We start from the raw sequence: 72089 nt of genomic DNA on the forward strand, positions 1-72089 counted from the left end.
TAGTATAAAAATATTTGTATAAAATTTAAATAAAATAAATTATACTTTGATTTGTTTTATATTTTTTTATTTGCTTCGTTATCCTAAATGGATTTATTAAAAAAATTGTTAATTCAAGAAAAATATGTATATTGGTGACTTCCCAACAATATCAATTTTTTAAAACCATGACATTAGAAAGTCAATTTAAGGGAGTCCGACTTTCCAATTTTCATAAAAACATTAATAAAAATTAAATAAAAAGCTAATTTATGAATTAACTTAAATTTGTTATTTATGACACAAATTTGTAACATTTTTCTATTTTATAGTTATATTATTTATTCATTTCCAACTCACGTTCTTTTACAAAATTATTTTTAATTAAAAGTGTTTTTATTCTAAAAGTGTACTGTAGTATTAAAAGTAAATAAATACATTGATAGTCGATAGATTTCATTTAAATTCATGAAGAAGTACTACGACGTAAATGTCAATGATATAAGTTACATTGCACTCAATGGTGAACACATATTTCCTTTTCATCATTATTAATGTACACGTAAAAATAAATCACGGATGCATTAATAATGTTGCTAGAAATAGAAGAACATATTACACATTTGGAACAAATATAGTATGAAAATTAATAATTTTTAATTTTAAAAATATAAAAACAATAACATTTCTTTAGAAAAATGTAAGGTAATAAAAAAATTAAAATAAGCAAAATCTAAAAAAAAAAAGGAGATTACATATTAGAGAAGGAAACAGCATGTAATAGGTGGAAGGATTTAATAATAAACCCTGCTTATACTTAAAGTAAGAGGATTAAGATCAAATCGAGATCAGATTGGAAATCGTTATTCTACAATTCTCTTACTTTGAGTAGAAGAAAAAGTTAAATAAAGAAACAGGTGGGGATGAAATTAAGACCACACACACCATTCACAACTTCACATTAAACACATAAACAAATTATTGTTTATATATATATATATATAAAACTCTTGTCATAGCATAACATTTGGTAATAATTTCCAGCATTCCCCACTTTCACGTGAGCCCGACTTAAAAAGTCCAGCTGCTCCGCACTACTGTTATAGCCTATTACCACCGCACAAACAACACTCCTAACACTCACTCACACTTCACTCTGCACAACAACATGTCTCAGTTTTCCACCTCCAAACGCTGAATAAAAAAAAAGGAATCACAGAAACAGAGTATCCACAGCGTATAGTCCCAAAATGCATCTGGATCAACATGACCCCAAAACGACAACAAGAGCAACAAAAGTCCTCCCTCTGTTCCTCTACTTGTTCTTCTTCTTCAGCCTCGCCTCTTCGGCTCCTCCCATGCTCCCCTCCGACGCAGTATCGTTAGTGTCGTTTAAGCGTGAAGCGGACCAAGACAACAAGCTCCTCTACTCCCTCAACGAAAGCTACGACTACTGCCAGTGGCAGGGCGTGAAGTGCGCGCAGGGCAGAGTGGTCCGCTTTGTGGCCCAGTCCATGGGCCTGCGCGGCCCATTCCCACCGCACAGCCTCACGAGCCTGGACCAGCTCCGAGTCCTCAGCCTCCGCAACAACTCCCTCTTCGGGCCCATCCCCGATCTAAGCCCACTCGTGAACCTCAAGTCACTCTTCCTCGACCACAACAACTTCTCTGGCTCCTTCCCTCCCTCCCTTATCTTCCTCCACCGCCTCCTCACTCTCTCCCTCTCCCACAACCGCCTCTCCGGTCCCCTCCCCGTAAACCTCACCCTCCTCGACCGCCTCATCGCGCTTCGTCTCAACTCCAACCACTTCTCCGGCACGCTTCCTTTCTTCAACCAGACCACCTTAAAAGTCCTCGACCTATCCTACAACAATCTCTCCGGCCCTGTGCCGGTCACCCCGACTCTAGCCAAGTTCAACGCAACAACATCCTTTTCAGGTATGACTAGCTCCTGACTTCCAATCCTCTCCTTCCAAATATAAACTGACATTTTGTTTTGGGTGAGCTCGTGAGTCTCAATCACCGTTTTTTTCTTCATCCACGGTTTTAACTTTTACTGGAATTAACTTAACTGATTATTTTTAGTAAAAACTCTTAGGGAGATTTTTCTCCCTCAATCACATTAAAAATCTAATTTAACAACTTCAATGGTATACTTCTTTCTCAATCACCATTTTTTTTCATGAACAGCACTCGAACGAACTTGCTAAATGAGTCTATGTGAAGAAATACTTGTATTGCTGTCTCTTTTTCTCCTCTTTGCTAGTGTAAAGAAGTATTTGGGTATCTAAATATCTTCTCTTTTTTTTTTTTGTTTCCTTCAGGTAACCCCGGTCTCTGCGGGGAGATTGTTCACAAAGAGTGCGACCCTCGTTCACACTTCTTCGGCCCCGCCACGTCATCCTCTACCACACCCTTGAGCCAGAGTGAACAATCTCAGGGTATTGTAGTTGTTCCTTCTTCTACGACCACAACAAAGCATGATAAAAAAACAGGACTTGTTGTCGGGTTTGTCGTCGCGGTTGTTCTTGTCGCTGCTTTCACTCTCACGATGGTTTCTTTGGTGAGAAAGAAGCAAAATGGTAAAGCTTTTAGAGCAAAAGGCGTGGTTTTGGAGAGTCCTGAGGTGGAGGGTGGTGGTGGTGTCGTTGTGGTGGAAGGTGAGAGGGAGGTGAAGATGAGAAAGATGGAAGAGGCGCACAGGAGCGGGAAGCTGGTGTTCTGCTGCGGGGAGGTGCAGAGTTACACGCTGGAGATGCTGATGAGGGCTTCGGCGGAGTTGTTAGGGAGGGGGAGTGTGGGGACCACCTACAAGGCGGTGATGGATTCGCGGCTGATTGTGACGGTGAAGAGGTTGGATGGGAAAAGTGCGGCGGCGGGGAGTGATGGGGAAGGGTTTGAGAGGCACATGGAGGTTGTGGGGAGGCTGAGACACCCCAATTTGGTGCCTTTGAGGGCTTATTTTCAGGCCAAGGGTGAGAGGCTTGTTATTTATGATTATCAGCCCAATGGCAGCCTCTTCAATCTCGTTCATGGTAATTCATCTTTTCACTCTTTGCATTTATTAACAATAATTAAGAATTTAATAGAGTTTAGTCCCTACTAGTATAAACTTTTCCCTAAGAAAAAACAAGTAAAATTTATCAAATTTTACGTTTAAATGCAGATGACTTTAATTAGTTTGTTGAAAAAAGTTTAATTGTTGTTTACTTATTGTTAGTTTTTGCTAGCCACATTGCACTTTTGTGCTTTCTGTACTGTAATTAAGGTTTCAAATTGTGGTTATCATTTCGTTGTGATTTTTGATATTGTGGGAAATTGTTGATAAATATGACTGGTGCAATGCAACCAGTTACAATTTTGATACAGTCACAAAGAATCCAAACAAAAGCATCACACCAAAAAAAAAAAGAATCCAAAAGCATTGACGTTCTGTCAAAATCGCCAAAATCGCAATCATGTGTCATTTGATATAACCTTGATTCTAATGTCAAATTGGATGTTGGGTTTGGAGTAGTTGAAGGTTGGAACATGACTGAGGATAAATGTTATGGGGCATGGTGCTTCCATTAGAGTTTTATTTGATGGATGGTGTTTTGTAATTGTGTGATATGCGGAATGGTATCATGTGTCAGATTGGTCAGTGCATTGTGTGTTGCCTATTTTTGATTGTTTGTTATCTTGTTTGTGTTTTTCCCTTACCTGCACTGGCTTTCGGGGTTGGGTGGTATCTAATGTCAACAATCACGGGGTTGGCTTGTTTTTGGTCCTCTGTTTGGACTATTTTGGATGGGTTGTGTGATATGTTTGGACCATTTTTCATGGCAGGTTGACTACTGTGCTTCATTTGGTTGACCCTTAGTTGAGGCAAATGCTGTTTTTATTTCAAAATTTTCAATTTTTATAGTTATTCTATGTCAGAAGACCTGAACTTCTTGCTGGGGGGGACCAATCAGTTTCAGTTTTTGCCTAATTGATGTTTGATGATTATTTCTTAACTTTTTTGTTTGATCAACTAGACCCCCTTGATAATTGATGTTTGATGATTATTTATTAACAAAGTTTGGTGCTGCATGTGCAGGTTCAAGATCAGCGAGGGCAAAACCATTGCATTGGACATCATGTTTGAAAATAGCAGAAGATGTAGCACATGGACTTGCTTACATCCATCAAGTTTCATCCTTAATCCATGGCAACCTAAAATCCTCTAACGTCCTTCTTGGGATGGACTTTGAGGCTTGCATCACGGACTATTGCTTGGCCTTGTTTGCAGATTCTTCATTCTCCGAAGACCCTGATTCCGCCGCCTACAAAGCACCGGAGGCTCGCAACTCTAGCCGCAGGGCCACTGCTAAGTCTGATGTGTATGCTTTTGGGGTGCTTCTAATAGAGCTTTTGACGGGTAAACACCCTTCCCAGCACCCTTTTCTTGCACCAGCGGACTTGCAAGATTGGGTTAGAGCGATGAGGGATGACGATGGCAGCGAAGACAACCGGCTGGAGATGCTCACGGAGGTTGCCAGTATTTGCAGCGCAACATCGCCAGAGCAGAGGCCGGCGATGTGGCAAGTCCTTAAGATGATACAGGGAATTAAGGACAGTGTTACCATGGAGGATACTGCACTTACTGGACTCTCATAGTTTGTGAACTACGTATGCTGAGAACTAATCACAGCAAGTACTGTTAAAGTCCTCAATTCTCTTGTTGAAAAGGAGAGAAAATTGCTTGTGCAGGAACTTGGAGGGTGAATACTAAAATAGGTTAAGCAGTCATTTTTGCGGGAATGTCATGAATATTATACAGTAGAACATTACTATCTGCTGTGGCTGGTTAGTGCGGTTTATTATTAGTTCAATAGACACGGTAAGAATGTATTTGAGCTTATTCATTTTTTCTCTATTTGTCTCTGACAAGAAAGGGATGTATTTGCGGTATAAAAAAAAAGAGTAAAAAAGGATGAATGGGGTCATTGGGGTCAAGACTTTGGCAGGTAAAGATGTACACGAGCTTAGTGCATGTTTGAATTTCTGAAAAAGCTTAAAATTACTTTTACTCTTATAACGAATTCTTTCTCCATTTTTGTATTAAAATTTGAAAAGATAAATTGAAATTAGGCCTTCAAGTCAAGCATAGTAAGTAGTAACTTCCTTTTTGGTATAATCTCAGTTCTGGAAAACTAGGCCTTCAAGTAGAGCTGGATCTTATAGCCATAGGAGTTTAGCCCATTGAACAAAGTCCAGTCATCTAAGCCAGTAAGTTAATTTGTCCTTCTTTTCCAACTTATGGATTTCAAAATAAGAAACTCAAATATGTAGAACAACTTTCTTCTGTCAAACGCAACCATGTCAGGTTCAAGTCCAATCTGTGTCAGACAGCCGCACCTAGCTGTGGGGGCATTTAAAGGACTTTGAATCTATTTCAAATTCAAAACCAACCTGACATTCTGTTCTATCTCCTAAGGTAGTAAGGTGGCTGTTTTAAGTGAATTAAAATGTATCAAAGATGAAGATATCATAAAAAAAAGGTTTAAATATGATTTGATTTTTGTCTTTAGATATTGACTCAGTTTTAATTTTTTTTAAATGATTTCATTTCATTTGGTTTTGAAAGTTTTATAATTCTCTTTTTAAGTTCATTATTTATTTATTTTTTTAAATGTAAGCTATTTGAATTTTTTTGTAAATAATGTGACCCAAACTTAAACTGTTACAGTGAATGTACATGTGGAAGTTTGTTCCTAGAATTAGGTTCTACCACACAAAGATAAATGGGTTTTAGTTGTATGTATTTTATTTGGGAATAATAAAGTTGTATTATTTTTTATCTATTATTGTAGGGCACACTAAATGCCTAGTGTTAGAATAGCTATTGCTATAAACTTTTAACACGAAAATTAACCGAGTTAAATAAATGACTCGAAAGGAAAATTTTGAAAATTTTAATAACCAAATTATTTTTGGAGGATTAAAATTAATATGCATTAATATTTAAAAGATCAAAATTATATTTGACTTTTTAAAAAATGTAACGAAGATTTGTGATCACTTAGGTGTTTTTTTTTCTTAAAAAAAAAAGGCTTGCCACCAAACAAGGTCTAAATTATATTAACAAAATCAGAAAACAAAAACATGGAGACCATACCAAACCTATGAGAACATAAAAAAAAAAACCTGTAAAAAGGTAAGTCTAGCTTATTTTTGTTAAAGTCCTCCCAGTAGAACAAGGGGACTATGTCAGACTTTGTTAGGCAAGAGGAATCATCTATAGTAACTAAGTAATTGCTACAGTACAATAGGAAGAATAAGAGGAGAAACAGTGACAGTTAAGTTGTTGGGAGTTAGTTAGACTCTGCCAGTTGTCAACAACTAGCAGGTTAGTTAGTAGTTTTTAATATATAACAGCTTTCTGGAGAAGGAGAAAGGAAGGAGGAATTGATTGTATTGAGAGAACCTGAGAAGTGTCTTAGTGTTGTAAGGGAAGAGAGTGCTCTTCCTTGAGTAAAGAGTGAAAGAACTAGCAATAATAGTGAATCCTTTATCTCTGTGTGTACGGTCTTGTATGGGTTCTTGTGTGTGTCTGTTCTACCTCTAGTTGCAGTTAGTAAAGTAAAGAAGATTCCTAACAACTGGTCCGATTTGTCAAAGAAAGAATCATGGATCGTGACGAGGCTCGATTCACTGCACTGGAATCTTTGGTTGCAGCATTGAAAACAACAACCAGCGAATTGAAGGTGATGACCATTGAGTTGTAGAAATCGTCCAAGAAACAAACTAAGGTGATTGTGAAGGTGTCAAAACAGTGTGATGAAATTAAAGATTTGCGCAAGATGATGGAGATGCTCATGGAAAAGAAAGGCAAACGTTTAATGACGCTAAGAATGCATTTACGGAGCACAATAGTGGGTTGGAGGATGAGGAGTCCGCAACGGAACCCGAGCCTTCATCAACATCGGAGGACGAAGAAAGCGAGTCTGAGGCAGATTCAATATTGAATTCGTCACGCCATTATTAGGCAAAAGGGGTGAAAATGCCAATGTTTGAAGGAGAGGATTTGTTAGGTTGGATCACATGTGCGGAGAAGTTTTTTTGCAGTGCAACATGTCCAACAGAGTGTGAAAGTGAGATTGGCCTTTATCAGCATGGAAGGAAATGCCTTGCACTGGTTCCAGTATTGGAAGCAAAAGACGAAGCGGAAAAGTTGGTCTGTTTTCAAGGCAATGCTGATTAAGCGCTATGGCGATACCAGAAGGGGAGATGTTTACGAATGTTTGGCAACATTGCGCCAAACGGGGACTATGACTGAATTCATTTAGGAATTCGATGTGCTAGTGGCTCAAGTCTCGGGTACAAAGGAAGTGCAATTGAAAGGATATTTTTTGGCGGGACTTCGCAAGGAGATCCGGGAAAAATTTCATCCCTACAAACCAAAGGATCTATCAAGTGCCATGGAGTTGGCGGCTAATTTCAAGGAAGCTGAGAAAGAAGGGAATCCAGAGGTTGAGTTGTGTAGTCGTGGTTTTCATTTTCAACCCAAGGGAGGAACGTGGATACACAATGTTGGAGGATCCGCAACGAACACTTTTCACAACAACAACCGTCAGAATCAGACTCTAACAGGGGAGGCGTGTAGCTCTGCGAACGTAATTGCTACAAATCAGAGTGAGTCTACGAGCTCGGGATCACGGAATAGGGGAGTCTGAAACCTGTCTTACCAGGAGTACCTTTGCCGCCGCGAAGCAAAACTTTGTTATCATTGTGGAGGTCCATTTATTGCTGGTCGCAAGTGCCCTAAACCTCAGGTTGCTTATTTTGGTAGAGGATGAATGGATTAACATTGAGGGAGAGATTACAAGAATGGAGGGGGAGCTTGAGAAGACATTTTACAATATAGGAGAAACAAAGGTGGAGTGTTAATGGATGGACTTATCCGTTTGCTCAACTGGTGGATTTACTCAACCATAAACAATGAAATTAGAAGGGCTAATTCAAGGAAAAAGAGTGTTGATTTTGATTGATAGTGGTGCTAGCCACAACTTTATTTCTCAAGAATTAGTGCAGCAACTGGGTTTGAAAGTGACTCCTACTCAAACCTATGGAGTGAGATTGGGTGATGGAAACAAGAAAAATGCTCAAGGCTGTTGTGAGCAGATGGAGGTTCAGTTGGGACAAATGACCATGACAGAGAAATTCTTTCTATTTGATTTAGGTGGTGTAGATGCCATGTTGGGGGTAGCATGGATGGAAAAGTTAGGAGATGTCAAGGTAAATTGGAAATCTCAGACCATGAAATTCAAACTGCAAGGACAGTTAGTCAAAATTCAAGGTGATCCTAAATTGCTATGAACTAAAGTGTCTCTGCAATCGATTTGCAAGCATATAGATGTTGAATTAGCCATGTTTCTATGGGTATTGGATAGTACAGATACACAAGAAACAGTGCAATATAGAGGCTCTATTGTAGAACAAAAACAAGTGCAAGAGGTACTGGATGGATTTCCTAGTGTATTTGCTTAAAGGAAAGGACTACCTCCACCTTGGGCAACCGATCATGCTATCCCTATCAAAATAGGAACTAATCCAATCAATGTCAGGCCTTATAGACACCCTTATCTACAGAAAAATGAAATTGAAAAGCAAGTCAGTGAGATTCTTAAGGCTAGAATTATAAGGCCCAACAACAATCCTTACTCAACCTGTGATTTTGGTTAAAAAGAAAGATGAAAGTTAGCGATTTTGCATTGACTACAGGGCTTTAAATAAGGTGACTATCCCTGATAAGTTTCCCATTCCTGTCATTAAGGAGTTACTAGATGAACTAAAGGGAGCTCAGTACTTTTCCAAGATTGATTTGAAGGAGGGTTACCATCAAATACGCATGAAACCAGAAGACATTCACAATACAACATTCAGAACTCACCAAGGACACTATGAATATGTAGTCATGCCTTTTGGCTTGTCAAATGCACTAGCTACCTTCCAGTGTGCAATGAACTCTACACTACAACCATTTATTAGAAAATTTGTTTTGGTTTTCTTTGATGACATATTTGTTGGATCGAGTGGCCTCAGAATAATTAAGAAGGGGGTTGAATTAATTATTCCTAAAACTCTACCAATTAAAAATTACACTTTTAAGGCTTTTACTTATGTTGTTAAGAGAATATGAAGTAGAAGAGAAACTTAACAGAAAGTAAAAGCGAAAATTAAATGCACAACGGAAAGTAAAAGAGTAGGGAAGAAAGAAACAAACACACAAGGATTTTTATACTGGTTCAGCACAAACCCGTGCCTACCTCCAGTCCCCAAGCGACCTGCGGTCCTTGGGATTTCTTTCAACCTTGTAAAAAACCTTTTACAAGCAAAGATCCACAAGGGATGTACTCTCCCTTGTTCTCTTTGAACCTAGTGGATGTACCCTCCACTAGAACTGATCCACAAGAGATGTACCATCTCTTGTTCTCAGTCAAACCCAAGTAGATGTACCCTCTACTTGTGCTACAAAGGATGTACCCTCCAATGTGTTAAGACAAAGATCTCAGGCTGTTACACCTTTGATACTTTGTGAATGAGGATACAAAAGAATTCTCAGGCGGTTAAACCTTTGAACGCTTTTGTATTAGGGAATGGGAAGAATCAAAATAATTCTCAGACTGTGTTGTTTTGAATTCTTTGACAATGGAGAAGGGAGACACAAAAGAATTCAGGCGGTTAATCCATCCTTCTTTTGGAAAAGAGAGAAGAGAGACACAAAAAGAATTCAGGCGGTTAGTCCTTGGCGAATTCTTTTTGGCAAAGGGAGAAGAGAATGAAAAGATGAATAGCACAAGTTTTCAAGGTTTAGAAAACCAGAAAACTTCAGAAAGCTTTTGGTACAAAGAAGAAGAAGAAGTTTCAAAGAGATTCAAGGCTTGTAAAGGATTGTATGAGATTGTTAGAAAGACTTGATTAAAAATGCAAAACAAAGCCTTGCTTTTATAGACTCTTCATGTCTGGTCAAGATGGTCATTCAGAAGAGTTATAACTTTTAGAAAAACTTAAAACCCATTTGAAAGAGTCAAAACCTTTTTGAAGAGTTACATCTTTACATTTTTCAGAAACAAACACTGGTAATCGATTACCAAATAAGTGTAATCGATTACACAAAGCTTTTGAGTGAAAGGATGTGACTCTTCACATTTAAATTTGAATTTCAACGTTCAAGGGCACTGGTAATCGATTACCAAAACATTGTAATCGATTACAGCCTTTTGAAAATATTTGGAACGTTGTAAATTCAGTTTGAAAACATTTTCAAACTCATTTTGCTACTGGTAATCGATTACAACAATATGGTAATCGATTACCAGAGAGTAAAAACTCTTTGGTAAAGGTTTTTTCAAAAACTCATGTGCTATTCAAAGTTTTGAAAAAACTTTTTTATACTTATCTTGATTGAGTCTTTTCTTCATTCTTGAATCTTGAGTCTTGAATCTTGATCTTGATTCTTGAGATCTTGAATCTTGATTCTTGTTTGTAGGCTTTCTTCTTGAATCTTGAATTCTTCTTGAATCTTGAATTCTTCTTGATTCTTGAACTCTTGACTTGTTCTTGATTCTCTTGAGATGTTCTTTGATTCACTTGAGCTTTTTGTTCATCATCTTTTGTTGTCATCATTGTTATCATCAAAACACCTTTGAATCATTGTTGATTCATCATGAAGCTTTGCTTCCACAATCTCCCCCTTTTTGATGATGACAACTTCTGAAATCAAGAAACACACACACACTTTTTCCTAGTCGATCACTCTTATAAATACTCCCCCTTTGTTTTTGAATTTATGCTTATCTTAAAAATAAGTTGATACTCATGTGAATTCTTGATTTAATCCCATTTCTCTCCCCCTTTGGCATCAACAAAAAGCCAAAATGCATATTAAATAAATTTAATTTAAAATTCCATACAATGTTCATAAAAAATATCAACCAAATCATGAAGCAAGAAACAAGAACCATGAAACCATGAAGCAAACAATCATGCATTGATAAATTATAAACTCCACATAGTCAAATAACATACTTAATAATTGTTCAAACATACCATGCAAATAGGGAAATAGTAAATTGTTCAAATAGTATAATAATATAGAGATTTATTTTGATAAGTCACTAACATCTATTAGTCCTAATTCTCTTCTTATGTTATAGAAAGTATCTTTACTTAGTGGTTTCGTAAAGATGTCTGCAAGTTGATTTTTAGTATCTACAAATTCTAAAACAACATCATCTTTTAAAACATGATCTCTAATAAAATGATGCCTAATTTCTATATGCTTGGTTCTAGAATGAAGAACTGGATTCTTAGATATGTTTATGGCACTTGTGTTGTCACATTTTATGGGAATATGATCTAATACTATTCCATAGTCAGATAGTTGTTGTTTCATCCACAAAATTTGTGCACAACAACTACCAGCAAAAATATATTCTGCTTCCGCTGTGGATAAAGCTACACTATTTTGTTTCTTGCTATTCCAAGAAACAAGTGCAGACCCTATGAATTGACATGTACCACTAGTACTCTTCCTATCTGTTTTTGATCCAGCAAAGTCTGAATCTGAGTATCCTACTAGGTTACATAAAGAATTCTTAGGATACCATAATCCTAAACTAACTGTTCCTAATAGATATCTTATGATTCTTTTTACTGCCAATAAATGTGAAAACTTTGGATTTGATTGAAATCTGGCACACATGCATACACTAAACATAATATCTGGCCTACTTGCAGATAAGTAAAGTAGAGATCCAATCATACCTCTGTATTGCTTCGGATCAACAGGTTGTCCAGATTCATCTTTATCAAGATAACAACTTGTATTCATAGGAGTAACCAAGTGTTTTGAGTTTTCCATTCCAAATCTCTTAATTAGTTCTTTGCAATACTTTGCTTGATTGACGAAGATCCCATCATTTGTTTGTTTGATTTGTAATCCAAGAAAGTAATTTAACTCACCCATCATAGACATCTCAAACTCACTTTGCATATCAATAGAAAACTCCTTGCACAAAGATTCATTAGTAGATCCAAAGATTGTATCATCAACATAAATTTTACTAACAAGATATCATTATCCTTCTTTTTTATGAATAAGGTAGTATCTACTTTCCCTCTATTAAAATTCTTTTCTAATAGGAATTTACTTAATCTTTCATACCAAGCCCTAGGTGCTTGTTTTAGGCCATAAAGTGCCTTCTTTAATCTATAGACATGGTCTAGTTTTTGTGAATCTTCAAACCCAGGAGGTTGTTCCACATATACCTCCTCCTGAATCAGACCATTTAAGAAAGCACTTTTGACATCCATTTGATATAGTTTAAAATTCATAATAGATGCATATGCTAATAACATCCTAATTGCTTCTAATCTAGCTATAGGTGCAAAAGTTTCTTCGTAGTCTATACCTTCTTCTTGGTTATATCCTTTTGCTACAAGTCTAGCTTTATTCCTAATTACTATACCATTTTCATCCAATTTATTTCTAAATACCCATTTAGTTCCTATGATTGGATAATCTGAAGGTTTTTCTACTAATTCCCATACATCATTTCTTTCAAATTGATTTAATTCTTCTTGCATAGCTACTATCCAATGATCATCTATAATAGCTTATTTAAAGTTTTTAGGTTCTATTACTGAAACAAATGCCATATTATTGCATAAATCTTTAAGAGAATGTCTAGTTGTTATCCCTTTTGAGATATCGCCGATGATGTTATCAAGAGGATGATTTCTCGAAGTTTTCCATTCTTTAGGAAGATTATCATTTTCTTGTGTTGTGTCATCTTGATCATCCTTGTCTTCATCATCTCTCTTTCTTTTCAAATTTCTTTCTTCATTTTGAGTATCTTCCAAAGTATCTGTAATATCATCAACAAACTCCTTTCTATTTTACCGACTCCAATAATTTTGCCCTTTTTGTTGTCACCGTATGTAACATGTCCACTTTTCTTGGGGGAAATAGTTGTGAATTTGGATACATCACCGGTCATGTGTTTGGAACATCCACTGTCTATGTACCATTTCTTCCTTATAGAATCTTCTTTATTATTCTCATCAGATTTTGTCATCAGACACATGTTGACTTGGTCTCCATCATCATCTTTGAGTAACCTGTTCCTGAAAAAGCTCTTGAAAGACAAAGAGTCTAAAGAGGCCATTGTACAAAAACCTGCTTTGATACCACTTGTTGGATCGAGTGGCCTCAGAATAATTAAGAAGGGGGGTGGTTGAATTAATTATTCCTAAAACTTTACCAATTAAAAATTACTCTTTTAAGACTTTTACTTATGTTGTTAAGAGAATATGGAGTAGAAGAGAAACTTAACAGAAATTAAAAGTGGAAATTAAATGCACAGCGGAAAGTAAAAGAGTAGGGAAGAAGGAAACAAACACACAAGGATTTTTATACTGGTTCAGCACAAACCCGTGCCTACCTCCAGTCCCCAAGCGACCTGCGATCCTTGGGATTTCTTCCAACCTTGTAAAAAACCTTTTACAAGCAAAGATCCACAAGGGATGTACCCTCCCTTGTTCTCTTTGAACCTAGTGGATGTACCCTCCACTAGAACTGATCCACAAGAGATGTACCCTCTCTTGTTCTCAGCCAAACCCAAGTAGATGTAACCTCTACTTGTTCCACAAAGGATGTACCCTCCAATGTGTTAAGACAAAGATCTCAGGCTGTTACACCTTTGATACTTTGTGAATGGGGATACAAAAGAATTCTCAGGCGGTTTAACCTTTGAACGCTTTTGTATTAGGGAATGGGAAGAATCAAAAGAATTCTCAGACTGTGTCATTTTGAATTCTTTGACAAGGGAGAAGGGAGACACAAAAGAATTCAGGCGGTTAATCCATCCTTCTTTTGGAAAAGAGAGAAGAGAGACACAAAATGAATTCAGGCGGTTAGTCCTTGGCGAATTCTTTTTGGCAAAGGGAGAAGAGAATGAAAAGATGAATAGCACAAGTTTTCAAGGTTTAGAAAACCAGAAAACTTCATAAAGCTTTTGGTACAAAGAAGAAGAAGAAGTTTCAAAGAGATTCAAAGAGATTCAAGGCTTGTAAAGGATTGTATGAGATTGTTAGAAAGACTTAATTAAAAATGCAAAACAAAGCCTTGCTTTTATAGACTCTTCATGTCTGGTCAAGATGACCATTCAGAAGAGTTATAACTTTTAGAAAAGCTTAAAACCCATTTGAAAGAGTTAAAACCTTTTTGAAGAGTTACATCTTTAGATTTTTCAGAAACAAACACTGGTAATCGATTACACAAAGCTTTTGAGTGAAAGGATGTGACTCTTCACATTTAAATTTGAATTTCAACGTTCAAGGGCACTGGTAATCGATTACCAAAACATTGTAATCGATTACAACCTTTTGAAAATATTTGGAACGTTGTAAATTCAGTTTGAAAACATTTTCAAACTCATTTTGCTACTGGTAATCGATTACAACAATATGGTAATCGATTACCAGAGAGTAAAAACTCTTTGGTAAAGGTTTTGTCAAAAACTCATGTGCTATTCAAAGTTTTGAAAAAACTTTTTAATACTTATCTTGATTGAGTCTTTTCTTCATTCTTGAATCTTGATTCTTGTTTATAGGCTTTCTTCTTGAATCTTGAATTCTTCTTGATTCTTGAACTATAGACTTGTTCTTGATTCTCTTGAGATGTTCTTTGATTCACTTGAGCTTTTTGTTCATCATCTTTTGTTGTTGTCATTGTTATCATCAAAACACCTTTGAATCATTGTTGATTCATCATGAAGCTTTGCTTCCACAATATTGATATATAGTGCATCATGGGAAGATCATTTGTAACATTTGAGGATTGTTTTGGCAACCCTGGTTCAACATGAGTTTACTGCCAACCTAAAGAAGTGCAGTTTTGGGGAGCAAGAAATTGAATATATAGGTCACATTATTTCGCAAAAGGAATGGCTTTGGATACAAGGAAAATTGAGGAGTGCTTCAATGGTCGTTACCCAAATTAGTCAAGAGTTTAAGAGGATTTTTAGGGTTGGTAGGGTATTACAAAAGATTCATTAAAGAGTAGGGAAAGATTGCTAGGCCTCTTACCAACATGTTGCAGAAGGGGAATTTTAATTGGACTCAGGAAAGCTCACAAGCCTTCTGCCAATTAAAGCAAGCGCTAACTACAACTCTGGTGCTAGCAATGTTCGAATTTTCTCAACCTTTTTCCATTGAGTGTGATGCTTTCGACAAGGAGATTTGAGTTGTTTTATCTCAACAGAAGAGGGTCATTGCTTATTTAAGCAAACCTCTATCAGAAGCATCCTTGAATAAATTGGTGTATGAGAAGGAATTGATGGCTTTGGTGTTAGCCATCCAACATTGGCGACCTTACCTGGTGGAGAGAAAAGTTCTGGTATACTAATAAAAAAAGTCTCAAATACTTATTGGATCAGAGGATTATGACTCAAAGTCAACAAAATTGGCTAGCGAAATTGTTGGGATATGAATTTGAAATCATCTACAAAGCTGGTGCAACGAATCAAGTAGTTGATGCTCTGTCTAGGAAGGAAAATGATAAAGGAATATAGGCCTTATCCAAACCTTATTGGCAAGATATCTCTGAGATTGACCAAGAAGTATTAGCAGATCTTATTTTGGGAAAGATAGTAGAAGATTTGAAGATGGATTCAAATTCACATGGCAAATACACCCTAGAGAATGGCAGATTATACTTTAAAGGCAAGTTGGTACTGCCTACCAATTCAAGTTGGATCCCTAAGCTATTCAAGGAATTTCACTCTTCCTTGGCAGGAGGCCACTCAGGGGTGTATAGGACTTATAGAAGGCTAGCACAATCCCTCCATTGTAAAGGAATGCTGAAAACTAATACAAATTTAGTGGCAACATGCCATATTTGCCATCACTTCTTCACTAGCTAGTTTATTACAACCATTGTCAATCCCCAATGTTGTCTAGGAAGATATTAGCCTAGACTTTATTGTGGGATTACCTAAATCTAAGGGGCATGATGCTATTCTTGTGGTGGTGGATAGGCTAAGTAAATATGGTCATTTCTTACTATTGAAGCATCCTTTTACTGCTAGGAGTGTGGCAGATATCTTTACTAAGGAAGTAATAAGGCTGCATGGGATTCCTTCTTCAATAGTAAGTGACAGGGATGCATTGTTTTTGAGTAATTTCCGGCAGGAGTTATTTTTTTTTTAAAAAAAACAAGGAACAACTTTGAAGATGAATATTGCTTATCACTCTCAGTCAGATGGCCAAATTGAGGTACTAAATATAACTGTGGAGACATATTTGAGATGCTTTTGTGCAGAGCAACCCAAATCTTGGCCTGAGTTTATCCCATGGGCAGAATACTAGTATAATACATGTTATTAGGGAGCTGCCAAGTGTACCTTATTTGAAATAGTTTATGGTCAAGCACCCTCATCTTTGGCAAGGTTTATTCCAGGGGAAGTCCTAGTTGAGGCAGTGGCTCAGGATCTTATGGAAAGAGATGAAGCACTTAATCAGTTGAAGTTTCATCTAAACAGAGTCCAGAATCACATGACAAAGTATGCCAATAATTGTGACGCCCTTTACCCCTCACATATATGTACTAATAATAAAAGGAATAAGAAATCAGAATTAATTAAAAGTTTTTAGAACTCATTTAAATACAAGTCTTTCAAAAGGGAAAAAGGTTCATATTCACTTTTCTATCATCATAACAAAATTTGTCCAAATAAATAATAAATCATCTCGGCTCAAAACAATGTCGTCCAAGGCTTAATGCAATTAATATAGAAACCTATACCCCAATGTCACATCCTATCAGAGCATCGTGTTCCCGTGTACTCTAGCAATAAGGTTCTTCATAGTCATCCATCTAATCATCTGCTCTCACGAACATAAGGTTCGAGATCATCACAGGATCCAAACACAAATAACACACGGGGAGTGAGTTATCATATTCCTAACTAATAGAGAGAAACAAGACAACATGTAGGTATAAATATCATATAAACAAAATACAACTTACTTAAGCATAACTCACGTCATTTCACCACTTTTTCGCGCAACATCACATCACAACACCACACGTCTCATTCGTTTTCACAATATTCACGTACTCAATGATCAAAACACAATATCACTAAATCAATCAATATCGATCAATACACACATGTTATGCAACAGATACACTAAGACTCAATCCTATATGCAATGTGGTATCATGTTAGTGAAAAACCTCGTCGGGCGCCTAGGAGTACATGACAAGACAAACCATACACTAGCAAGTCAGGCCACTCTCACTAGGTAAAATTATAGGGAGACCAGTCAGGATCACGCTGTTTTGCGAGAATGCTCCAACCATATGGGATCAACATAGGCTTAAAGGAGCACCCAAACCGGGTGTATTTACCCCCAGTGCCTACACTCCAAAGAGTTCGTTAGGGCCTCTCCCTCCTAATCCAGAAAACATTTTAGCACACAGACTCTATCTATGAATTGTACAAAACACACAACTCCTCAATTATTCTCAAAATATTTTTATCTCGTCACGCTTATGATTAAACTTGTCGGGTCCCCACAGTGGTTCCCATCACAATACTCGTTGCGCATTAATTGGTCGCCTTTAAAGGATATTAACATTAACTCGTCGCCCTTAAAAGGTCTTATAATTGTGTGATTGTACAATTCATAGCTCATAACTCAATGCACATAATGTCTCAATGCACACAATACCTTAATGCACATATATATTACAAGTCAATACATACTCAATTTATCACATACACTCGGTCTCAATCACAATGGTATAATCCCAATTTAACATGTTATCACATCTCATGAATCATATACACTTTACCTATGAACTATGCAATACACACGACTCTTCAATTGTTTTCAAAATAACTTTACCTCGTCGCACTTGTGATTAAACTCGTCGGGTCCACACAGTGGATCCCATCACAATACTCGTCACACAAACAAACTCACCACCTTTAAAGGGTCTACAATTGTGTGATTGCACAATTCATAGCTCACAACTCAATACACACATCTCAATACACATGTATTTCACTATTCATCACAGGTTCAATTTGTCACATAATCACAATTTGAATCACCATTTCATAATCTCAATACAACAATTTATATAAAAGGTTTATCACAACGTGGGAAGTAAAACCCCTCAAATAATTTCACACAATTATATCAAAATCAATTAATCACAATCATATGTATAAAAAAATGAAAACACCAAGAGTATTCTATTTTATCAACCAATTTGCATCAGGACATCAATATTATATTTATAATCATAAAGGAAAATTGCAACTTAATAAACATTCCAAAATAAACACAATTGAATCCTCTAAGGATCCCTACACGTGTTCATTCTAACCCCAATTGTGATAAACTCATTCCTTATCTCTAAGCGGGTTCACATGTGTATTGTGATAGTGATAGCGGCATCTTTAATGGTTTCCTGAGATTCTTCAAGCTTTTCCTTTGATTGCTTTGATAGGATTTTCAAGCGTTAGAGAGAAGGAGAAAGGACCAAAGCCTCCATTCCACTGTGCAATGAGTGTTTCTCCCTCCATAGACATTATTTTGCAAATCCAAACGGTAATTATGTGAGTAAATGAATGTTGAAACACATATCAAAATTTCATGGCAATCCAACGGTTAATGAATCCGGGATCGTAGTTTTACTAAGACAATTTTGGGTTTCTGCGGGAAAAGAAAAAGCTAGGATGCAAAAGGTATTTCTCCCAGATCCAACATGTTTTCGTAATTTACAACAGTGAGAATTCTATAAATTTAGATGTGAACCTGATGCTGAAATATCATGACGATCCAACGGTTAACGAGTCCAAGATCATCGTTTTTCTGAGACAGGTTTGGTGGTATGCGGGAAAAGATAGGGTTTTGGGAAGGGAAAAAAGAAAACGAAATTGAGAGGAAGAGGAGGCGTAAAAGCTATCGTCAGTCTCGAAACTGACCTAACACGTCTCTATTTATAGCTAGGGTACTCACAATCTATTATTTACTCTATTTATTTATTTTTATTATTTTATAAAAAGAAACTCTATTTTCTTCCATATTAAATGAATAAATAAAATATCCTTTTTATTTTCTCTCAAACCATTATTTTAATTAATAAAGTTATTTATCCTTATTTATTTGATTATAAAAATCTCATCATTTTTCTAAACTCTATTTATTTACAAATAACAATCCTTTTTAAATTAGTTTACGAAAAATGGGATGTTACAATAATCATCGCCTACCTTCAAAGATTAAGGAGGGGGATTGGGTGTATCTCAAGATAAGGCCGCATCGACAAGCTTCAATGCCTACAAGATTAAATCCTAAGCTATCAGCCAGATACTATGGCCCTTACCGGGTAGTTAAAAAAGTTGGAGCAGTGACATTTCAGTTGCAATTACCAGGCACTGCTCGAATCCACCCAGTTTTTCACGTTTCCCTATTGAAACTTGCAGTAGGAGAACATCAGATTGAGGCAGAATTGCCAAAGGAACTACAAGATGAAGAACAAGGGATATAATCGAAACAAGTTATGGGAACAAGAATGTTTGGTCCAACAGGAACAAAAATCCCATAAGTAATCAAGTAGAAAGGACAACATGCTGAAGGAGCAACTTGGGAGGGCAGATCAAATATGATGCAATAGTTCCCTGCTTTCAACCTTGAGGACAAGGTTCTTTTCTAGGGGGTATTGTCAGGCAAGAGGAATCATTTACTGTAGCTAAGCAGTTGCTACAGTACAATAGGAAGAATAAGAGAAGAATGAGTGACAGTTAGGTTGTTGGGAGTTAGTTAGACTTTGCCAGCTGTCAACAGCTGGTAGGTTAGTTAGTACTTTTGAATATATAACAACTTTTTGGAGAAGGAGAAAGGGGGAAGGAATTGATTGTATTGAGAGAACCTGAGAAGTTTCTCAATGTTGTAAGGGAAGAGAGTGCTCTTCCTTGTGTAAAGAGTGAAAGAATTAGCAATAATAGTGAATCCCTTATCTCTGTGTGTATTGTCTTGTGTGGGTTATTGTGTGCATCTGTTCTACCTCTAGTTTCAGTTAGTAAAGTAAAGAAGATTCCTAACAGACTTAGACCAAAAAAGGATCTAATTTAAATGCCATGATTGGCACAAGAATTTGCACAGGCATGGGAAACTCTACAATCAAAATTCAAAACTATGCAAAAGGGACAAGCAATTTTTCCACATGTTTAATAACTTTCAAGGAATATCAACAGAGTTAGAGAAGACATTAACCACGCAAGTGGAGTCACATTCAAGCCGCAATTTCTTCCGGCCACAACTTCTTGAGTCAAAATTCTTTTGTTAGCAAACCTGCATTGATTACGACGGAACCAAATGATAGCAATAGTATTGGTAGCGCCTGAAAGAACAATATCTCTTATTTGCTTGTTAGAAAGATGAAATCATTGAGCAAGCATATTGGGAACCTAGTCCAGCTTCAGGTTCAAATTAAAAATTAATTTAGAAATGAAGACAAAATGACAAATTGAAAGAGATAAATGAAGAAAAAATCAAATATATAACTAAAGATAAAAAAAAAAAAAGAGAAAGAATGATTTGAGACAGATGAGGAAGAAAAATTGTGGAAAGTTGAGTTGTTTGATCAAATTAAATTAAGAAGTATATTTAAAAGGAATAAAAATTTTAAAAATCAAATGTTTAAGATGATATTGTGGTAAAGACATGTGTTAATGAGAGTGATAACTTGTAAAAATTCTTCCATTAAAAAAAAAACAACTCTGCAAATTGCTCTCAGAAGATGTGGTCTTTTATGCAGGCTTTTCTTCTATCATCAACCTAGGGATAAGAGATCATAGAATGATAATAGTTCCTAAGAAATTTTCATTTAAAATTTAATAATCTAAAATAGTTTTATATTATCATTTAATCACAAATCACACTATTGATATGATTCTCTCAGGATAATTATCATAAAAGTTAATGAACTTTTATGAAACTTTTTATAAGTATACAAATCAAAGAAACAAACCGTGTTAGTTAATATAGACGCTCAGTAATAAATATGAAAATTATTTAATAATAATTTTTAAGTAATTCAGAATATATTTAATACTTTTACACTGTATCTATGGACATTGGGAAAAAAAGTCCAATTGTTTATATACCTTTGTTTTTATTAGTCACGTTACGAATTAAGTTTCAAGCTTTTCCTCCATTTTATTATCTTTCATGTCTCGTTTGTGTTTGTTAAAATACAGGAAGATAGTGAAATTTGTAGTGCGACTCTTTTTTGTACCTGCCTTCAAAATTTAGGGGAGCCATTTTGTCGTTTTCAGAGACAGTTGTGGATCTCAATCTCAATGAATTAAAAATGCATCAATCACAATCAAAAGACGATTAACTGAAATAAAAATAAAAAAAAAAACAAGAAATTTCAGAAAATATTACATCTGTACAAAAAGAAACAGACTTTCACGCTGTATTGATCACAATTCACAAAATTTCTTATAAAAAAAGCTACAGAATTAACATGAGGCAACTTCACGATCTACATATTCTAATCTATGCACTTGTGCAATGTTACCCTGATCAACCTATATATTATAAAACTAATTCCTTCCTCTGATACTGTCCATGTCGCGCTACGCCTACCATGTGTTGTTACAACTTACAAGCTACACAGAATTATGACAACTTTCTCCAACATCCAAACTTTCTCCAGCAAAACGACCCTGACAAATCCCAGGAAACTGTCCAATTTACATCGTACCTGCATGCATACTGCACATTATGAGAATAATTCCAGTGTGGGAGCACAGTCAGAGTTTCAATTAAAGGAAGCTAATAATTAACTAAAAAACATGGACTATTCTGCGTCTACATCGTGCACAATGTAACATACACCAGTTAGTATCAGCTTCTAGTTCATGAGAACTTTTCAATCAAAGTATTTGATTCCTAACTTACATAAAAGTTAAGGTTCATTAGTACATTTTAACTCGTGGAAATTTGATTCATTTTACACCATTAATTCATTTTAATTTCTTTTCCCCATAGCATAAATCATTTAGTTCATTAGCATAAAAAATTCATGTAATACTTTTTTTTAGGTAGTAAGGAAAAGATTACAACACATTAAGCAATGCTGGGCAGTCCTTGCCTTCTTTGGAGTCAAAAATAACTTTTGGAACAGGGTAAAGACTACCTGCAATCAACTGTCCTCTTGTCAACCTGTGTTGAAACACACTGCGGTCAATATTCAGAATTGGAAATGTCCATCCTTTAGTATGAGTTCAACATCACATCACATTAATCAAAGCTTGTGCTCGAGGCCTTGACCTCATAATTGTCTCATCACTGTGTTTGATCCATTCTGAGAGTTTCCAGGGCTTCTGCCACTTCCATTTAAACTGTAGCAGCCATTGATGATGACTTCTCTTCCACTTCCAAAGTTTTCCGGCTTGTCCTATAGCTGCTAGCCTCTTCGTTGACAACTCTCCAATGGGTATCATCTGGATATAAACCCATTAAAACTTATTGAGAAATAAACACTATCATCATCATCATCAGGGAAATAGAATCTAGCAAACATACCTTTCGTGCTTCATCTAAAAATGTAGCTGACTCCCTGCCTGACCAATTAACAACTCCAGGAGTGAATTTGAGTTGCTTTGGTGCAGGAAGCGACATTGGAGATAACGGACCACTCATTTCATCCGCAAGGTGTTTTAAGGACCGTGAGTTTTCCTGTTGATTTCAGTCAGAAACTTGATATAAATATAATGAATGAAAGATTAAATTTGTAAGACCTCTTATGTAATGAAGAAACTATAACTAATACTAGTTAAGAATCTAAAAATTGATATACATGATTTGGGCCCTGATTAAGTGATAAAATAAAGGTTATGAAGTTCTAGACAGTCATTTCAAAATCATCTGCTCCATTAGAAGTAACTGTACCGCACATAGATTTGTTTAATCTTGTGCTAAACTATTTCAAATACTTGTTACCGACAATCTGTTGCAGTCCTATGTATAGGAGTTGAAACATTTTACATCACAAGCTTATGCTAACTGCAAATAGAATAGAATGAGTAAAATCTCACCAATGCTGGTGTATCCAATGTGATGGCAACAGCTTGTTCTTTTATTTTTTGCTCCTTTACAAGTTCTTTTCTCTGTGCTTCACTTTGTTGTAGCAGTGCTACAAGCTCATTTAGTTGTTCTTTCAAATCCTGAAGTTCCATATTCTTTTCCCACAATTTGCACCTGTTAAAGATGATGCAAGCTACCATTACTTTGAATATTAGGAAACAAAAAGCGTAAAAAAATTTCCAAAAAAACTGGCATTTAATATAGCCAAGAACGAAAAAAAAAACAGAAGAAAAAATAGCTAATGCCCGGTTCCGAAAGTGAAGCATCTCAAAATAAAGGAAATCATCATATCTAGTATCAATAGTCTGACATACTGCTTAGATTTTCTGTCACTTGCCAAAGATGTTTTTACCCTTGGACTACTTAGAAAATTTTCATATTTGTAAATTGATACATGATAACTCTCTACTCTCTAGTCAACTGATATAAATAAAAGCTAGAAAAGCTTAACCAGATTCTCAGAAGATTCCAAAAGCACCTTGCTTCTGCAGTAGCATTGAACAAATATTGAAGCACATTCTTTGCATCTCCCATTGAGCGTAGCTGGTTCCAACGACCTCGGTTATTTAATGTTCGTTCCCTTTCTTCTGCCTCAGTGAGTTGTGAAGCCATGGCTTTCAAAGCAACTGAGGACATGCACAACATGTTCTCAAGAGAAGCTATTCTCTCAACTTTTGCATCTGGTGACATGGATAACAGCCTAACAAATGGGAAACGAGGAAAACATAAGTTAAAAAATAGTGAATTGCTCCAAAATAGAAAGACACCATGCATACACTGAAGCATGAAAATTCTACCTCAAATATTTGCTCTTTCCTTTGGGAATAGTCTGCCCATCTGAAAACCGATCCTGTTTTAGTAAAGCCAACTCCTCTTCCAGTGCAGCTTGGCTAAAAAAAATAAAAAATCAATCAATAGTAAGAGAATAGATAGTTTGGGAATGTGGTATATTGTACTGGAAGGTAAAACGGGAGGAAGAATCATTATAACTTACACTTGATTTTGTTTGTCATATTCAGCACGAACTTCATGCACATGTACCATGACCTCCAGCTCCTGATCAAGCCACCTTTGGAGGGATTTTTCATTGACCTGGGCATACAAGTCGTGTTAAAATTGTTCTAAAAATTTATTTGAAATGGTAAATAATGGAAAAGTCGATTTGAAGGGTATACAACGAGAGAAATTCAACAGAAGAATTTCATTACATTAATACAATTGAAATCAACCTGCTAGCCAGGTTTAATTTCTCTAAGGATGGCACTGTTTCATTTATGGTTGGTTGAAAGTTAACCAACAAAACATTTTTGGTTGACTCTTAAGCTGACAAATTGCATACTGTAATATATAAGCTAAGTATAAGTTATTACCAGCCCAGGCTGTAGATGTCCATTTGAATAAACTGAGAGAGACAGCAAAATAGTTAGCAAACTAGATTATATACTATAAAGAAAGTAATTCCAAGTCTAGTTCTACCAGAGTTATCACGGGGAGAAGATTTGCGGGCCTCCAACAATTCTTTTAGCCTTTTCGTAGCCATTGTTGCTTCCTCTGTCTTCCTTTGAAGAACCTGCAAATAATAGTTAACCACCTATTCACTTCATTCTCATTCCATAGCAATCACACGGCAATTTCCCATCTAACTTTAGATCTTTAACTTACCATTTTCTGACGTTGGTTTAGAGCCTCAAGCTTATGTCTTTCGTACTCATTTTTTCTTCCCTCCTTTTTCAACTGCTTAAAATAAAAAATCAAGATTTAAATTACATAATATGGCACCACCACACATATTAGTCCAAGTTTTAACCACAATCACAGCATGATTAATTTATAAAGGACAAAACCAATGCAAATCTATCAAGTAGATAGCACAAATAAAAGAACAAAACTGAGAAATAAAATAACAGAGTCAAGCAAGTAGAAAACACAAAAAACTTAAAAGAATTTCATATTAGTCCAAGTTTCTTTGATGAAGAATTTCAATAACTAACATATAAAACATCAGAAAATACTAAAATTCTAGAACAAAACAAACTTTAATCTCAATAAACATGCTTTATAAGAAATAAAAACGTAGAAAAACATTATTGTTTAAATTTTAATTTAGTTATTTTTTTGTCACTTTATGTCAAATAAAAATGTAGTTGCCGAAGACCAACTCTCCCATAAGCATAAGTCGTTCGGTGAAGGCTTACAAATGGTTTTATATTTACCATGTCCCCTCACATAACCACCCTTTGGGAGTGAAGCATGGGTAACATAGAGGCACCTTCTATTGTGCAGAAATTCAACTTATATTTAAAAGAATGGGGATGGGAAGAATCAAACTCTTGACCACTTGGTCATAGAGGCTCTAATATGTCATGAACAACTATCACAAAATTTAAAAACTGTTAGATGAAAACTCAAATGGTTTTGTACTTAAAGTAGTCATTTAATGCAATATTCAATCACGGATTCCATAATTTGATGGGGCAAGAAGCACATAAAGATTACAACGTTCAACTAAAATTGTTAGGTAAACCCTAGTATTATGACAGGTTAGTTACATTGGTGACTAGTGAGTTACTGAATTTGTGAGACAGACGAGTTTTGTCATTTGTGAGAGAAGTAGGTGGGGCCTTTGGGCATTGGGATGTGCAGGCCCTCAAAGTTCTGCAAGTTAGGCAGTTTTATTTCTGTAATTCTGATCCAGTTTTCGTAAAAATCTGGCATGCCACATGCTTTGAGACAAAACACGTATATTGATGGAAGGGCACAATCATGCATTCATTGTAGAAAATGGCCTCAAGTTAATCACAGTAAGGCACATTGAAATTCTTCTTCATTTTTCAAACTAATTATGATGACAATTGACATCTTTATAAAATTAAGCAAACCCACCTGGAGTAGCTCCTTCTCACGAGAAGCCTTCCATTGTCGAAATTGTTCTGCCTCTTGCTTCATTTTATGCTGCAACTGAACCTGCAATGTACATAAATACAACTGTCAGCTACGAAGAAAAAAAATCTTATAATTAATCAGCTCAACAAATGGAAACTGGCCTTCTGAGCCTTGATATATTGTATCTCAGTCTGCAGTCTTTTTGCAGCGTCTTCACTCTTCTCTTTTTGCTTTAATAGCTGCACATGGCTTTCTTGTTTCTTCCTGAGGTCTAAAATCTGATGTTTCATTTTTCATTATTCGAAGAAAAAAATTAATGAAAAAATTATTGGTCAAGAATGACAACCTTTTGACTCAAGAATGACATTAGTGCATGTCAAAAAATCACCTGTGCTTCCAATGCCTTCAATTTTTGGCCACGAACATCTTGAGTTTTGTGTGCTAGCCCATCTGAATTAGAAGCAAGATTCTCTACCTCGTGCAATAAACGGTCCCTCTCTTCCTGTCATTTTCAGTCCAAAATCCATCACTAAGATAAAAATAAAGATTTCTTGTGTGGCACTTGATAGCTATTTAAAATTAAATAAGTCCAGTTCAACCTGCACTTTTCTTTTCTCCTCCTCAAGTTCCAAAATTTTCTTCCCAAAGTGTTGTTTGAGTGTTTCAGTATCAACTGCAATGACCTTCATCTCAGACTGCAAGAAAAAAGGGCGATAGAATCAGATACTCAGTTGAAATTTCATCTCTCTGATGTGATCATAATAGAAAATGATATAGCAAAAAAAAGCCTAATTTCACCCACATGAGAAACAGCATAAAGTTCAACACTGCATGTACAGATATATTCTTTGTGGCTCTGCGGTCTTAGCAATGGCATATGGATCAATTAATTAAACAACTAGCACATTCCAGTACCCTTCCTGGATTGTAATTTGAAAGGTACTGACTTTGCGAATACTTTGAATATTTTTGTACTGACTTCTCATAGCTAGATAGAAGTCACTAAGATTGCTTCTGAGATATATTAATACAATACACAGATTCACAAGTTTACATATCAAATTTGATGTCTGTCGCATAAAATGAACTCCGAAATGTGTATAATTAGATTCAAAAATAACTTTCTTAGGAGTCATTTACAATCACTCATTATATATAGGATTTAAAAAAAAGTTAACAAATTATAAAATGAAACCTCTTTCTGCTCCAAGAACGTATTCAACTCATTGATATCCATGCTGTTTTTGCAAGGTAGTACTTTGAATTGTTTGTACTAACTTCTCAATAGCCAGATAGAAGCCACTTGCTTCTGAGATATATTAATACAATACATAGATTCACAAGTTCACATCTCATCAAATTTTATGTCCGTCGCATAAAATGAACTCCGAAATATGCATAATTAGATTCAAGAATAACTTTCTTAGGAGACATTTACAATCACTCATTTTATATACGATTTAAAACCAAATTTACAAATTATAAAATGAAACCTCTTTCTGCTCCAAGCGCTTATTCAATTCATTCATTTCTTTATCCATGGTATTTTGCAATAGTACATGCTCCAACTCTTTAGCTGCTTCATCAGTTTCCTTAGAATCCTCACCTGCAAAATGGGTAAAGAGAAGGAGATAGTGTCCAAATGTTGAAGACTGAACCAAAAGTATAAGAGCTTCACTTAACAAATCCAAATTCCAAACTAACATAGTGGGGAACAACTCAATATCTCAAACACATAATATGACAACCAAGTATCAAGCCATTGCTTAATCCCATATCATTCATCTCTAGACACGGCCATTGCAAGGCAGATGCACACCTTCCATAAATGTGTAAATCCCTATGTATTAAAAGTAGGAACTAGGAATCAAAGCTCATATAATTTTCCAGAAAAATGGAGGCAGAGGGCTGAGTTATCTATTTCCTCTCTCCCTCTGGAGGGTTTCAAATTCCTATATATTGAAATTCTAAAATTATAAAATCAACTAGGTTCTTATGACTCATAATACAACTTAATAAATGTCTACCTGATATACTTCCAACCATGGGATGGTCAGATGAATCTAAGCTCTGAAAGTGCCTCTCAAGCCCATCGGTTTTCATGAGAATAATGTGTCCATTCTGAGAAAAGAAAAGAAAAATTATGTCAATGATATTTAATCTACATAAGAAAAAGTAACAGACAAGCATTTAAGTTTTAAAGCTTTTCCTATTCACATACAGGTTCATCAATTTCACATCTCTCTACAAAAGCACATCTACTGCGATATTTATGAAGTTCTCTGTAGAGGTCCTCATTAGTAGACTCAAGCCAAGCAATCCTTTCCTTGAGAACCTGTACAAGAAAAGCAGCATGCTGTGCATGAAACTCTAATGTCTTGCTAATTTAAAATGCAAGTTTCAGTTATGATAAATACCCGCACTTCATCAGCAGGAGCTCCTACCCGAGAACAAAGTTCAGCCTGCAAATACTTCAACTGCTGGCGCAATTGCTGCATCTCATTGGAGATTAAATCTCGATTAACCTGTAAAATTAACCATATAGACTATAACATATGAAACTAGACCAGAATGAATTTCCTCTTCTTCCTAAGGCAAAGAACAGGACAAGAACTTAAATAACAAAGAATTGTGGAAACTTACTACAGGCTTATTTTGAATATTACGAGCACGGTTTGCATACTTGAGAGTATTGAGAGTTTCCTCAGCATTGATATCAGCAGGACTAATGCAAGCTGGGGAAAAGGTAACCATTTTTTGATTGAAAAGCATGTAAATTTTTTACTTTGATTAGGGAAAAAATATTATAAAATATAAATTTATCATTATATAACAATAATTCACTATCTATATTAGATATAAACAATACAGTATCCAATAAATATGTCCAAAGGAAGAAAAAGTATCTTTAAATTTCATCTTGTAGAGTACAAAGTCAGCAAATGCATTTATCTGAATAGCAATGAATTTGGCAGAAATGTCTGACATCAGAATCTTTTCTGTCAAACTGCATGATGAATTATGTATATGTGGTCCAATTTCATCTTTTCTTTAATGGGCCTCCCCAATGCTTTGATAAATTGTTGCTCAATCAACATTCTACAAGTCCGTAAATAAATCAGATGTGCTCCTAGAGTATCTTTTTCCACTTGACCAAATTAATTGTTCCCTTACTGTGTTCTTAATGTGATACAAAGAGATTAGCATAAATGGCATGTAAAAGAGGGCATAGTTAAGTTTTCTTATAATAAGAAAGATGAAAATACTACCCATCTAATTTTGTGGTATATAATAGGAAGATACCCAACAAAATATTGGAAAAATGAATAGTTTTCATGGACCAAGAAGTAAACAAATGTTGCTACAAGAAGTTGAAATTAGTTAACTGGCTCATACATTAACAAGATAAAATTTCCCCCTGCAATAAGCTGGCTTCAACTAAAACAAAATGAACTCAATGAAAGGCATATTTCAAATGAGGAAAACAGGAACTTGCTTAAACACAAATTCTTTGAGCCATGAATCAACATTCAGCAGTATTACCTATCATGACAGTTTTGCTGTTTCCACCAAGTGAATCCTGCAACAAGGACCAGTGATATTAAGAAACTAAGAATTCTGAGTTCCTTGAATGGAAAGGGTAAACTCAAGAAAATATCAAGCTAACAGACCCCCATATAGTAGATACAGATAAGCAGTAGCTATTATTTTGTAACACCAAAATTTAATTATTCAGTACGGAATACTTTGATTTGAATTTCTTATTCAGTAGTTAGTTCGTTGACAAATAAGTTGGAGTCCAGAAATATTTACACAGGAGATACAATCCTTAAAGCATTGATTAAACTTTGAAATATATAAAGAATATGTTAAGATACATAATCCATTACAAGGAATTTTCTAGACATTGCATAATACTGCCAAAAAGGAAAGCTATGGCAAATCTGATTTCAAAATGGTAAAAACATGAGACAATTAACAAGTATAGACAAATCTAAAAGCTATCCCAATAGCAACAAGATAATGAATCAATGATACATATAGGGGCCATATCACCTGAGAGGAGTGGTTTATTGTGAAAGGAGCAAATCTTGATGTTTGAACCATACATTGATGAATGAGATGATGTGTATTTATATATATAATATAACTAGTATGTCAAACAACAAAATGCTATTCTCACCTGTAAGAGTCGAGTGAGTTTGCTATCCCGATAAGGAACATGTACACCCTCCTTTCGCTTTTTCTCATCCCCTAGTGCACTTATGACATTACCAAGAGCAAGAAGACCTTTATTGATGTGTATACCTATTAAAAAAAAGTCATTAAATCCTTGCCATTATCATTTTCAATTATTGAAACAGCGTTTCTGACACAGTATTTTGAAACAAAAGTATACATATCATTGTATTCAAGTTAATCATGTATTACCGACCTTCTTTCAAACGAACACCATCAGAACCTGTTCTTTTAGCTCGTTCAGATCCAGCTAGATCTACCAAATGGAGCTTTGCTGAAAGGTATTCTTCACCCATATCCTCATCTGAAGAGTCATTGGTGGGAGAACTAGAATGGAGTTTGTGCATCTGTTCTAATGTAATTGTGAAAATGGCATGTGACCGACTAATACAAGTCAAAAAGGAACCACAAGTTATTCGATTAAAAAGATTAAATACAATGGAAACCATATAAAAAAAATAAAAAAAAAAACACTTTTCCATCACTCAAATCTGTTGTGAAGGTTGAGAATATTATAAAGTTAAAACTTACTCCTATTAGGGAAAAGACAAAGAAACAGTAGAAGCTATATTCAAGAAAAATCAGTACTTAGAAATCAGTCCAAACCAAATTATTGATAATCAATAAAATACAAAAGAAAATAATACTAACTTTTATGAGGTTGGTCTTTTGTTATTTTGCTCTACCATTGAGATAATTCCACATAGAGAACATCATCTGATTTTACAATATAAAAGGATGATTTTTCATTCAGAACTCACCTTCCTCATACTATTAACACAATTTGGAATTTGAAATTACTGGAATTGCATATTGCTTATCCACTGGCACCTCTGGCCATATATATTGAACCCCTTTAACCACTTCACAAGAATTAAGGAATTTAGTTGTTAGTATTAAATTTGTCAAAATTATCCTTAAATTAACGGAACCTCATTCTCTTTATCTTTCTCTTCCAAATTAATCAATTTATCTCCACTTATGTTCTAGTTAGTGATCTTCCATTATCCTCATGTGAGAGAGAGTTTAAGAAATAAATTTACCACATTTATTGTTATTATTGACAAGAAAAACTGTTGAGAAATTAAAGACATTTAAAAAAAAAAAAATTATGCAGTAGACTTTTGCAGGGGATCTTATAAAAAGCGCTAAGGTAAACTTGCCAAAAGGTTCCTATAAAAAGGACCAAAGGACAAGCCAGTGGTGTTGGTGTAAAAAGTTTACAATGAAAGAATGTTAAAATTCACATCAAACATTAAAATATCGCAAGGCACTATCCACAGTGTAAAGAAACTGCTTCAATTTTCCAAAGTATCCAAACACAAATTGACAGCATTAAGTATCATTTATTTAGGAGAACAAGGAAGAATGAAAACTCTCTTAAAAAAAAGGAAGACTGGGAACTACCTGGACTGGTTGTTCATATTTGTACTTCCCGTTGCCCTGCTTAAAGAACCCTGCTCCAAGTAAGAAGACATCTCATGTAATGTACTTACAGCAACTTCAGTTATTCCTGCCAGTGTTATTACTCCATTTGATGTTTCACGAATTTGTATTGGTGACTTCCCAGGAACAGTTATTTTTCCAGAATGGCCATTAGAGTTAGAGGTTTCTGGTTTGCCCATAGATACCCTATCGAACAAGTCCCTCACCTCTTCCTTCAAAATCTTCAAAATCAAATGCACAATTAAGTCCTTGACAAGAATAAGAATTCATGGAAACATTTTCTTTTTTTATGAAAGCCAGCTAATTGGAGGCTCGTAACATTGTTGCAAAATAAACTGCTGTGTGGAAAAACATTTTACATGGAACATCCATAATTTGACTAATTATTTGAACCTACCATATAAGGGTTCAAGTTTAAAAAATAAACCCAATCTTTGAACATATGAGGATTGAGCATACTCAAACCAGCATATCATAGGGGATATACCTCAATGAAGGAGACTCGCAACTGAAATTCTGTTTGATGCTTTAGTGTTTCAATCTTCTTGAACAACGCATTCATAACCTGAGGAATTAATCCACTCCGACAATTGTCATTATAGCCAGTTCCCATGGTATATGTTTTCCCAGATCCTGTCTGTGACAAATATGTATGTCAAATACAAAAGATGAACAGAATGATCATGATCTTTCTCAACTTTAATAAGAGTACATGCCATGCAAGATGGACCTAACCTGACCATAGGCAAGTACTGTAGCATTGTATCCTTGGAATAAGCCATCAACCAATGGAGCAACGCATTCCTCAAACATCTCAACTGAAGGAGATCCACCATTTCCATAAACGTAATCAAATGTAAAGGCATGCGACCCAATTTGAACCTGGTCATTGAAATACCACAATAAGATTCTCAGGAGCCAAGAGCACAAGAAAATGTGCAGATTATCCACAATGACACTCATACCCTTTCCACATGTAGCAGTGAAATAATACAGAAAATATGAATTCATAGTCAAAATCTTCAAAGCAAGTGAACTTTCCCCATAGAATGCATGTAATTAAAAAGTCTGTCGCAATTCACTTAATACAGTAGCTCCATGCAAAAGAGTATGTTCTATAGAATTAAAGTCCATGATCCAAAAAGGAGAACAAGTTTTATTTTTCTTAAGACTGTATAAGACTTATAGCAATAATCATTATATCTCCCTGATCTTAGCTTAATAAAATAGGAGATATTCCAAACACAATTTGGGGTCCTTGACTAAAAATTCTATAATAACATGATATAAATTTTTAGTCCCATGGATCAATTTCAGTGCGAGTAAGACAAAGAAAAGGAACGAGAAACCAATACAAAATAGGACACAAGGGCAAGTGAAAATTACTCATATCATGAAAAGGAAAATGCATCACTTATAGTAATACCTTCAAACAACAATTATATCAAATCAAGCAACCCAAAATTACAACTGAAAGAAACCTCAAGCTGGACTTCTAATTTTATTTTATTTTAAGTTTCCATCGCAAGTAAACACGAAAGGAATGATAAATGCAGCCATAAACATTTTTTTTATTCACATAAAAAGAAAGAAAGAACCTTCTAAATGATAATTAAGCTAACCCCGGTGCCGAAAAAATAAAGAAGAAGACGCCACTAATTAATGAATTCTTCGCTAAACGACAAAGCTAATACTAATTATTATTACTATTATTTATATTAAAAAAAAGCTGGAAATAAAATTAGAAAAGAAAAAAAAAGAAGAAGATGAGGTGAATGAAGAAGAAGAGGGAGTGCCTGAGGCTTCGAAGGCGTAACGGAAACACATTCAATGCAACCTTGTTGTCGTTCATCGGCAATGAGAGGACGAATGTGAAGAGCGACTTTCACAGAGCATTTCTCTGATGCTTCCATCGAAAAGCGCCAAAAAAAGTGTGTGAATGTGTGTGTGTGTGTGTGTGACTGAACGGTTAGGATTAGAATGAAGGAAAACGATGCAGCAGCAAACAGCAACAAGAGAAGAGAAGAGAAGAGAGAAGGAAGGTGGATTTAACAGCAAGAGAGAGGAAGTGGTGGTGGTTGTTGAGAGAAAACGAAGAAGAAAGAAACAAAAAAACAAAAAAAGCGTCGTTTGATTTGATGAAGAGTAGCGGAGCAGAAACCACTAAGCAACACCAACAACAAACAACAACAACAACAACAACAGCACTATCAGTGTCACTTTTCTTCTCCTTCACTACTTCTTCTCTCTGTTCTATCTTCTATGGCCATGGAGACGCACACTCGCTCACACACACTCTGCATCTATTTTCTCTATTTTTTTATTTGTTATGACTCTTCGTTCTTTTTTTTCATATTTGATGGATTATTTTTTCTTCCTTTCTGCTCCTCGTGTCTAGTCCCGGCTTCCAACTGTCTTCCCTCTTCCCTTCCCTCTCTGCCACTCTTTTTCTCTCCTTCATTTATGTTTTTTTTTTATTTTATGCTCGGTTAAACTATATTTTTAGTTCTTATACAATTAAAACCCATCAAATTTTGTCTATTTAAAATTTTTAGTATGTTTTTATCCTCTTAAAATTAAATTTTCAAATTTTGACTCCATACTAAATTTGGATAAATTGAAATATATATAATTCAGATAAATTGATGTAAACGTATAAAAGATGTAAAAAATAATACACATTTGAATATCTGAAACTTGTTCTAAAAAAAAATTGATACATTTTAATTTTATAAAAAAAACTTACTAAAATTTTTGTTCGAATAAAATTTGATCATTTTTAATTTTACGAGCAAAAAATATATTTAGTCTTTTAAGCTAAGACCATCTCCTCCTCCTATTGCAGAAAGACAAACAATCCAAGTCCAATTACTAATTATTTATTTCATTTAAGAAAACTAATGATGAACGGTATGATATAATGTGCATATTTTATTATGTATGAGTTTATGACCCTGTCGACGCTGTGTGTCTTGTGAGTAAATGATGTGGTTGCATTTGCTTTTCTTTTTTCTTACTTTTATTGTTGTTTATTATTACATTAAAAGCGACAGTGTTTATTGGACGGATATGGTTGACCAATTGACCCTCATCGTTCACTTTTTTTATAAAATATTTAAATTTAATATCTCAATATACATAAAAGAATACTAAATTAATTCTATAGATAATTTAATAATAAATTAATTTCTAATTTTTTTAACTTAATATAAATTGATCATGAAAAATATTAATGGTCAAATTCATACTAAAACATTACAATTTCATAATAAAATAATCTCACAAATTTAACGATAAAATTAATTTATTACACTTTTTATATCAAAAATTAAATTTATATTTTTTATCATTCATGAACTAATATGTGAATATAAGTTTATTTATCTTTGTTTTATTTATGAAGTTGTTTTCACCTTTTCAGGTTGTTTTTATTTTGAAAAAATTTATCATTTGGTAAATGTTCTCTAACTATTAAGCTTAGGCTCTATTATATACTACTAAAGTATAAAATTTAGAAACAGTAATGTAAATATATTAGAAATATTCTTTAATTAAAATCAATGGTTTACTTCAATGATTACTGTTAAATTTAATTGTCGAGATAAGAAAGTATTTGTTGAAATAAATAATTAATTAATATTAGTACCAATTTTTAACCCTAATATTTAATATTGAATTAATTGTTATGCATGTATTTAGTGTAAGTTCAGATTAACTGTTGTAATATGATAGGTAGTATAAAATAAAAAAGGTAGTATAAAGTAATCTCTTTTGTAATCTTTCTGTCACTAATGTTATTCTCAATACCACCATCATGAAAATTGTAGACTGAGAAAAAAGATCGTATAAAATTGAGATGACGACATGGAAAGTATTTTTTAATAATTAATTTTAAAATTAAATTTTGAAAACATTAAATTACATATTATTTATGGGAGGGGATCCATTAAACTACATATTATATATTACAAATTCAAAATTGAGAAACAAAACTGAAAACTGACCATGAAGACAAGAATTGAGCAAACCCATTGAAGGCTAATAGGAATGTTGGTGCACCATAAACAAGTGATGAGAAATGAATTAAAGAATAACTAATTAACCGCTAAAAAAGAAAAAAGAAATTGGTGAACTAGTTGCTCATGATATGGTCTTCAATAGAAAGCATAGTGACGCTACCTCGATCATCGGCACTTGTTTGTCTGTATAGTTGCTAGGGAGCAATCCTTTTTCTTATTTTATTCTATCATAACTTTAATTTTAATTTTAGAGACGACTATATATAGTTCATAATTAATTTTATAAAGTTTGCTTAAAATCTATTTAACCAGTATATATATATTTCTTATTCGCTGATATCAACATAAGTGATGATATTAGTAATTTTGCATGGCTTAGGTCATTGTTATGTATGAGGAATAATGTCCAATGCTGAAGTGGCAGGAAGCAGAGTCGATCTAGATGGCAGCTTTGTACAGAAAGATAAATGAGCGTGAAAAGTTAGAGGATTGAAAGGGATAGGCATCACAATATAATGAGACGTAGCATAAGGGCAAGAACGAGCTTTTGGGCCCTCACTCACATGTTCATCAAAATATATCAGCCATCACTTTCCAAACTTTGTAAGCCTTTTCAGGGCTGCAGTCCCCTTGCCTTGCCAGTTTACAACACCAAGTTCAGATCAATATGCTAATCTTGTACCAAAATGTTTATGTCTCTGTTTATTTGTCTTGAATGAATTTTAAAAAGTAATTAAGAAGTCTAACTCATTAATTAATTGAATAGTATGTATGAATTGATGTAAGATTTTGATATCAAAATTCGATTCTTTCCTTAAACTCAAAAAAAGATATTTAAGTTAATAATGACAAGCCAACGAACAGGTTACCCATCTAACCAAGTCTTCCCTCCACATTAACAATAATGAATTCAAACGTCAGTTTTTTTTTTTTTGATATATATATATATATATATAAAGTACGACTAACACTGCGTGAAAACACGAGAATAATTAATCAACATTAAAATATTTAAAATTTTAAATTAAAATCTAATATATTATCATATCTCTAAAAATTAATTAAACAACAAATAAATCTATAAAAATATCAATTATCACACCGTAGAATATCTCAATTACCTCATCATCATAGTTCTCATGCAGTCACCGCTCTTATCATTGTCATGACATTCGTCGTTGTCGCTATCACCATCATGATCACTATTATAGTCACCATCATAATTGTCGTCACTGTCATCATCTTAATCAAATTGTCACTATTATCATTGTCAACTGTCATTACCTCTGCTGTCATCATCAGTTTTATATGTTATTTGGTAAATTTTTTAAAGATTTAATAGTTATATTAAATTTTAAAATTTTTAATCATCATCTAATGGATGGTTGTTATTATTAATAATTGTTTTCATGTAAGAAAATATTTCGATATGAATGGTATTTTATATATATATATATATATATATATATATATATATTTATTGAAATTTAAAATATTGAAGAAAATCTTTAATTAAGAGTCAAGGAAGAAGTATACAAATGGATTGGACGATCACATTTTGTATGGATGGTACTGTCGAGTAGAAAAATCTAAAATGTAGGAGAGATGTCCAACAATAAATCAAGTGAAACAGAAAAGTATATATGATTGGATTAAACATCATAACAAACATAAAATCTTAAAAACGTTAATGTTTTTTTATGAGGAGTAAAGTAAAGAAGAAAGAAATAGGAATAAAAAAAACAGAAAAAATAAAATGACAAATAATATGTGAAATTGAAGTAAATATAAATAAGGTTAAACATGTTTATCAAATTTATTGAAATTTAAAACTCGATTATGTATTTTTATCAAATTTAAAATTCAAATGATTTCCAAAAATAATTGTTTCATCGCGTAAATGTGGGTTTGATTTTTGCGCAAAGCGGCTTGTCCTACTTTTCTAGCATTGTTGTGGAAGAGGGTATACCAGTTGCTTTTCCAACATTTATGGGCATACCAAATTTTATAATTATCCAAAACTGAATAAAAAGTTATCAAAGGATTCAAAGTAACGAGGGTCTAATGGTTTTCATGGTAAGGTTTATGGATGGTGTGGTCTGGTCAGATAAATATAGTGAGTACATTGTTGGTGCATAATGCAGTTCCAATTGATTTTCCCAGCCATATTTGCAGATGAAAATATCTTGTTCTTAAGAAGATGATGACGGTGAAGTGGAGATACTATAAGAAAATTTTCAAGTAGTGAGGAAAATATTCCCTTTCAATCCCTTGCTAATTAGCATGGATTTAGCAAAGGAAATATTCTCTTCTTGTTTAGTGAGGAATTAGAGAGGAAAATTTTCTGTCACAGTTCTCTCACTAATTAGTGAGAGATTAGAGGAAGAAAATTTCTCACCTTGAATTTCTTGCTAACCAGTGAGGGATTAACGACAGACATATATTCCCTTGCATATTGCTTGCAAAAGTGATTGATTGGTTTAGCCAGGGAATAATTTCATCCCAAAAATCTTATAAATTTAGATAAAGGTAATCTTAATATATTGAGGAAAATTTATGTCACAAATCCCACACAAATTAGCGAGAGGAACACTTCCCTCACAAAGTTGATTAATTATTAGCAAGGGAAAATGTTGTTGCAAATCCCTCGCAAGACCTTCATAAAAAATTAGAATATTAATTTCGTGTTAGAAATCCCTTACAAGTTCCTTTCGAGATTTCAAACTAAAATTATGTATTTAGCACGGAAAATTATTTTGTCATAAAACTCCCTTTGTCTTAGAATCACCTTTAAAAATAGAATTTGAAACTTATCATTAACTTAAGATATAGTTTCTAAAAGCTTATCATGTCTAGTTCAAAAATATGCAAAAACATTTTTATAGAGATCAACACAAATGCAAACCTATAGGAAAAACCAAGCACAGTCAGGCTAAAAACATAAAACAGAGAGGGTCACTTTGCCTGTCCAAAATTGTCCTTATTTTTAACTCATATCTTAGAGACAACCCAACTTTCTTTCCCCTTTGTTTAGCACACTTTACCTTTATTTGTTAGTTTTGTTAATTTTGATTTTCTTGTGTTGATCTTTTGTGGTTTAGTTGTCTGCCTCAGTTTAGCTTCAACTAAACTATCCCTGGAAGCATCAACTTTTTTCATTAATTATTTTAGCTTTAGCTAAAATTCTTCATTAGTGCATAATCTTATTAGATTTTAATATTTTCACATCATCACAAGAGTTATAAATTATAAGATTTACTTTGTGGTTAAAAGGAAAAAGAGAGAGAGATAAGTTATGACTTCGAATCCTCTTCACTAGCAAAAAAATTAACAAATCGATAACTAAAATTGGTGGTTCAAAAAAAAGCATCACACCATTACTCATAACAAATTAACTAGAACTTATTATCTTTTTAGTCCTTTAGCTTTTTGAAATTGTTTTCAGTGAATCTTTTCTTTCTGTTTTATTCCTTTAATTTTTTTTGTCCATAATTTGTCTTTTTATTTTTTTTCATCCATAATTTTAGTCTTTTTACGTTTTTTTCATCCTTAATTTTAATCCTTTTAAGAGACTAAAAAGATAAATTCTAAAAAGTCCAGGAACTAGAAAGATAGTTTAACTAGTTTATAATTATTAACAAGGGTAAAATTAGTACATTAGTAATATTTAAAAAAGCAATAAAAGTAACTAATTCACCTATTTGATTGGTCTATATAATTTCGTTACAACTTACAAGTGTCTTATATTATTATTATTATTATTATTATTATTATTATTATTATTTCTTTCGGAACTTGGGGAGTTGCTCTTGGATTCCATTCCACTTCACTTTTTTTTTTCTTTCTTTTTTAAGGTATTTGTCCCATGAGATGGGCCAAAAAAGAAAAGGATAGGAAAAAATGTAGTAATATTTTTTCGGGGGTAACTTTTATGACTTGGTACGTGTGAGAGGGATCGAACAAGGATCCAAAGCTATGCAAAGTGGTATAATTAAATATTTGTTAAACAAAATATTTAAAAATAATGTATGTATCTTCTTTAAATTTTTTGGAAGTATATACAAAGATACGAAACATGTACTCGGATTCCTCTGAGAATGTAACAGCAAGTCAGCAACTGGGTTGGGGTGTCCTTCTCGATCAGAGCATCCATTTCTGATTCTGTTCCCATGAAATATTGAAAAGGCAACATATATATTTTGCTTCTTTACAATATTTAGTATTGCTTAGATTTCAATCTTGTAAAATATAAGTCACGCAAAGCAATTAGCTTCCTTGGTTAAGAAGAGTCGGTGGGTGATAGTTGGAGGGAAAGAAAATATATATAAAATAAAACTTGAGATAGATTTTGTTTACAAAGTAAGTATATGGTTAAGTTGGACAAAATTAATTGAAAGTTAAAAAGTTAATTGGTAATTAAAAATTAATAAATTAATTATTAATGTTTGATAAAATTAACGGTTGAAATAAGTGAAAAATATAAAATAATAAAAAAGTAATAAAATTGATTCATTTTAAAAAAGTAATATGAAAAATAAAAAAATATATTAAAGATGAAAGTGAAAGAAAATATAAAAAAAAAAATAGAAGCTAATATTTAAAAAAAAATATTAAAAATGATTAAAAAATTAAAAATTAACTCAAATATCTTATCCAGCATCATTTATATTTTATATTTAATAAGTATACCATGACAATAATTTATTAGAATTTGATATGAGTCTATCGTGGGAGATAGTTGGAGGGAAAGAAAATATATACGTAAAATAAAACTTGAGAAAGATTTTGTTTACAAAGTGAGTATATTTTATCTATAATTTAAAGTGTACCATGACCATAATTTATTAGAAGTTAACAATGAATATATTTATATTCATTTGCTTCAAAAACAGACTGAACAAACAGACTGTTTTTGCTGACTACGATGTTGACTTTAATTTCTCTTTCTCATTGGATTCTTCCGAATTTCACCGTTAGATTGAGAATGAACTATGAACTAATAGAACATCCTAAAAAACATAGAACCTAAGATCCTACTTATAGCAAAAAGAAAATATATTAATTAATTAATAGGTTTGTTTAGTTTCTTTTAAATAATAAAAAAGTTTAAAGTTAGTTGAATATTGAGTTATTATAAAAAAATTTAACATTATCTTTAATTCTTATAGATAAAAAAATTCTTATAGATAATGCAATCTACACTGATAAATTCCAGAAAACCAAAACTCCCAAAAAAGGAGTATACAGGTAAATGGGATTAGACTTGACTTATAAATAAAACTCCCAAAAAAGGAGTATACAGGTAATGGGATTAGACTTGACTTATAAATAAAACCCTTTCTTATACTAAAAGAGAACATTTTTTGGTTTACCAGAATCATTCGCTTTATAAGACACCAGTGTTTGTCTCTCGAGTGAGCTCAGGATCTTATTCAATTATTACAACGAAGGATTAGTTGGTTGCTGATAAAAGTGAAAATTGGTATCTGAGTTCAGCTTTAAAGGTTAATTTAGCTTGATATTTGAATTTAAGGTGTAAGTTTAACTTATTTATTTGATATAGGCTTAGATTTATGGTTAGCTTCTTAGGTGATTTTTTGGTATTATTTTTTAATTAGAATTCATTGTAGTTTTATTTTAATAACTCATATAATAAAGGTTTGCATAGATTATGAAGATTAAATTCCAATTTTAATTGGAGATTAACGTCAAATAAGTACCTTCAAATCACATCTAAGTTTTTCTTCTTCTTATTTTTAGTTTTTTTAAATGCCTAATATGGACTACAAACTTATTTTATAACATTTAAATGAATCAATAAAATTACCTCTAAATTAATAGGTTAATGAGTCTAAACTTGTATATAGGTCAATAGATGTATGTATTTAAATAAAATAAATATATAACTTCAAAACATTACACTAAAAATTTAATAATAATAATAATAATAATAATAATAATAATAATAATAATAATAATAATAATTTAGACTCAAATAATGATGTTATTATTATATTATATATTTATTTAAATAGACTAACTAATTAGACCTAAAAATAGATCATTCGAAACTTGATCTTTTTATCCCAATAGATTTCTAAAATACCTTTTTTTATGTCTATAATACCTTGGCTATTGTCTTTGTTTTTTTTTCTTCTTCTTTTCTTGTTTACGCATGCATCCTCTCGTAATCCTGTCAAATATATAATGTCTTTTGCTGATAAAAAAAGAATAATTATTTAGATATATTTGTTATATTATTTAATCAAAATTAGAGTCTTATTTTTTAAGACAATCTAATATTAATTGTGTTGAATTTTTTTTTCACTGTGGAAGTTACTGATATAATTAAAGTTCTAATTTTTATCTGAATAGATTTCTAAAATACCTTTTTTTTTATGTCTATAATACCTTGACTATTGTCTTCGTGTTTTTTCTTCTTTTCTTGTTTACGCATGCATCATCTCGTAATCCTGTCTAATATATAATGTCTTTTGCTGATAAAAAAGAATAATTCTTTAGATATATTTGTCATATTATTTAATCAAAATTAGAGTCTTATTTTTTAAGACAATCTAATATTAAATGTGTTGACTTTTTTCACTGTGGAAGTTACTAATATAATTAAAGTTCTAATTTTAATAAAATAAAAAAACAAGTCTACATCTAAATTTTATCACTTACTAGTCAATTACCAGTGCGAATGCACGGGTTGTGTTCGTTTTCATATATTATTTGTTTAAGAACAAATAATAAAACTTATGAAAAAAAACTAAGCATTAAATCTATATAAGTATTTTTGTGGTGAAGTTAAAATAATATAGATGAAATCTACATATATTTACAATCATCAAAATTAATGTCCCCGCCCCATGATGTTGAGAACACTTTTTGTATTCAAAATTTGAAGATATAAAAAAAATAATGTGAAACTAAATGAAATTAAGTTTTATAGTAACATTTTAAATCACGATAAAATTACACATTAAAAAAATGATGATATGATATAAAATTATCTCAATTTTAAATTTGGATAATAATGTTATGTAGATTTATTCCAACAACACTTTATTGAGTAAATTCTTTTTTATGCAATTTGATTCTTTTAAATTATTTCAAAATATTTAAAATTACATCTAAAAATAAAAAAATAATGCATTGATTTTTTTTTTAAAAAAAGAAGCTAAATACAACCAAATATAAATTTATGATTATTGTATAAAATATGCACTAATTTTATAGCATATTACTTGTTTATATACATATATACGTAACTTATTTCTTATTCATTGGATAGTTTTTTTTATATCTAAAAAAATTATGTAAGGAAATAAACCTGAAAACCAACTATTAGAAAAATTGAAAAAAATAAAAACTTGCCTGAAATAAAGAAGATAGAAAAAAGGTGAAGCAAATGAAACTTTCAAAAAAAAAAAGATGAAAATTTTATTTGTTTTCTGATGTAGCAATAGCATGATTGGAGTTTTTCCTCCAAAGCCCCTTTTTCTTTTATTGGTTCCTCTCATGAGAAAACAAGTAAAGATGTTGCATGTATTCTGAAGTTCAGAAGTACTATCGAGAGAACTAACCAAACCAGGAGGTAAGTTTGGCTTTGGCAGTTTTACAATCGACCAAGAATAAAATCTTAAATTATTTTTATGAATCGGACAAAAAGGTAACACTAGCTGCATAGAAATTTCATCCTCCCCAACCCTTGCCCGAAAAACTTAGTGTCCGTTTGGTAGAGACAAAAAAGAATGAAAAAAGAGTGAAATCAACAGTAAAATTCTGTGGAACCCACATTTTTATTCTCTACTTTAATTCAAAACTTTAATCTCTTTTCTTTCCACCCTACCAAGTATAAGCTTAGACAAATGTAAACTACATCCAAAATGATTTAAAAATCATCCAGCTTTAGATGGCTCACTTGTAGATTTCGTACCTATGTTCTTCCTCACAAATTCAGACAAACTTGCACAAGCAGCACGCCCTCTTTCTAGGCAGTGAAGATAATCATTCACTAGAAATAAAAAAAAATAAACAGAAAACTAATTAGATCATTGTGAAACCACTGAACACTGTATTTTTCACCTTATCATTTTCTTTATTATTTTATTATTTATAAGTCACCAGGTCTAGCCCAAAAATATATAATAAGGAAAGAGGAAACAGTCAGATCCACCAGAGGTTCTTTAATAGATTCATGGCCCAAGCACAATTAGATCTTGCACATTTTATTGATTTTATTCTGCATATCTCCCATTAAAAGGAAATTTTCTTCAAATCAGGGGAAGAAATCTCACTGATTCGATCTCATTCCATTTCTTTCCCAATAACAAGTAAATTAGGATGGCAAGTGATTTGAGGAAGCATGATTAAGGGGGAAAGAAATTCAATAATTAAATATAGTTAGGGAAATTTCTAGTGGATGGCATGTTTGGTACAAATCCAATGGTTATAATTAACCATTAAATTTCAAGAAAATACATGATGATGAAGAATAACTCTTGGAAGTAACTTAATCCCTCCTTATATGATCGGTTTACACTAGGTGTAAGTCCCAAATCTTAGTCATTGAATTAAGATAATCTAATGGTCTCAAATTCTCTAGCTACAAATTAGAAAGAAAAAAAAGTAATATTACTCACGTAACATAAAACCCCAAAATTGGCTCACGTGCAGCAACTCATCTCATCTGGCCAATTACATGATTCAATTTACTTATGCCTCGTCCAATTAAAGAATAGATGGTGAGCAACACCATTTTTGATGAATTGCGTGAGCAAGACTTGATTAATTTAATTCAAGTAATTGTTATTGAATTATCGTTTCGAATAACTGTTCTTTCAGCTTCACGTAATTGTTATTGAATCTGATTGATTTAAGTACTTAGTTATTATTTTATTCATGAAGCCAATAGTTTTTTAAGCCAATCGTGTTCTTCTGGATGGTTTTAAATTTTACTCACGTATTTCAATTAGTTTAGTCACGTTAGTCCATTAAAGCTAATTGAAATTGAATCGTGAGAGGAGAGTAGCAGTAAACCAATTCTGAGTTTGGTGTCACGATTCTGTCTAGCAGAAGAATTCCTGGATTTGGAGATATGTTGCCAATCGGTTTTAAAACTTATAGGAATGAAAAGTTTAACTGGTTTCAATTATCAATCGGAAATTTTGATTGACTTTTTCAATCAGCTATAAAACTTGCAGTAACAAAAAACTAATTTACTAGCTTCAATTGTCAATTAAACGATTGAATAGGGTTTATTGTGTTCTAAGAATAGGATACGAAAAAGAGTCACATGACTCATTTAATTTTTTTAATTTTTAGTGACATTCTGTGCAAGCATAAGCTAAAGCATTAGGCCAGTGTTGGAAAAGTAGATACTTAAGGCACAAAAAATTCCTATTGAAGGTACTAACTAAAAAAAGGTTAGAGTAAGTGTGGCAGAATACCTGACATAGCACCCTGTGTAACTGATGTCATGATTCCATTTTCCATAGGCTCACTACCCACTTGCAATGATCTCTCTCTGGTAGGACCGAGACAATTGTATTTGGAAAAACTAAATTGGCAAATGCTTTCATTTTCTGCCATAAGATGAAAAAGCATTAAATTAGAGTTGTATACAAGAAGCATGGGACTTAGGACTCCAATTAAAAAATTGTTATGCCAGTATGCCAAAGGGACAATAAAATATTAAATATACCATGGTTATGGGCTTACGGCAAAAACATATCATGTGCTGAGTTCCACTAAGCCTCACAGCATGTCATTAACTACACACATATGCAAGAACATTTCTAAGATAAAACAGACATTTGACTATAGGATGCATAATTAGTTACTAGTCCAGAATCTAGTTAGTTAGCATCTCATACATAGCTGGAATATTGGCTTTGCCCAAGTCAAAAACGGTTGCTAAAGTTACAAGGCAAATCAAATTTCCACTAATCAAGAATTTAAAAACTCCTATATTTTTAACAAGGATGAATAAAGATCTGCCGGGCTTGCATTGCAAAAGAACAAGGTATTACTAACTATGTGCTGGATCATGTCTTCTAATATCGTGGAAGCAGATAAAGGCAAAAGGTTAAATCATGTAAATGTATAAAAAGGTTAACAATGTTATGCCATCTAAAATAAAGGAGGTTGCTTATGTTTTCCAATAAGAGCGGTTAAGTTAAATCAAACCTCAAATGAGGATACTTCAATTTATTCAAACAAAAAAAGCTAAAGAATAAAAGAGTTGGCCTTATAACATCAATGATGAAAGGCTTGTCATGACAGCAATAGACATTAGGTGAATATAAAATAAAACTAATTAACCAAAAATGGTTCTACTAACCTCCTCTTCATCTTTGGTCGGGTCCAATATAATGCAACCACTATCTGTTACAGAGCAACATATTGCAACTGTAGAGACAAGGATGAGAATTCATTATTTTTAATAGTATGAAAACATAGAAATAAACAAAAAGACAAAAACCAACTAGTCTAGATTACCAGCAAGATGTTTTAGGGGAATTCCAGCATCCACAAGTGCAGCACATGCTGCATTTATTGCACATGGAAGAAGCTACATATTAAGTCAAGAAAAAGGAGCAAAAGATTGAGAAGCATATATATTGAATATTGATCACTTTGGGTCTCCAACCCCTAATATAATAAACAATAAAATCAAACTGAAATGTATATATTTGATGGAAATGATGATAGTCTTATTTGTTCTTTCATAGTCGTTAAAAAGCAATAACTTGCCCCGTTGCCCATGAAGGCCTGAACAGAATGACTGGATACCACTAGTCCACTACCCACCACTCATTCTAATAGTCAACCATTGAACGGAAACTGCACTCATGCATGTACCGCATGGTGTATGGATCATTAGTATTATTATTATTATTATTATTATTATTATTATTATTATTATACATTGTCATGCATGTCACAAGCAATCAAAATGGCAAGCCGGCAAGATCTCATACCTTGCCCTTTTGATGTCAAGAAAAGGGAACAAATTTCCATAAAATGAGATTAGAAAAATAGCACAAAAATATTTCACAGATATAAAGAACATTTACAGCACCTTATGACTCTCAAAGGATTAGTTTTTCCTTCCATTTTCAACAGTGTATAACACTACCCACTTAAAAAATAGGTTTGAAATTGAAAGACAAGCTGTGTTGTACTTTCAGCATCAGACTAAAATCCTAAGGAATACATGTCCTGATAAATCAAATCATAAAGTATTAAAAGGGAAGGTTGCAGTAACAGTAAACAATAACATATCCTTAAAGAAACAGTTACCAGATTAATCATATTAGAACTGGATTTTTAAGTAGGATACAGCACCATCATCGTGGACAACCTGTGGCAGAAACAAAGAGTGAAGATATCAGTTAACTACAAATCACACAAATCACTTAAATATTTATAAAGCAATCAAGAAAATAAAAGTTCCAATTTAAACTGAGAATCGTTCATACGAAAGAACCACAGAGCAGCATAGTCCTTATCATCCAAATTAGAGTAAAACCAAAAAGGTAGTTGCAAAGCACCATGTCATTTTAATCTATGTGATAGAGTATAAGCTGAGTCAGAGAGCTGACTCAGCATTACAATTAGTTTTGTAACAGCTGTCAATTGTATGACAGGTGGTGTTAGTTGTTACAGCTTGACTCGCAGTGCAAGCTATCTTTATATATGAGTTCTAAACTCATTCTCTGTAACTAAGAAAATATTCAGCATTGAAATAATAAAACTCTGCATTTCTCTCTCTCTCTCTAGATTCTTTACTAAGTAATTATAAATTATAAAACATGTAACAAACCAAATTTCTAATACTGAGAACAAAACTTGCCTGGACTATAACTGAAGTGGTGGTGTTGGGATATATTGTTCGAATGCAAATGCTTTCCAAAGTCCTCTTCAATATCATCTCATACTCCTTCTCCATTTTTCCTATACCATGGAAAAAAGATATTAATTTAGTTTTTTTTAATGAAAAAAGAAAGAGTTGAGTTGAGTACAGTATAGTATTGCTCCAACCAATTTGTCCAGTCTTCGGTTTCCAAATAACTTCAATGGATGCTTTTTCGGGGTTTTCATTCTTCTTGGTTCCGGCTTTGGGTCCATAAACAGCAGCAAGCACTTTGGTTTCTCCTTGAGCCCAACTGGCCGAACCATGGGCGCGATGCAGGATGGAACACGAGTAGGCCAGGGGTCTCAGTTGATTAGGAGTCCGGCCGTCAGGTCTGTCAGTCTCCATGGAAATCCTAATCCTTTAGGTCCCACCTTGGGGGTGCCAAAATACTTGAACCAGTGAACTTAACTTACTCAAAAGAAGAAACAATAGGAGGGTTGCACTGTCAATCTGCCACTGCTAGAAAACCCAAAGAGGCAGAACAAATGGATTAAAAAACCAGACCAAAACCATAGCAAAACACACCATTTAGGCTGTGAAAAAAAAAGGATAAAATTTTATAACATTCTTGTTTAGCTAGTAAATAAATAATAAATAAATAAATCCTACTCAATAGCATGGTCTGCTGATTTTGTCTGTTAGAGTAGTTGTTTGTAGTTGTACTTTGAACTTTTATGAGTTTCCATTGCTGCCCTTTGGCATATATTCTATTGTATAATATATCCCATTATATGTCTGCTATGTTAGTTATTTTGTCTTTTGTAGTGTGTTTCTTTCATTCTTTATTGTCCCAATAAACGAGCTATTTTGTTGTGTAGCTATATCTGGTAATTGTCTTTGTATTGGTTCTTCTAGAACCCGTGTTGGTTCATTGTAGTTGGACCTACTTTCAAATTTTCACATGATATCATTTGACAAGGATCTTTTGAAGGCTCTTATGAAGGCAATTACCTCAAAATGAAATTACTATAATGGTTTGGGATATTATCATTCAATTTATTATTGTTAACAGCCGTGGGCACTACTAAAACCTGTCTATGCCACCGTAGTAGCCATCTTATACCCACACAACTCTACATCAGCACGTTATCTAATTACAAAAAAAAGTTCTCATCATGCACATTCACAAAATAAATAATTGTCCATGTGAATCCTCCAGGCACATCTTGGTCAGCGCCAGTTATAGAGGCAATGGATTTGGTTTTGTGATTGTCTCCTTAATTCTCATTCTTGATCTTGGACAATCTACAGTAACCTTAGGTTTTAACAGAACAGAATGTTTATTGGGTTTTATTTCAGTACATTTTTTTTTATTTCATTCCCTTTTGTTTCTTTGTTGAAAGACTAAAATATATACTAGGCACAGATAATATTTGTACGTTTCCAAACTTCAAACCAATTAACAAGGATAATTTCAACTCAGCACAAATTCAACAATCAATTAATCAAATAAATTTTCAATAATAATTTCTCACAAGATTCACAATGAAAATTTTTCTTGCTCTTAGCTTCCCCAATTCACGCACATACTAAAAACCCTAAACCCTAAAAAGTAGGTCATAGACAGTGAGAGAAAGAGAGAAAAGTGAAGACAAACCTGTGGTTGAACAACTTTAGATCGAAGAACAGTGCCGACGGAGGTGATACAGAGAGCGCCCACGGAGAAGATGAGAATGTTAATGGAAGTTGGAGAAAGGGGGTGAAACTATCGGGGCTTCTGAAAATGTAAAACGGAAATGGGAAAAATTGTTTTGAAAAATTGTTTTAATGTGTGTCAATTTTCAATGGAAGAAGGAAAAATAAAATAGTACCAAAAAAGTTGTTTTTTAATGAAAGAGATGGAGAAAAAAGACAGTAAAAAAATTTGGGTTGATTTAAAAAAAATGTATCTCTTTGTTTAAGACAAAAAAAAATGGAGTGAAGGTCGGAGGAAAAAGAAACCTACGTTATTGTATTATGCTGCTAACAGGTAGTATGGTTTATATATTGTCAAGTCATAACAGAATTCAAGTAAGATAAAAGGTAAAAAAAGTTGATTGGTTTTTTAATTGATTATTAAGACAATGGTATCTCCAATGTGGCTATTTAAATGAATTGTTTAAAGTTAAGTAAAGTTGTTTAATAATTTTTTCATTGAAGGTAATGACTTGATGATAAATTCATTGAGTTGTTTATATGAGTAACACTTGTTTCATTGATTATTACTCGAAAAAATAATTTTTTTAATCTAAAATTTCATGCCACTCAAGTTATGTATTTATTCTAACAACTTTAATATTGTAGTAAATTTTTATGTAAAATTCTTCAATCTATATGATATTGTAAGACTCACAACCTTAACATTGTATGCTCATTAAAGTAATCATGCATTTTTACAAGTTTATATGAACTCATTAATGTAATTAATTTCCATAAATCATGTTCAATTTTTTTAATTGATTGTTTTGTAGGTTATAATTTTCAAAAATTATGTCTAAATTGTAAAATTCAAATTTAGACTAATTAAATGTAATTACATTCTCTAAATTAATGTATTAATACATATTATTTGTAATTGAATCAATTTTTTATGAAGCATCACATCGCCACATGTATTGTATTATTCGAAACGTTGTGTAGTTACATGTGTGAGAGTTATCGTGTGAGTCACCTTGCCAACTTTTGAAAAAATAATTTGGGAAAAAAATCGCCGAAAAATAATTATTTAACTTCACAATTGAATCACATGTATCATAATAAATACTAATTTTTCCATAAATTTACTGAAAAATAATTATTTTGATAGCAAAAGAAAGCAAGCTTCTTATTTTGATAAGAAAAACACTCTCATTTTGTAGCTTAAATAGACAAAAAGAGTATTATCTCATGTGATAAGCATCCCTATTAACCACCTAAAGCATTAAAAGTTACAATATATAATGAATTGTAAAATTTAGAGGGTGGCAGCTTAATCTTTTTGAATGGCACAGTTCAACTATTTGTTCTACAAATGCAATATGATGTGATTTTCTAAGTGTGGCATTGTTGGTCATGATTATTATTAATTATTTAGAGTGTATTAATGAAAACAATACACAATGGCAAACAACAAAGGAACTATGGATGAAAACCCACTTACACTGCACAACTCAGACAACCCGAGCATTATCTTGGTCTCCCAACTCCTTGAGCCACACAACTATGGACAATGGAGTTGGGCAATGCGCATTAGCCTTAGTGCAAAGAACAAGATTGGGATAATTGACAAATCCATCAAGAAGTTGTCATCCACAGATAAAGCTTTCCATTCCTGGCAACGTTGCAATGACATGGTGCTATCCTGGATACTAAATTCAATGAGCCCAGTGATTGCATCCAGCATTATCTGCATGGACACAACAACAACTGTATGGAAAGATCTTTCTAATCAATTTTTGTAGGGCAATGAATCAAGGATTTACCAAATCCAGCAAGAAATTGTTGAACACTGATAAGGTACAAATTCAATCTTAGTCTACTACAACAGAAAGAAAGCTTTATGGGATGAATTGGCCTTTTACCAAGAGTCATTCTCTTGCACATGTGGTGGGATGAATAAATTCAATGAAAGGGTGGAAAAGGAGAAACTTATGCAATTCCTTATGGGATTAAATGAAACCTGTCATGATGAGGAGCAACATTCTGATGATGAAGCCATTGTTAGGCACTCAACAAGCCTTCTCTATGGTCTTGGAACATGAACGACAACTCGATATTTTTTCACGACGTGGAGGGAGCAACATCAGATTTCAAGCTATGGTTGTACGTCAAGCAAGCAAAACAATCAGGGGCAATGACACACGAGAGAATTCTTTCTCTCACACTGGGGGGATGTCAAAGAAAATGCTCAAGTGCATGCATTGTGAGCTAGAGGGTGTTAGAGGTAGGAGGAGCAACATGAAGACTAATTCTTGAAGCTTGAAGAAGTTTTGTCATTTACATGTCCAACTCTCTTGAGTGACATTTGTATTGATTATTGTATTGTGTGTTGCATCTTAGTCTCTATATTTTCATATGTACATAATGCATCATCATGTAGGAATAAGAAGAGTGTTTTTAAAGTCGGTAACTTTCTTCAGTGCATAAAACTCTATTTTAATTGATTACAAGCATGATCATAATCGATTACACAAGTGTTTGTAGCTTGTAGAGAAGTTTTTTGTATCGATTTAATCTATTACAAGCTAATTGTAATCGATTACATAGTTCGGTTGAGACAATGGTTGGTTTTTCAGGAGTCTGCTTTAATCGATTATCAGATGATCATAATCGATTACTTTGCTCTTAAAAGTGTTCCCAGAAGTGATCAATAACACTTTAATCGATTGAAATGATAATATAATCGATCACTTCTTTGAAATAATCGATTACATTGGATATTTAATCAATTATAGGTGGTTATAACTATTTTCTCTATAAATAGCCACCTTTTGTTCTCACTTCTGTGTGCTAAAAAATGCAAGCTGAAATAAGTGAATAAAGAGAGAAGATTAAGTGCTTAGGAAAAGTGTGACTCACAACTTCTAAACTTCATTTTTGAAGATCTCATGGTGAAAAGTGAGTTGTGAATTTCTCTTGAGTTCAAGAAGACACTCATTCACTTAAGCAAGATTCTTGCGTATGATTGATCAGATTGTGTCTTTCTTTGACTCTGTTTTTTGTGTATATTGTTAGTATATGCATAAATTTTTGAAGGCATGTTAGAATAGGTTTTTCTAGGTTGGGCTAAGGGTAGGTTTTTCTTAGGCTCTAATTCATAAAGGACCCTAGGGTTGGGTGCCTTAGTCTTTGTTTCTGGATTAGGAACGGAGATTGATTGTGATTGCTTGTAAGAATTCTATATGCATAGTGAAAATCTAATTTGGGTTAGATTAGATAACTGGATTAACTTCTCTAGAGATAAATAGTGAACCAATATAAAAATTGGTGTACATTTTCTCTTAATATTATCTTTTTTTATCATTCTATTCTTGATCAATTTATTGAAGGTTAAAGAAAATATCTTTTAAGAAAGAACTTCAACAAAATATTTTGTGTAAAGGATGATTGATTAAATATTGGTTTATCAAAAGTTTGTGCTATGATCCCTGGAAAAGAAGTTTTGTTTAACTCTGGTTTTTTGTATAGCCTGATTCGATTTAGAAACCAATTCACTCCCCCTCTTGGTTTGTGAGTTCCATAATCTTTTTCAATTGATATCAGAGCTACATCTTGAAAGTTTCTCAAGTTCACAGTTTTTTCTAAAATGGGCTCTAAACAAATCACTTTTAAAGAGGGTGTATCTCTTGGTCGACCTTCATTGTTTGAGGGAGAACATTTTTCATTTTGGCAAAAAAGAATGGAAATATTTATTCAGTCAATTGATCCTGGTGCATGTAATGCTATTGCTAAAGGTCTATTTATACCAACTAAAGAAGTAAATAGTGAATCGGTACCTAAAGAATGGGATGATATAAAAGATGATGAGAAAAGAAAAATGCAAGATGATCAAAAAGCTAAAAACATTTTAACTTCAGGTTTATCTTCTGATGAATTCTTTCGTACTGCAAGGTGTAAAAGTGCAAAGGAAATATGGAAAATGCTTGAAGTCACTCATGAAGGAACTGCGAATGGAAGAAAAGCAAGAAAGTACACTCTTGTATCTTAATATGAAGCTTTCCAAATGAAGAATGGGGAAACTATTTCAGAACTTTAAACAAGATTCACCCATATTATGAATCACCTTCTTGGTCTTGGAAAAATGTTTGAATATGATGAGTTGAATATCAAAATTCTCAACTGTTTTACAAGAACTTGGGAACCAAATATCATAGCGATCAAGGAATCCAAGGACTTAGCATTAATGTCGATGGAAGTTCTCTTTGGAAAATTGCGTGCATATGAACATGAGTTAATTCAATAATCTCATACAGAAGAAACAAAAAACAAAAGGAATTACACTCAAGGGTAGTTCTTCAAAGGAAGACTACAAAGATAGCTCTAGTGATGATGAAGATGCGGAGAATATTAGCTTGATGATGAAGAAGTTTGGAAAATTTCTCAAAAGATCTAAAGATAGAAAATTCTCTAAACCTTCAAAGAAGATAGAAAGCAACAACAACACCTTTACATGCTTCGAATGTGGAAAACAAGGTCTCATCAAATTTAAATGTCCTATCTACCTTAGAAAACAACTTGCTAAAAAAAGGAAAGAATGACAGAAAATAGAAAAAGGCCTACATAACTTGGGAAGACAATCCATCCACATCCTCTGAGTCTTGTAGTGAAGAAGAAGTTGCAAATGTATGCTTGATGGCAGACTCAATGGATGACTCCTCAACCATTGAAGAAACTGAGATAAATCTGAATTTGAAGAAGTTTTGGAAGCATTTAATGAAATGCATGAAGAAACGCAAAGGCTTGGTGTTTCAAACAAAAATATGATAAGCGATCTAAAACTACATATCACAAAATTGGCTTCAACACAAAGTGAGCTAGATAAATTGAGACAAGAAAATGAAAAACTTGTTTCAAGCTATAAAGCCACTTGTTGTGTTTATGCATCTACCTCTCTTAATATGGATGATTACAAATCTTTGCAATTTGAGTTTGAAAAGTTCAAAAAGGATCACTATGCAGAACGTATGAACTTGCAAACTGAGCTTTCCTATCTTCAAGATCTGTTTAGAAAAATGAACAAAGGAAAGAGTGATCTTACTCATTTACTTAGTATGCAAAAGCATACTACCGATAAGACTGGTTTGGGGTATAACAAGCAAACTACCTTTTCTAAGAAAACCAAGTTTGCATCCTTCAAAAAAGTGAACCTAAACAAAGTCTCCAAAATAAAAAAAACATAGTGCATTCTAAGCCTAAAGCAAAGACTTTGTCATAATTGCATGAAAAGATGACACACATCTTATAAATGCTATGTTATGAGATTTAACGTTCCTAGAGGCAAATGTATATGGATTCCTAAAGATTTAATTGTGGAAATTAACCCCATTGGACCCAGCCTTAATTGGGTACCACCTCTCTCTAATTGATTTTGTCTTGTAGGTGTGCCTAAAAGCAAAGGACCCACTATGGTACTTGGATAATGGTTTCTCCAGACGCATGACGGGTGACAAGTCCAAACTTACAGATTTTGTGTCAAAAGAAGAAGGATATGTCACTTTTGGAGACAACAATATGGGAAGAATTATGGAAGAAGGAAACATTGGAAATCAGCACAAGACACAAATAAAAAATGTTCTATATGTTAATAGACTAAAGCACAATCTCTTCTTAAGCATTAGTCAACTATGTGACAAAGGCTTCAAAATTGAATTCAACAAGAATTGTTGTCTCATTTATGAAGCTATTTCTGGTGAGGTTGTTCACATAGGTAAAAGAATAGGTAATATCTACATGTTGAATATTAAACATGCATCATTTCATGAACTTAGTTGTTTGGTAAGTAAGATTGATGATTATTGGTTATAGCATCGTAGGGTTGCGCATATAAACATGCATGATCTCAATCATCTAGTTAAAAAGGACTTAGTAATTGGTATTCCAAAACTCAAGTTTGAGAAAAATAAATTATGAAAAACATGTCAAAAAGGGAAACAAGTTAAAAATTCTTTTCAAAGTAAAAAATGTTGTTTCTACTTCAAAACCCCTTGAACTACTTCACATAGATTTATTTGGACCTTCAAGAACTATGAGTTTAGGTGGAAATTACTATGGCTTATTAATTGTAGATTATTATTCAAGGTTCACTTGGACTTTGCTTTTGAAAACCAAAAATGAAGTTTTTGATGTTTTTCGCAAACTTGCTAAGTTTATTCAAAATGAAAAAGGTCTTAACATTGTTTCAATTAGAAGTGATCATGAAGATGAATTTCAAAATGATTTTTTGAAAAGTTTTATGAAGAAAATGGAATTCACCACAACTTTTCCACCCCAAGAACACCTCAACAAAATGGTGTTGTGGAGAGGAACAATAGATCCCTTGAAGAAGGAGTTGGAACTCTTCTAAACGAAACAAAGTTACCAAAGTACTTTTAAGCTGATGTTGTGAGTACTATTTGTTATACTTTAAATAGGATACTTATAGGACCTATTCTAAAGAAAACCCCTTATGAACTTTACAAAGGAAAACAATCAAATATATCTCACCTAAGGGTTTATGGTTGTAAATGTTTTGTTTTAAACAATGGGTAAGAATCTCTTGGCAAATTTGATTCAAAAGTCGATGAGGCTATTTTTCTTGGTTACTCATTGCAAAGTAAAACATATAAAGTGTTCAATAGGAGAACTTTATATGTGGAAGAATCTATTCATGTTGGGTGTGATAGAACTAATTCTATTGTTTAAGAAAATTCTTTGGAAAATGAAGATGCAGGTTTTCAAGATAAAGATTCTACTCCTGAAGATGAATCCAAAGTTGAAAAACTGGAGCAAAGCATTGAAATCACTGCCACACCTCCTAAAGACCTCCCTAGAGAATGAAGAACTCAAAAAGACCTCTCCTTGGATAACATTATTGGAGAAATATCAAAGGAAGTTTCTACTCACTCTAGACTCAGGATTTTATGCAATAACATGACTTTTGTTTCCCATATTGAACCTAGAAACATAGATGAAACCTTGTATGATGAACACTGGTTAATGGCTATGCGTGAAGAGCTAAATCAATTTAAAAGGAATGAAGTGTGGGACTTAGTTCCTAAACCTACCTCTCACAAGTTAATCAGAACCAAATGGGTGTTTCAAAACAAACTTGACGAATTAGGCATCATAGTAAGAAACAATGCCAGATTGGTTGCAAAAGGGTACAACTAAGAGGAAGGCATTGACTATATGATGAAACCTATGCACCTGTTGCAAGGTTAGAAGCCATTAGGTTGCTATTTGCTTTTGCATGTTTATGGATTTCAAATTATTCCAAATAGATGTAAAGAGTGCCTTTCTCAATGGATACATTGAAGAAGAGGTATATGTAGACCAACCTCCAGGTTTCATGGACTACAAACATCCTAATCATGTTTATACACTGAAAAGGCTCTGTATGGTTTGAAAGAAGCACCTAGATCTTGGTATGAGAGATTGAAAAATTCCTAATTGAGCAATCTTTTGTTAGAGGTCAAGTTGACAAAACATTGTTTATCAAGAGATTAAATAATGAGTGTTAGTTGTGCGAATATATATTGATGATATAATCTTTGATGCTACTAATGAAACTTTGTGTAAGGAATTTTTCAGTTGTATGCAGAAAGAATTTGAGATATCTATGATGGGAGAGTTGAACTTCTTCCTTGGACTTCAAGTTAAGCAAATGAAACATGGAACCTTCCTATGTCAAACCAAATACTATGTAGAACTAATTAAGAAATTCGTCAAGGAAAAGTGCAAAGAAGCATCAACTCCAATGGCAACATCAACTTATCTTGACTTAGATGAGAAAGGTAAATCAATTGATGAGTCAAGGTATAAAGGTATGATTGGTTCACTTCTTTACTTAACTACAAGTCGACTAGATATTATGCTTAGTGCTTGCTTGTGTGCAAGGTATCAGGCTAATCCTAAAGAATTTCACTTGACAACTGTTAAAAGGATCATTAAGTACCTTAAGGGCACAACCAATATTGGTTTGTGGTATCCTAAAGGTACCTCTTTAAATCTAATTGGCTTTTCAGATTTTGATTTTGCAGGGTGCAAACTAGATAGGAAAAGCACAAGTGGGACATGTCATCTCTTACAAAGCTCTCTTGTATCTTGGAATTACAAGAAATAAGCTTATGTAGCACTATCCACTACAAAAGCATAATATATTGCAGATGGAAGTTGTTGTGCTCAAAGTCTCTGGATGAAACAACAACTTGAAGACTTTGGAGTAATCCTTGATCGCATTCCTTTGAAATATGACAACATAAGTGTTATCAATCTATCTAAAAATCCTGTCATGCATTCTAGAACCAAACATATAGAGATAAGACATCATTTTCTTAGAGATCATATATCAAAGGGTGATTGATGCATTGAGTTTATTGATAGTGAGCATCAACTAGCTGACATCTTCACTAAACCTCTTGCTAGAGATAGGTTCTTCTTCATTAGGAATGAACTAGATATCTTAGATGGGTCTAGTATTGAATGAGGGTTAAGCTTAGTACATGCAACCTGTTATATATGCTCAATGTGTTTATTAATTCTCTTTAAATGTCTTAGTATGTTGATATGCTGATGTATAGTTGATTTTATTTCTGAAAAATGCATCTTTTAATTTGATTATTTCATAGTTTTCTCTGTTTTAATCGATTACTCCTTCGTGTTAATTGACTACAATGTGTTTATATGTTTCATCAATTTTTTGAAACTTTATGTTTTAATAAATTACCCTATGATTTAATTGATTACCATTTATGTGTTTGGGGTGTTATGGTTCAAAATTGTCTATTTTAATCAATTACTACTACGTATTAATCGATTACATGTTTTGGTTTAAAGCTTTTTTGGCGTTTTGTTCTGTTGTAATCGATTACGACTTCGTTTTAATCAATGACATGCTATGGTTTATGGCTTCTTTTGGCTTTGTGTTCTATTTTCATGATGAATCAACAATGATTCAAAGATGTTTTGATGATAACAATGATGACAAAAAAAGATGATGACAAAGGTGATGAACAAAAAGCTCAAAAGTTCAAAGAACAACTTAAGTGAATCAAAGAACATCTCAAGTGAATCAAGAACAAGTCAAGAGTTCAAGAATCAAGAAGAATTCAAGATTCAAGACTCAAGAAGAAAGTCTACAATCAAGAATCAAGATCAAGATTCAAGACTCAAGATTCAAGAATGAAGAAAAGACTCAATCAAGATAAGTATTAAAAAGTTTTTTCAAAACTTTGAATAGCACATGAGCTTTTGACAAAACCTTTACCAAAAAGTTTTTACTCTTTGGTAATCGATTACCATATTGTTGTAATCGATTACCAGTAGCAAAATGAGTTTGAAAAAGTTTTCAAACTGAATTTACAACGTTCCAAATATTTTCAAAAGGCTGTAATCGATTACAATGTTTTGGTAATCGATTACTAGTGTCCTTGAATGTTGAAATTCAAATTTAAAAGTGAAGAGTCACATTGTTTCACTCAAAAGCTTTGTGTAATCGATTACATTTATTTGGTAATCGATTACCAGTGTTTGTTTATGAAAAATCTAAAGATGTAACTCTTCAAAAAGGTTTTGACTTTTTCAAATGGGTTTTAAGTTTTTCTAAAAGTTATAACTCTTCTGAATGGTCTTCTTGACCAGACGTGGAGAGTCTATAAAAGCAAGGCTTTGTTTTACATTTCAACAATCTTAAAACACTTATTTCATACAATCCTTTACAAGCCTTGAATCTCTTTGAACTTCTTCTTCTTTGTACCAAAAGCTTTCTGAAGTTTTCTGGTTTTCCAAACCTTGAAAACTTGTGCTATTCATCCTTTTCATTCTCTTCTCCCTTTGCCAAAAAGAATTCGCCAAGGACTAACTGCCTAAATTCTTTTTGTGTCTCTCTTCTCTCTTTTCCAAAAGAACAAGGGACTAACCGCCTGGATTCTTTTGTGTCTCCCTTTTTCCTTGTCAAAGAATTCAAAACGACACAGTCTGAGAATTCTTTTGATTCTTCCCATTCCCTAATACAAAAGCGTTCAAAGGTTTAACCGCCTGAGAATTCTTTTGTATCCCCATTCACAAAGTATCAAAGGTGTAACAGCCTGAGATCTTTGTCTTAACACATTGGAGGGTACATTCTTTGTGGTACAAGTAGATGGTACATCTACTTGGGTTTGACTGAGAACAAGAGAGGGTACATCTCTTGTGGATCAGTTCTAGTGGAGGGTACATCCACTAGGGTTTCAAAGAGAACAATGGAGGGTACATCCCTTGTGGATCTTTGCTTTTAAAATGATTTTTACAAGGTTGAAAGAAATCTCAAGGACCGCAGGTCGCTTGGGGACTGGAGGTAGGCACGGGTTGTTGCCGAACCAGTATAAAAACTCTTGTGTGTTTGTTTCCTTCTTCCCTACTCTTTTACTTTCCGCTGTGCATTTAATTTTCGCTTTTACTTTCTGTTAAGTTTCTCTTCTACTCCTTATTCTCTTAACAATTTAGTAAAAGCGTTAAAAGAGTAATTTTTTAATTGGTAAAGTTTTAGGAATAATTAATTCAACCCCCCCTTCTTAATTATTCTGAGGCCACTCGATCCAACAAGTGGTATCAGAGTAGGTTTCTTGTAGAAAGTCTAACAACTTCAAGATTAATGGCCTCTTTAGATTCTCTGTCTTTCAAAAGCATTTTCAGGAACAGGTTACTCAAAGATGATGATGGAGACCAAGTCAACATGTGTCTCATGACAAAATCTGATGAGAATAACAAAGAAGATTCTATAAGGAAGAAATGGTACATAGACAGTGGATGTTCCAAGCACATGACCGGTGATGTATCCAAATTCACAACTATTTCTCCCAAGAAAAATGGACATGTTACATACGGCGACAACAACAAGGGCAAAATTATTGGAGTCGGTAAAATAGGTACGAGTTCTTCTACTCCTATTGAAAATGTGTTGCTTGTAGAAGGTTTGAAGCATAGTTTATTAAGTGTTAGTCAATTATGTGATAAAGGATATAAAGTATCGTTTGATTCTGAAAAATGTGTTATTAAGCATGAGCATGACAAAGATATTGAACATATAGGTTTTAGAGAAAATAATGTCTACATGATTGATCTAAAACAAAAATCTGTAAATGATAGATGCTTTTTAAGTAAAGTTTGTGATCCATGGTTATGGCATAAGAGAATTGCTCATATTAACATGGATCATCTAAATAGGTTAATTTCAAAAGATCTAGTTATTGGATTGCCTAGATTAAAATTTGAAAAAGATAAGTTATGTGATGCATGCCAAAAAGGTAAACAAACAAAAGTATCCTTTAAATCTAAAAACATTGTTTCTACCACTCAACCATTACAATTATTACACATGGATTTGTTTGGACCATCTAGGGTCATGAGTTTTGGTGGAAGTTACTATGCATTAGTAATTGTTGATGATTATTCTAGATATACTTGGACCTTATTTCTTACTCATAAGAATGATGCATTTCATGCATTTAGAAGAGTTGCCAAAGTCATTCAAAACAAAAAGAATCTCAAAATCATCTCCATCAGAAGTGATCATGGAGGTGAATTTGAAATGTTTTGTGATGAGTATGGCATAGAACACAACTTTTCTACACCTAGGACACCCCAACAAAATGGAGTAGTAGAAAGGAAAAATAGAGTCCTAGAATAAATTGCTAGAACTCTTTTAAATGACACACCTCTACCAAAATATTTTTGGGCAGAAGCAGTTAACACCGCATGTTATATTATGAACAGAGCATTAATTAGACCTATTCTTAAGAAAACCCCATATGAACTTTTTTAACAATAGAAAACCAAATATTGCACATTTACATGTTTTTGGATGTAAATGTTTTGTTCTAAACAATGGTAAAGAAAGTCTAGGAAAGTTTGATGCTAAGGCAGATGAGGGTATCTTCCTTGGGTATTCCTTACATAGTAAAGCATTTAGAATATACAACAAAAGAACTATGACGATTAAGGAATCAATACATGTTACTTTTGATGAAACTAACATTACCTCCCTGTCATACCCTAATTTCGTCCGGGGACCTTTGCTTGATGACATGCGACCTTTCTTTGGTCCTTGTGAGGTGCTTGGCATCCATCATTAGGCAATTTGTGAAATTCCAGGACATGCCGAAAAACCAAAAATATATTGATGCACAATCCGTAAGTTTCCGTGACACACCGGAAATCAAATGGAAGCATCGTTGCATAATTAAGTGAGGTTCCGTAACATTCTGTAAGTCAAAAAGGGGATGATTATGTAATCCGCAAGGTTCCGTAACATTACGGAAAGAAAATAAGTATCGTTACGAAATTCGTAAGTTTCCGTAACTTTACGAAAAAAGAATCACCAAAAAAAGCTAAAGGGGGTGTATTTAGTAAAATGGGGGGTGCAAATAGTAATTTTCGAATCTGGGCCCTTCTAGAGGTTTCTGGGCAATTTCTTGCTTAAGATTGAAGTAACCTAGCTCGCCTGGGCGAGCTAGATGGCCACCACACCCCCCGTTTTGTTGAAAAATGGGATTCCGGGGCTTCCGGGACACCCGTAATGCTTCCGTAAAATTCCCATAACTCTAAATAAGCATAATTAACTTAATACGGGTGAGACGGAAGAGAAAAAAAGAAGAAAATCAAGTCCTATATGCTTCCGTAAGGCTTCCGTAACTTTTCCGTAAATTACGAAAGAGGGGGGGTGAACTTATCAAAATTGGGGGGGGGGTGCAAATAGCAATTTTGAAATTTTGAATTGGGCCTTCCAGAACGTTTTTTGAAGCTGGGTTGCTTCTGGAGGAAGCAACCCAGCTCGCCTGGGCGAGCTAAGGTCGCCTGGGCGAGCTGGGCGGCAACCTCCTCCCCCTTTTTCCTATAAAAAGGCTGAAGGGGGCTGTTCTAAGGAGCCCTCAGCCCCCTGGCTATGTATTTCAGCTGTTTTGGGTGAAAAAAAATTGTTTCCGTGAAGAAAATCCAAGCCGAGGTGCTTCCGTAACGCTTCCGAGATGTTTCCGTAAGCAAATCCGTGAAGGTTTTCGTCCGTTCTTCATCGTTCTTCATCCGTTCTTCGTTCTTCAACGGGTAAGTTTTCGAATCCGAGACTTTCAATTCATTTCTTGTTTTTTTAAGCTTTCATCTTTATTTTCGATTTCTTTTCTTCCGTCTTTAACGCGCTTTTACCGTTTATTTAAGCCGTTTTCTCACCTAATAAATGATAAAATGAATTTCAACCGATCATTTGTGTTGTAATCTCATTTAATCACTTTTAAAATGAAATCTAACCGATCGTTCACGCTATAACCTCGGTTAAACCAAAAAAAGTAAAATAATAATAAAATAATCAAAATATCTTGAAAAATAATAATAAAATAAACAAAATATCTTTGAATAAAATAAAACAAAAAAATCAATCGGACGTTTTTCTTTGGAAGTTTCCTTGAATGAATTGATTAATAACCAAAGTGAAACTAAGACTAAAATAGACTCACAAATCAAGTTTTGTCCGAAAATCACTAAAAACCGTTTTAAGGTCCAACGCCTTAAACGGTCCTCTTTGCTTTTATCGGTTAACATGGACCGTTCAAAAGCATAAAATCAACATGTAACTTTACCGCTTTTGCAAGAACTACGTAGGTCTGATTTCCTCATCGCAATTGAGGATACGTAGGAGCAAAAGCCCCGCTTTTGTCGACCACCCCAAGAGATCGTTAATGGTCCAAATGCCTTAACGTTTCTCTCCTTTCAAAAACAAGAGATCGTTAATGGTCCAACGCCTTAACGTTTCTCCCCTTTCAAAATCAAAAGACCGTTTAATGGTTCAACACCTTAAATGACCTTTTGTTCAATAAAAACATATTTTGCAAAAAAGACAAAAACAACTTAACCAAACACTTTGTTCCAAAAGAACTACGTAGGTCTGATTTTCTCATCCCGAATTGAGGAATACGTAGGAGCAAAGGGAAACACCCTTGTCGACCACAAAAAGAGAAAATATAAAAAGGGTATAAAGGATATAGAGACATAAAAAGGGAACATAAAAAATCAAAGTCATGTTTGCACATTCGATTAAAGGCTGCCGTCCCTTGGGGCGGACGTATGGGGTGCTAATACCTTCCCCGTGCGTAAATACAACTCCCGAACCTTTCACTTAAAAGTTCGTAGATCGCGTCTTTTCCGGTTTTTCCGACGTTTTCCTCAAATAAACGTTGGTGGCGACTCCGCGCGTATTCCTCTCGTGGAACACGCATCACGCGAGTCACGCGTCGCCCTCTCGCCGAAGGGTAGGTTGCGACAGTTGGCGACTCCACTGGGGACTGTTTTTAGAGAGTTAGGCCATTTAATTTTGTGCAATGTTTTACCGTGACTTACCCCTTTGTTGGTTTCCTTTCATTATGTTCTTGTGTATATAAACTCTTTGTTGCTTTTAGTGCGTTTTAAATGTATGCATGAAGTAAATATTTATTCATTTGATGCACACAAACACCAACACTATTTGCACACACTGTGAGTGAAAAAGGGCCCTATACCCGGGTTCATGGGAGCATAAGGAGTGGAGGTGAATCTGTAATCATGCTAGGTCTCCGACTTGCTTGATTACAGTGAACCCTCATCTAGAGCTTTTCTCTTTGAAAACCTATTGTTGCTAGTAGTCCCTACTGCTACAATATGTTCGTCAAAGGGGATGATACCTCTAGAAACCATCAAGAGAGATATAACTACCTTGGGGATTATTGCTAAAAGCCTAGTTAGTTCTCTCCCTTATAGGTCCCTTCAATAGGGGCACGAAGCAAACACGCTGCGTGCCATTTTTCACACTGCCATGCATGAGTATCATATACCCTTTTGCTTATGTTCGGTAAATATTGTCATACTGTGCACATTCCCGCATTGTGTCTTTTGCATAGGCATTGCATATGGGTTCTGTCTTGATCCCTACTGTAAACAAACCAACGGGGGGTCCGTGTCGCCTTCTTAAAAACGTGCGTTGGGGCATTTCGCTACCCCTAGATGTCGTATCTAAGAAGGTGACAAATTCCCCGGACCCCCGTATTCGTAAATTGCATCTGTGTCATATGCATTTCTTCATGCATTCATCCATCCCACCCATGAGATATCGGAGTTTTGATTTGCACTAGCTTTTGTCTCACTTTAGTAAGCATGGGAACAAATCAAACCGGCAAGAGGTTCTACCAAGTCAAGGTCAAAAGCCCAGATACCACCAGCATCAAGGAATTAGGGCGGTTGATGGAACCCCTCCAAATGCAAGCCTTCCGCAAGACTTACGGAAAGATCTTAGAGTTGACCATAGCAGAGGTGTCCATAGAAGCCATTGCATCACTCACCCAATACTACGACCAGCCTTTGAGATGCTTCACATTCGGAGACTTCCAATTAGTACCAACCATTGAAGAATTTGAAAAAATTCTAGGATGTCCTCTCGGGGGAAGAAAACCATATCTTTCCTCCGGATGTCTCCCCTCTTTGAGCAGAATTGCAACTGTGGTCAAGGATTCAGCAAGAGGTTTGGACCGCATAAAACAGACTCGGAACGGCATAGCGGGCCTACCACAGAAGTACCTAGAAGACAAGGCGAGGGGTATGGCCAATCAAGGAGACTGGGTCCCGTTTATGGATGTGTTAGCTTTGCTAATTTTTGGGGTCGTCCTCTTTCCAAACGTGGATGGTTTGGTAGACCTAGCAGCAATCGACGCTTTCCTTGCCTACCACCATAGCAAGGAAAGTCCGGTGGTAGCTGTCTTGGCAGATCTATTTGACACATTTGACCGAAGGTGCGAGAAGAGTAGCGCACGGATCATCTGTTGCTTACCCGCCCTCTGTGTTTGGTTGGTTTCACACTTGTTCCAACAAGACACAAGACATCCATGTCCGCTCCTGAGCCATCGCTCGTGTACTGAAAAGAGGAGAATGGATTGGGACCAGCTCTTGGCCGGGATAGGAGGTAGAACAATCAGTTGGTTCCCCCGATGGAAGGAAGGAAAAGAAGGAGTCCTTTTCTCATGTGGAAGATACCCAAACATTCCGCTGGTAGGAACGAGGGGTTGTATTAATTACAATCCCACGCTCGCTATAAGACAACTAGGGTACCCCATGAGGGGAGCACCGACGGAAGAAAGCATGTCTCCTTTCCTTGTGAGGGATCTCGGCGCACAAAATTCCAAGACTATACAAAGAATCCATAAGGCATGGGAAACCCCGTTAAGGAAAGATCAAGAGCTTAGAGGCATTCGTAATGGCATCATTGGTGGGTACCACGAATGGCTGAAAGTTCGCATACGAGGTTTAGATTGGCTCGCCAAGTTAAAAGTCGTCAGCGAAGAGAATTTTGAAGCACCGGAAGAGGACGAAGAAGTCCAAGCTCTCAAAAGCGAGTTAGGAAAGGCAAAACTCGCCAAGGAGAAGTTCAAGTTGGCTTCTACACACGTTCAGAAGGAGTGTACCGGGTTACGGGAAGAGAATGCAATTACCGCAAGAGCCCTTGAACAAGAGACCAAGAGGGCTCGCAAGGAAGAGTATGGCCGGAACAAATTTCGTGGAGCTCTATGGGGTAGCAATAATGAACTCAAGTTGCGAAGGGAAGAAAGGGACCAGTCGCGAGCACATAGCATGGTTCTGAAAGAGGAGTTGATTGCTTGTTCAAGGTCCAAAAGAAGCTTGTCTCAGCGTTTATGCGAGACAGAGACCAACATGTTAGCTATCATCGCCAAGTACCAAGAAGCTAAATCTAGCGGCGACTCACGAGCAAAGGCTAGAGGATGAGTACGCCAAGATATCAGCAGAAAGCGAAGCAAGGGAGAGGGTAATTGATTCATGGCACCAAGAGGCAACAATGTGGACGGACCGATTTGCTCTTACTTTGAACAGGAGTCAAGAACTTCCCCGATTGCTAGCCAAGGCCAAAGCAATGGCGGACACCTACTCCGCCCCCAAGAAGATCCACGGACTTCTCAGCTATTGTCAACATATGATAGACTTAATGGACCATATGATTAGAAACCGCTAGGAAGTTTGTATTGTCGCTCAGATCTTGACTAGTTATAACTTTTTGAATAAAATGAGTTTATCCCACGTTTTTACTCCAAAAATCAGTGCGAATCAAGTCACTCCCGCATTTTATCTCTAGCATGCATTGTATGTTGGTCTCGTCCTTTGTCACGGGAAGCCGGAAGGTCCATATCACCTTCTTAATTGTACACATGGGGCACTGCGCCCCCAAAAGCGCAAGTAAGAAGAGATAATTTTCCGGGCTCTCGTGTCCGTAAAATGCATTCATATCATGCATCGCATAAGCATCTCTTCATAACATCATAATGGACATATCCTGCATTTGTCCGTTATCATATTCCAGCCTCACATTTTGCATGAGTCATGGCATCATCATGCATATGCGTTCAACAAACTTTTTGATCTGCAAAATTGCATACCATTTGTTTTCATGTTTGCTCATCCTTGTATTTTCCTCTACAAAACAAAAACAAAAAAAAGGGGGAAGCGTGAAACTTCACACTACATTCTTAGTTTCATGTGTTAGGCACCACGAGCCAACAATGTTGGGATCATAAACCCGTTTCACTTAAAAACAAAATAATTGAACATGGTACCTAATGCATGGTTAACTAGGAAATGGTGTTTCTTCGGGCATCTCAATTTCATAATTACATTTTCCGTGCATAAGCTTAAAGTATGCCCGAGTCATTCATCCCTATGAGATGTTGTTGAAGTATTGGCGATCAGAATTGCCATTCCTTGGATTATAGGGTTGAACCAAGCTCATGCTTTTACAAAAAGGTTCATCAAGTCAAGTTGAAATATGGAAGTAATCGTCTTGCAAAATTGGGGCAAAAGATGAATCGAGTCACATCACTGCTTCATCTACTGCCAAACATATTTAGGATTATTGATGTCCTTGTTACTTCCAGTTTCACCTTGACAAAGATGTCATGGACCATGTTGAAAATCTAAATTGATTCAACCCCATATCTTGCGTAAAAATTCGCAATACTTCAATTGTACATCATTCGCATGCATCCATGCTTTTCATTGGTTGCATTGCTCGTTGCATTCTTTCCTTGATAAAATAAAATAAAATGAACTTAATCATTGTTATCAAAAAGAAAAGGACACGCTTTACGGCGCCCTTACCGAACTCGTGCTAGAGCTAGAGTAATGGGTGAAGCAGAGGAGGTGCAAGAAAAGATGAAGGCCGAAATGGAGGCCATGAAAGAGCAAATGGCCACAATGATAGAGGCCATGATGAGCATGAAGAAGATAATGGAAGCCAATGCGGTTATAGTTGCCGCTACTAGTGCTATCGCTAAGGTGAACCCGATGCTCCCATCTGGCCTCAAGCAAATGAATCATCCAACCTCAAATATGGTAGGCAAAGATTTGGGAAGTACGGACGACCCCATGATGTGCAAATTCAAAACGAGCACGCCTTCCCATCATATGGCTTGCCTCCCAACTATACACCACCCAATGTGGCATACACTCTCAATGAAAATCTCAATAACTCCACTCCGATACTCATTGAGAACCAATAACCTCAATCTGATCAGGCACATATCTCTCAAACCATGGGGGAGACACATGAAATTCCCCACCACAATCTAGCTGACTTCGAGCCTTGGCTCGGATATGCCACTGAAGGGCAAGCAGTTGGTGGTATACCCTTTGAAAACACTTTGGAGGGCCCTCAGTTTCGCCCACAACCACAACCATTGCATTTTGCGGTGGGAAGAGCCCCTCCTGCTATGGCCGAAAAGGGAAAGGCGGATCATCTAAAGGAAAGGCTCAGGGCCATTGAAGGAGGTGAAGATTATGCCTTTGCTAACCTAGAAAAGTTGTTCCTAATACCCAAACATGGTCATTCCCAAGTTCAAGGTGCTGGACTTTGACGAGTACAAGGGGACTACTTGTCTCAAGAACCATCTAAAGATGTATTGTCAGAAGATGGGGGAACACGCAAAAGATGAGGAATTGCTGATACATTCCTTCCAAGAAAGTCTTACTGGGGTAGCTGTTACCTGGTACACTAACTTGGAACCTTCCCGAGTCCATTCTTGGAAGGACCTAATGGTTGCCTTTGTTAGGCAGTATCAGTACAATTTTGATATGGTTCCGGATAGGATGCAACTACAGAACATGTGCAAAAAGGGGGACGGATCATTCAAAGAACACGCCCAAAAGGTGGAGGGATCTGGCGGCCCAGGTGGTACCCCCAATAATGGAAAGGGAGACGATAATCGTGATGGTAGACACATTATCGGTACTCTACTATGAAAAGATGGTGGGCTGCGCACCCTCAAAGCTTTGCAGATTTGGTCTTCGCTAGTGAAAGGATCAATGTGGGTCCGAAAAGAGGCAAATTTGATCATCCTACTAGGACGACTGAGAAAACTGGGGCAAATAAAGAGGGTGAGGATGAGGGAGAAACCCATGTTGTGACTGCCATTCCTGTACGGCCAAGTTTCCCACCAACCCAACAATATCTTTACTCAGCCAATAACAAACTTTCTCCTTACCCACCACCCAGTTATCCACAAAGGTCATCCCTAAATCTACCACAAAGTCTGTCTACCGCACTTCCAATTACGAACACCACCTTTAGCACAAACCAAAAACACCAACCAAGAAGTGAATTTTGCAGCGAGAAAGCCTGTAGAATTCACCCCAATTCCAGTGTCCTATGCTGACTTGCTCCCATATCTACTTGATAATTCAATGGTAGCCATAACCCTAGCCAAGGTTCATCAACCTCCATTTCTCCGAGAATACGACTCAAACGCAACGTGTGCTTGTCACGGAGAATCCCCGGGGCGTTCCATTGAGCATGGTAGGGCTCTGAAGCGTAAGGTGCAAGGTCTAATTGATGCGGGCTGGCTGAAATTTGAGGAGAATTGCGTGTAAATCCTGACATTGACAAGAGATGCCACACATGGGGCAATTTCGAAAGCTGTTGTTAGGTGTCCCTAATGACTCATCAGGGTTTCCAAGTTTATGCCATTATTGTAAACCACAGCTACAATGTTAAATGAAATGGATAAAGTTGATATCTTTGTCCCTCATCCTCTCACAAACGCATGTTTGCTTATTCAACTTTCACCGGAATGTGGGTGTAAGCCATTGGTCTGTTTGCTCAAGCAACCTGCGCTCCTGAGTGTTGACTTCCAAGACCGTTCAATCAGAGATTACTCATCTTGCACGTTGGTGGGGGTGCCGTAAAACAACGAGCAAAGTTCAAAACAAATAAGTTTCAAAATAAAAAATAAGTTTCAAAATAAAAAATAAAAAGGCATTTAATTGACTGTGTTTTCAAGTAAAAATATAGACGTTCATGTGACCTCATTTTGTCTTTTTAGAGAGAAGTGAGTTATCAAGAATAGGATGTTGGACAAATGGCCTCAGTTACCTTAAGAAAAAGGGGGGTTGAATTAAGATGCAAAGACTATTCCCCAATTGAACTATCAATCTCTCTTTTCGGATTAACAATGCACACAGGGATAACCCTTCCCTTGTGTTCAGGAATCCTCTACAACAAGAGACCCACGGTCTCTTAATCCCTTTTCAGAAATAAGAAGAAGAGAAGAAGAGGTCTCTCGTAAAAGAGGTAGATTGTAAAATGAAGATCAATCAAAAATTCCTTATTGAATAAGCAAGTGGTTGACCAAGGAATCTTTTTGAGAGGATAAGACATTTCAGTTCAGAAAAACTCTTGATCTTTCGAGAGGATAAAACTGTTTGGGCAATGAAAACTCTCTTTAAAACATTTGAATGGCCATTCATAAAACATTTGAATAGATATGTCTCTTGGAAATTATTTTCTGAAAATCCCCTCTGGTAATCAATTACAAGACTTATGTAATCGATTACAGGTTTTAAAAATTTGAATTAAAACATTTTCAAACTGCTAGTAATCGATTACCAGAGAGCAAATCTCAATTTGAAAGGATAGAATTCCTTGGTCAAACCTTTTGCTTCTTCAATTTGGAAACTTCTTCCTAAGATTCTAGAGATCAACTTGATCATATATCTTGATTTTCTTGGATTCTTGTCTTGAATAAAACTTAGAAGCACTTGATCCTTTAGCATCATCAAGACATCAAAACATCTTGCTTCTACATAGGAGTCATTTGACTTAATCCATCAACTGAAAGATCCTTCAACTATTTCTCGTCCTTGGAAAATTCTTTTTGCAAGAATCCACTGCTTCTTTCATTCTTCCTCACTACGAGGTCGTGAAAACAAGACAACACTTGGTACCTCTAAGCCCTACACTGGGGCAACGAAAGACACCATGCAAAAACCTCAAGCGAACCTAGGGGCAGATTAGAAGTTCTCACCCAATAGGTTCCCTCCTACAAGGTCATGACGAAAGGCAACGATTGGTACCTCAAAGCCTTACACTGGGGCAATGAGGGGCACCGTGCATGAGCCTCAAGTTAACATAGGGGCCGATCAAAAGTTCTAACCCATCGATGTTTTTAACAAAAAAGGGGACAAACCCTAGGATTTCAATGGATTGATTAAACATCAAACGACTCCATTGCCGTCACTCCAAAATGGTCAAGTGACTAAATCAAAAAGAACATACACTTTGAGGGAGTTCCCGGAGAGATTTGCAAAAAGATAGGATGAGGTTGCATGAATTATCACCTTTTTCAAAATGGCAATCAATCTGTGTTTTCCAAAAAAAAAAAAAATCAAATCAAAATCAAAATCACAAAATAGGGAAAGAATGCCATGAACATTGTACAACTTTCCATTACATTGCATTGTTTCATATAAAGTCCGCATTTACCCAAATTTCACAACAAAGGTTGCATGCATTTGCATCCCTCAAAATCATGTTAACTGCATAGATTTCCTACATCTAATGTCCAAATCTTGTGGATTTGGGATGACCGACCCTCTCGATGAGTCGATCTCTTGCTTTCTCATAAGGGTGGACCCTTGGGTGCTTGTACCTATCACCTTGAGAGGACTACATGTCCTCGCCATCAGAGGACTGCATGTCCTCAACTTCAGAGGGCTACACGCCCTCGCCATCAGAGGACTACACGTCCTCGCCTTGAGAGGACTACATGTCCTCGCCATCAGAGGACCTCATGTCCTCGCCTTGAGAGGGCTGCACGCCCTCACCTCCAGAGGACTACATGTCCTCGCCTTGAGAGGGCTACACGCCCTCACCTTGGGTACTAGTTACCCTCACCATTGAGAGGACAACACGTCCTCGCCTTGAGAGGACTACACGTCCTCACCATCAGAGGGCTGCACGCCCTCACCATCAGAGGACTACACGTCCTCGCATTGAGAGGGCTACACGCCCTCACCTTGGGTACTAGTTACCCTCACCGTTGAGAGGACTACACGTCCTCGCCTTGAGAGGACTACACGTCCTCACCATCAGAGGGCTGCACGCCCTCACCATCAGAGGACTACACGTCCTCGCCTTGAGAGGACTACACGTCCTCACCATCAGAGGGCTGCACGCCCTCACCTCTAGAGGACTACATGTCCTCGCCTTGAGAGGGCTACACGCCCTCACCTTGGGTACTAGTTACCCTTACCGTTGAGAGGACTACACGTCCTCGCCTTGAGAGGACTACACGTCCTCACCATCAGAGGGCTGCACGCCCTCACCTCCAGAGGACTACATGTCCTCGCCTTGAGAGGGCTACACGCCCTCACCTTGGGTACTAGTTACCCTCACCATTGAGAGG

The 72089-nt window shown here is 34.8% G+C and overlaps 2 protein-coding genes and 1 pseudogene across 6 annotated transcripts; 1 reads left to right on the forward strand and 2 right to left on the reverse strand.

Annotated features, from left to right (window-relative positions):
* Positions 1–992: 992 nt before the first annotated feature.
* Positions 993–5038, forward strand: LOC114393869 (probable inactive receptor kinase At5g67200). The gene is made up of 3 exons (XM_028355336.1): positions 993–1917; positions 2304–3014; positions 4061–5038. The coding sequence occupies exons 1-3, from the start codon at positions 1230–1232 to the stop codon at positions 4618–4620; spliced, it is 1959 nt and encodes a 652-aa protein (XP_028211137.1). The 5' UTR covers positions 993–1229; the 3' UTR covers positions 4621–5038.
* A 16404-nt stretch (positions 5039–21442) lies between these two features.
* LOC114393858 (kinesin-like protein KIN-4A) lies at positions 21443–34211 on the reverse strand. 5 transcript variants are annotated; one of them, XM_028355320.1, is made up of 27 exons: positions 33549–34211; positions 32488–32634; positions 32240–32389; positions 31714–31973; positions 30503–30690; positions 30251–30375; positions 29611–29647; positions 28711–28802; positions 28512–28592; positions 28289–28402; positions 28095–28188; positions 27561–27673; positions 26667–26762; positions 26456–26569; positions 26229–26345; positions 26068–26148; positions 24847–24918; positions 24661–24754; positions 24555–24586; positions 24179–24276; positions 23982–24074; positions 23663–23884; positions 23136–23298; positions 22624–22776; positions 22369–22541; positions 22235–22260; positions 21443–21810 (listed from the first exon to the last, which is right to left on the reverse strand). In XM_028355320.1, exons 1-27 carry the CDS (start codon positions 33663–33665, stop codon positions 21698–21700), a joined length of 3165 nt encoding a protein of 1054 aa, XP_028211121.1. In that variant the 5' UTR covers positions 33666–34211; the 3' UTR covers positions 21443–21697. The 5 variants fall into 5 exon arrangements, 4 of the variants coding, with proteins under 4 accessions (XP_028211121.1, XP_028211120.1, XP_028211122.1 ...); XM_028355319.1 differs by having other exon boundaries at positions 28485–28592; XM_028355321.1 differs by having other exon boundaries at positions 21443–21799; positions 28485–28592; positions 33549–34210.
* Positions 34212–43411: 9200 nt separating this feature from the next.
* Positions 43412–49476, reverse strand: LOC114392229 (annotated as a pseudogene).
* Between the last annotated feature and the right edge of the window lie 22613 nt (positions 49477–72089).

This window comes from Glycine soja, chromosome 17, assembly GCF_004193775.1.
Source record: "Glycine soja cultivar W05 chromosome 17, ASM419377v2, whole genome shotgun sequence".
In the NCBI taxonomy this organism is placed as follows: Eukaryota; Viridiplantae; Streptophyta; class Magnoliopsida; order Fabales; family Fabaceae; genus Glycine; species Glycine soja.

Coding starts and splice junctions, on each gene's coding strand:
- LOC114393869 (XM_028355336.1), top strand. CDS start 1,230: ATGCATCTGGATCAACATGACCCCAAAACGACAACAAGAGCAACAAAA. Junction 1,918..2,303: donor CGCAACAACATCCTTTTCAG/GTATGACTAGCT, acceptor TGTTTCCTTCAG/GTAACCCCGGTCTCTGCGGG. Junction 3,015..4,060: donor CCTCTTCAATCTCGTTCATG/GTAATTCATCTT, acceptor CTGCATGTGCAG/GTTCAAGATCAGCGAGGGCA.
- LOC114393858 (XM_028355319.1), bottom strand. CDS start 33,665: ATGGAAGCATCAGAGAAATGCTCTGTGAAAGTCGCTCTTCACATTCGT. Junction 28,803..29,610: donor CAGCAAAACTGTCATGATAG/GTAATACTGCTG, acceptor CCTTTTCCCCAG/CTTGCATTAGTCCTGCTGAT. Junction 24,755..24,846: donor TAAACCAACGTCAGAAAATG/GTAAGTTAAAGA, acceptor TATTATTTGCAG/GTTCTTCAAAGGAAGACAGA.